The sequence below is a fragment of the Dama dama genome, chromosome 21 (assembly GCF_033118175.1).
Source record: "Dama dama isolate Ldn47 chromosome 21, ASM3311817v1, whole genome shotgun sequence".
In the NCBI taxonomy this organism is placed as follows: Eukaryota; Metazoa; Chordata; class Mammalia; order Artiodactyla; family Cervidae; genus Dama; species Dama dama.
Genome location: NC_083701.1, coordinates 1,216,831 through 1,288,919, shown reverse-complemented (window position 1 = coordinate 1,288,919; position 72,089 = coordinate 1,216,831). Strand labels below are relative to the sequence as shown.

The window sequence follows — 72,089 nt, the reverse complement described above, 5'->3', positions numbered from 1 at the left end:
GACCTTTGTCAGCAAAGTAATGTTTCTGATTTTTAATGTGCTGTCTGGGTTTGTCATAATTTTTCTTCCAAGGAACAACTGTCTTTTAATTTTATGGCTGCAGTCACCATCTGCAGTGGTTTTGGAGCCCAAGAAAATAAAGTCTGTCACTATTTCCATTGTTTTCCCATCTATTTGCCATGAAGTGATGGGCCTGGATGCTACGATCTTCGTTTTTGCAATGTTGAGTTTTAAGCCAGCTTTTTCACTCTCCTCTTTCACTTTCATCAAGAGGTTCTTAGTTCCTCTTCGTTTTTTTCCATAAGGGTGGTATCATCTGCATATCTGAGATTATTGCTATTTCTCCCAGCAATCTTGGTTCCAGTTTGGGCTTCAGCCAGTCTGGCATTTTGCATGATGTACTCTGCATAGAAGTTAAATAATCAGGGTGACAAAAATAAGCCTTGATGTATTACTTTTCCAATTTGGAACTGGTGTGTTGTTCCATGTTCAGTTCTAACTGTTGCTTCTTGACCTGTATACAGGTTTCTCAGGTGGTAGGTAAGGTGTTCTGGTATTCTCATCTCTTTAAGAATTTTCCACAGTTTGTTGTGATCCACACAGTCAAAGGGAGTGTAGCCAGTGAAGCAGAAGTAGGTGCTTTTTCTGAAATTTCCCTTCTTTTTCTTTGACTCAGTGCATGTTGGCAATTTGATCTCTGGTTGCTCTGCCTTTTCTAAATCCTGCTTGAACATATAGAATTTCCTGGTTCACGTCCTGTTGAAGCCTAACTTGAAGGATTTTGAGCATTACCTTGAGAGAATGTGAAATGAGTGCAGTTGTATGTTGGTTTGAACATTCTTTGGCATTGCCTTTATTATATATTGGAATAGTGTGGATTTTCAGTGTGTTGTCTTAGGTGCCCATGAACTTGATTCAGATGTATATCTATTCTTGCTCTGAACAGTGTGTTCCGTAGGGTTCTCTGTGCAACTCAGTATGTACTTTAAGATTATCTATTGGATATATATGAGTGTATGTGATAACGCAAAAGTCTTAATTTATTCTTCTTTCTCATTTTTTTTGGTAATTGTAAGTTGGCTTTTGAAGTTTGTAAATCTGCTTCTGGTATAAATTGATAGATTCCACCTGTAAATGATATATGATATTTCTCTCTCTCTGACTTACTTCACTGCACATTGTAATGACTTGGTCCATCTTTGCTTCTGCCAATGGGATTATTTAATTCTGTTTTATGAGTGAGGAGTATTCCATTGTTTAGCTGTCTCACTTAATCTTCATTTTTCAGCCTCTGGCCTTGTTGATTGATTCTCTATCTCGGCTCTAATAAATAGTGCTGCTCTGAATATAGGGGTGCATGAGTCATTTCAAATATAGCAATGTATGACAAAACCCACTGGAAAAAAAAAAAAAAAATAATAAAAATTTAAAAAAAATAAAAAAATAAAAAATAAAAAATAAAAAAAAAAAAAAAAACAAATTATGATTTTTTTTCTGTATGTGAGCCCAAGAGTGGGATTTCTGGATCATATGCTACCTGTGTGTTGAATATTTTAAGGAACCTCCATGCTGTTTTCCGCAGTGGCTGCACCCATTTACACCCCCACCAAGAGTGTAGGAAGATTCCCTTTTATCTCCAACCTCTGCAGTATTTATTCTTGGTGGATCTTTCTGATAATGGCCATTCTGACCATGGTGAGGTGATTTTTCAGTGTTGTTTTGATTTGCATTGATTTGATAATTAGTCATGTGGAGGATGTTTCCATGTGCTTTGTGATCTTATACAGTATGAGAACAGTTTACCTGTTGAAATTGGCTTCTTGAACGTAAACTCTATTTTGAATTCATTTTTTGGTGATTTACTCCAAGGACTTTACTTGACGGCAGGTGTCCTTTCCAGCCCTGCATGCCTTGTGAATATTCAGAGATGATTCAGTTCAGCTCAGTTCAGTCACTTAGTCGTGTCCGACTTGCATGGACTGCAGCACACCAAGCCATCTCCAATTCCCTGAGTTTGCTTAAACTCATGTCCCTTGAGTTGGTGATGACATTCGACCATCTCATCCTCTGTCATCCCCTTCTCCTCCCCTCTCAGTCTTTCCCAGATCAGGGTGTTTTGCATTGAGTCAGTTCTTCGCATCAGATGGCCAAGGTATTGGAGTTTCAGCTCCAGCATCAGTCCTTCCAGAATATTAGCACCAGTTTTAAAGTTGTTGTTATGGGCAATGGCCAGAAGATGGCAGCATTTCTTCCTGCCCAACTCTGAAGATTTAGGGAACCAGAGCCTGAGGGGAAAGCCTTGCTCTGGGATTGTCAGTTTCAGCGAATTGTGCCAGAAGTAACAAACAGCCAGCATGTATTGTGTCTCTTGATTTCTTCCCCATTAACCTTTATTGCCCGGACACATGCAAATTCCTGCAACTCCACTCTATGGAGGGTGATGTCATCCGTAGGTGGGGGTGACCCCAAGGAAGGAGGCTGGTGTTGGGATCACCACTACCAGGAGTCTTGGAGCCCAGGGGACTTTTCAAAGCTCTTCCATCCCAGAAGTTCCAACAACCTTTGGGTGCAGTCGGCTTGGCGTGGCTGCAGGAGGACACCTCCTCCTACCCTTCCCAGAGCTGGAGATTCTCCAGGTCCATCTGTAGAGGGCTTATTGTCTGGCACATCTTTCTAACCCCCTCAGATCCAAGACACTCCAGCCTTGGGATCCAGGTCTGCTCAGGTTCCAGGGATGTGACACCAGCCTAAGTCACCATGTCTGAGGGGCCTAGAGTCAGCATTTCCATTACTTTTTAAAAAATTGTATCACTTGAATTGGGGAATATAAGCGATTTACAGTGTTGTGGATTTTCCCCCTGATAGAAGCTTTATTCACTTACTGAAGAAGGAAATGGCAACCCACTCCAGTATTCTGGCCTGGAGAATTCCATGGACAGAGGAGCCTGGCAGGCTGCAGTCCATGGGGACAAAAAGAGTTGAACATGTCTGAGTGACTTTCACTTATTCACTTACGTATACACATCAGTATGTTCCTTTTGGGTGCTTTTCCCATATAGGTTATTGAAGAGTGTTGAATAGGGTTCTACATGCTATACAGTGGGTCCTTCTGGATTATTTCATAATTAGGAGTGTGTATATGAACCAGCTAACCTCTCCCCACCCCCTTTCCTTCTTGGTAACCATATGTTTCCTTTTCTATGTCTGTGAGGCTGTTTCTCTTTGGAAAAGTTGTCATTTTAATCCATTTTTAGATTCCACCAAAAATGATATCATATAATCCTGGCCTTTTCTTGCCTTTCTACTTCACTTAGCATGATCACCTTCATTTTCTTCTTTGTGACAGAAAATGGCATTATTCATCCTTCTTGATGGTTGAGCAATATTGCATTGTGTCTATGTACCCCATTTCTTCACCCATTCATCTGACCTTTCACACTTGGGTTGCTTCTGTGCCTTGGCTACTGTACCCAGTGTGGCCGTGATTGCAGGGGTGCAGGTGTCCTTTAAAACTTTGGTGTCCTCAGGATCCAGGACTGGGCATAGGATTCCTAGGTCCCACAAACTTATATGCTTAGTTCTTTAAAGAACCGTCATACTAGTCTCCCTAGTGGATGTTCTGATTTACATTTTCAACAACACTGTGGGAGAGTTCCCCTCTCTCCACATCCACTTTAGGATTTATTGTTGGAGATTTTTTTGAGATGACGATTCTGATCTCGGCGAGGCAGCAGGGAGCAGTGGCGTGAAGTGAGATCTTAATTCCTTGCCCAGGTATTGAACCTGGGAAGCCTGGATCAGAACCAGGAATCCTAGCCACCAGACCAGCAAGGGCTAGAGGCTAGAAGTTATTTTTCCCTGGATCTTTGCCCTCAGTGAAAAATGCGTTTGTCACAGAGGCAGAAACTGAAAATGCAGGTACAAAGTTAATCATTAGAGATATAGCACAAAAACAAGTGGGAGAGCACAAAGAGAAACTGTTTAGTTAAGACAGAAGCAAGGCAGAGATGCAGACCAAGAGAGAAAGGGTGTGGGTGTCGTCCCTAGTGAGGAGCGCAGTAAAGAGGTGGTCAAGTCATTTACATAGGGCAGCTCTTCCAGGTCTTTCTCTTCCTTCAGGCCAATTATCTTGTTTCTTTTTCCATACCTGACCTCCCCTGGGACCCTCCCCTGGGTGTGCACGCACCCCTCAGCCACGATGGATCTTGAAGTGAAGGCTTCCGGGAGGAGCAAGACTCATTACGGCCTGGTATTATTCCTTGACCTTTCACCCACAAGGAGCCTTTCTGCACATGTATAGTGTCTCTCTTGTTCAAAAAGAGGGGGGAGAGAGAGCCCTTCATCCTTCACTCACACAGGGTTTTGCCCCCTCTTTGTCCTTGCCTTGACTGCTGCCATGACTATTACCTTAACGTGTTTACAGAAGACAAACACTGGCTGTTTACCTTGTTTCTGTTGTTATTTCCCTTTTGGAGGGCAAAGAGGAGGCTGATTTCAAATGCCTTAACTGGAGCCCACCTATTTCGTCTCAGGAAGTGTTAACAGTTGTGAGTATTCAGCCTGTAGCCCACTTCTCTGTGCCGCGTGCAATGCAAACAACAGGCCAGCTGTGAATGTCTAACTGGAGCCCAGCTGTCTCCTAACTCATTCTGACTGGTGTGAGGTGATATCAGTTTGGACTTGATCTGCCTTTCTCTTATAATTAGTGATGCCGAGCATCTTTTCATGTGTTTTATGGCCCCGTGTCTGTCTTATTCAGAGAAATGTCCTTTGAGATCTTTTGTTCAGTTTTTTCACTTGAGTTATTTATTTGTGTGTTTTTTATATGGAGCTGCATGAGCTATTTCTGCATTTTGGACATTTCATTTGCAGATAATTTTTCTCTTTCTGAGGGCCGTCTTTTTCTTTTGGTTAGGATTTCCTTTGCTGTGCAAATGCTGTTAAGGTTAATAGGTCTCATTTGCTTATTTTTGCTTTATTTTTCATTACTTTAAGTGGTGGATGAAAAACAACTTGCTGAGATTTATGTCAAAGTATGTTCTGCCTATATTTTCCTCAAGAGTGATGTACCTGTCCTTTTGTTCTTTAAACTGTTTGGAGTTTATTTCCGTGTATGGTGTTAGGGAGTATTCTAATTTCATTGTCGTTTACATTGTTTAAGGAAGCTCCACACTGTCTTCCAGAGTGACTGTTCTCAATTTACATTGCCAGCATCAGTGTAGGAGGGTTCCCTTTTCTTCACACTCTCTTCAGCACTTACATTTCCAGAGTTTTTAACCAATGGCCAATCTGAACAGTTGTGTGGTGGTGATACATCGGTGTAGTTTAGATTTGCAGTTCTCTATATTTATTGATACTGACATTTTTTCATGTGATTTTTTTGAATGGGTGTGAGTGAAACATGCTTCTTGAATGTCTCCGTGTTTTGAATCCTTTTTTGATGATCACGCCTAGGACATTTCTTGAAGGCAGTGTTTTTTACTGATAGCCCCACAGGCCTTGTGAATGTCAAATGCCCACCAGCACAGCTTTTAAGCTGTTGTTACAGAAAATGGCCACAAGGCAGCAGCTTTCTTCATGCCTGACTTTTTTTGGTTGTTCTTTTCATTTTTATTGTATATTGTGGTAGCATGGATTTTCAATGTTGTCTTTGTTTTAGGTATCCAGGAACTTGATTCAGATATACATCAATGTGTATCTATTCTTGCTCTGGGTTCTTTTTCCTGTATAGGTTATTACGGTGTGTTGAGTAGGATTTCCAGTGCAACTCAGTACGTCTTTTCTGATTATCTGTTGGATATAATTTAGTATATATGTGTTAATGCAAGAGCCCTAACCTGTCACTCTTCCTAACTTTTTTTGAGAAGCTAAGCTGGTTTTTGACATTTGTGAGGTTGTTTCTGTGTAGTAGCTCATCTGTGTAGATTGTTAAATTCCACCTGCGTATGTCTTGGTTCATCTGTTCTTTTGCCAATGGCATTATTTCATTTTGGTATATGACTGAGGAGTAGTCCAGTGTCTTGGATCCTACTTAATTTTCCTTTTTCAGTCTCTGTACATGCTGGTTGATTGTCTGTCTTGGCTCTAGTACTGCTCTAGTACTGCTCTGAAAATAGGGTTGCACAAGTCATTTCACATTTTTATTTTCTTTGGTTTTGAGCCCAGGAGTTGGATTGTGGGATCATATGGTACCTCTGTGTTGAATTTTTATGGAACCTCCATGATGTTTTCCATAGTGACTGCACCCATTTACACACCCACCAAGAGTGTAGGAAGATTCCCTTTTGTCTCCGACCTCTGCAGCATTAATCTTTGTGGATCTTTCTAATAATGTGCGGGGAGCGGCTTGAAAGAGCTGACTCTGGGAGCTGCCTTGATTATCAAGGGTCTGTTCGCAGACATAGCTCTCTGTCCCGCCACCCCTCTGGAATTTACTATCCGAGTTAACTCCTAACAGACCATTAGTGAGCCTTGAATGCACACAAGGTGCAGATAGATGGCTTTGCATGACTGCCCTTAAGATAAGTAGGATGCCTTTGGCGCCATGAGAGAGCTCTGGTGATTGTTATCTTAAAGATGATGTACATGGGGAAGAATTTTCTTTGGGATGCCTCTCTTCTTGGTTTAGTATATATGTAACCCTGAGAAATAAAGAATCATCGTTGACTGCAGCGATCCTCTCGACCCCATCTGTTCTGTCTCTTTATTTCTTAGCCTAAAGGAACGCGTAGTGTTGCTCGCTGAAATCTTCCGGCTGGCCCGGCAAGTGGCGCCCAACAGCATGGAGCTCAACGAAAGTTCCTTGCGGCCGCTGCCTGTTGAAACTATTAAGGTAAGTAAGAGTGTATGTACTTGTATATTGAGGGGCAGGAAGGAATATTGTCGAGAGTATAAACCATGGGACAAGATAATAGTCGTCAGTTGTTTGTGCATATGTTACAGATATTGTTAAAGGATTGGGGAATGCAGGTTACTAAAACAAAATTGCAGACTTTTCTTAGTTTTGTTGAGGAAGCGTGTCCCTGGTTTCCACAGGAAGGGACTATGAGTTTAGAGATATGGAAAAAGATAGGGAAACAGATTCAAACATATTATACTCTCCACGGACCTAATAAGGTTCCTGTGGAAACATTTTCATTATGGTCTTTAATGAGAGACTGCCTTGATTTTGAACATGAGGAAGGGAGTAAATTAAAACACATGCTCCCACCCGAAGAACCAATTTATGCTACTCCTAAAGTTTATGCCACTCCTAAAGGGAAAGGACCCACAACCTTTGAATTAGAATCTGCAAAACCTTTGAAGGAAAATGAGGGAAGGCTGACTCCAGAGGATGAGGAAAGTTTAGAGGAACAGGCAGCTGCTTACCATAAGGATGATCATTGGGAATTACTTGTAACTGACAATTCGAATGTGCAGGCAGCAGCTGCCCCTCCGACAAAGGGTCTGGAGGCACTCATGCAGAAATTATTAATAACAATAAAGGAAGAAATAAAAAGGGAAGGTAGGGATGAAGGCGCTGGTGCAATCTCTACTGCGCCTCCTGCTTATGCACCCTCAACTATTGCTGGATTAGATCCTCCACCTATTTCCAAACCTGAAAATTTGTTGAATATAACTCATGAATCACACAGTTTGTCCCCCTTGCAAAAGGCTATGCAACAGGCCCAAAGAGCTGGAGAAACTGTTCAGGGATTCTCCGCTGCTTTCTCGGTATTCAAGCATGAAAACCAAAGGTATTATGAAGCTTTACCTTTCAAAAAACTAAAGGAATTAAAAATTGCCTGTGCTCAATATGGACCTACGGCTCCTTTTACCCAGACCATGATAGAAAGTCTAGGAGGTCAAAATTTGCCACCTAGTGATTGGAAACAAATTGCAAGAGCTTGCTTATCAGGAGGGGACTATTTATTATGGAAATCAGAATTTACAGAACAATGTGGCCATATAGCTGAACTAAACCAGCGACAAGGGATCAATACTACATATGAAATGTTGGTAGGGGAAGGGGCCTACCAAAATACCAATGCTCAATTGAACTATTTGCCTGGAGCATATGCTCAAATTTCTAATGCTGCCCGGCAGGCTTGGAAAAAGCTCCCTTGCTCTAGTAATAAGACTGAGGATCTTTCAAAAATTCGTCAGGGGCCTGATGAACCATATCAAGATTTTGTGGCTCGTCTTCTTGAAGCAGTAGGTAAGATTATGGCTGATGAGCAGGCTGGAATAGTGCTTACTAAACAATTAGCCTATGAAAATGCAAATTCTGCCTGTCAGGCTGCGCTTAGACCGTACAGAAAAAAGGGGGGTCTATCAGATTACATTCGTATATGTGCTGATATTGGACCTTCCTATATGCAGGGTATTACCCTGGCTGCAGCTTTACAAGGTAAAGGTATAAAAGAAGTATTATATCAACAGCAAATGAAAAATAAAGGAGGATTACCTAGTAGAGGAAATGCTGGCTGTTTTGTTTGTGGCCAGCCTGGACATCGTGCCGCCTTTTGCCCCCAACGAGCCAATTCAGGGAATATAAAAACTCCTAGTTTATGCCCTAGGTGTAAAAAAGAAAGACATTGGGCAAAAGATTGTAAATCTAAAATTGATGTCCAGGGCAACCCACTTCCCTCGCAGTCGGGAAACTGGGTGAGGGGCCAGCCCCTGGCCCCGAAACAATGTTATGGGGCAATGCAGGGAAATCAGATGGTAGAAGGCGAGTTACAGACTTGTTCAGAGCCACCTCAGGGAGTGCAGGCTTGGACCTCTGTTCCTCCTCCTACACAGTACTGACTCCCGAAATGGGAATGCAGGCTCTGCCCACTGGGGTATACGGCCCTTTGCCTGATGGAACCGTCAGACTTTTGCTCGGACGTAGTAGCTCCACCATAAAAGGACTGCTCATAGCTCCTGGAGTAATTGATGCTGATTATACAGGAGAAATCAAAATTATGGCCCATTCCCCACAATGTATTACCACCATAGCTAGCGGACAGCGTATAGCTCAATTGATATTGGTCCCTGCGGTGCAAACAGGAAAAGCATTGGCTTCCAGGAGAGGGGAAGGTGCCTTTGGATCCTCTGACGCCTACTGGGTCCAGGCAATAACTAATAATCGTCCTGAGTTCACGTTAAGAATAAATAGAAAGTTCTTTACAGGCATTCTGGACACAGGAGCTGATGTTTCTGTTATTGCTGAGAGACACTGGCCCCGAGAATGGCCTAAACAGATAGCTAATAGCTATATCAACATTGCAAGGAATTGGTCAAACTAATAACCCTGAACAAAGTACAGAGCTGTTACATTGGACTGACCATGAGGGTCACGAAGGAGACATTAGGCCTTATGTCCTCCCAAACCTCCCTGTAAATTTGTGGGGACGAGATGTTATGACTCATATGGGAGTATATTTATACAGCCCCAGTGATCAGGTTAGCAATCAGCTTTTAGATCAAGGGCTTCTTCCCACCTCGGGACTTGGAAGAAATAATCAGGGAACTGTTGCACCTGTTCAGACAAAAAGGTTACCAAAAAGAAGTGGACTTGGGTATTTTTAGAAGGGACCTCTGATCCTCCTGTAATTCATGCAGATCCTATTACTTGGAAGTCTGGGGAGCCTGTGTGGGTTGATCAGTGGCCCCTTTCCAAAGAGAAAAATGACGCTGCCCAACAACTGGTGCAGGAACAGTTGGAATTGGGACATATTGAACAGTCTAATTCACCTTGGAATTCGCCCATTTTTGTTATTAAGAAAAAATCTGGGAAATGGAGGCTTTTACAGGATCTGCGAAAGGTTAATGAAACTATGGAAGTCATGGGAGCATTACAACCAGGATTGCCTTCTCCCATGGCTATTCCGAGGGATGCCCACATAATAATTCTAGATTTAAAAGACTGCTTTTATACTATTCCTCTAGCACTTCAAGATTGCCCTCGATTTGCTTTTAGTGTTCCTTCTGTTAATTTTTCCCAACCAATGCGCAGGTATCATTGGAAAGTTTTGCCACAGGGTATGGCCAATAGCCCCACCTTGTGCCAAAAGTTTGTTGCAGCAGCATTGCTTACGGAGTTTTTCTGCTATGGGCCTACCTAAATGCATTAAAACAGACAATGGCCCTGGATATGTTGGCCGCAATTTTCAAACCTTTTGTGCCCAGCTGCGCATCAAACACAAGACTGGAATCCCATATAACCCACAGGGCCAAGGAATTGTTGAGCGGGCACATCAAACCCTTCAGCACCAACTGAAAAAATTAAAAAGGGGGAGTTTGTATGCTATTACGCCTAACAATCTTCTTAGTCATGCTTTGTTTGTTTTAAATTTTCTGAGCCTCGATAAAAATGGAAAATCAGCAGCTCAACGTTTTTGGCACTATGATAATAAAAAGGCACGGCCATTAGTCAGGTGGAAAGACCCGCTAGAAGGCAGATGGCATGGGCCGGATCCAGTTCTAATATGGGGGAGAGGTCATGTTTGTGTTTTCCCGCAGAATGCCGAAGCGCCGCGCTGGCTCCCGGAAAGGTTGGTACGCACGGCAGAGGAGATCACTGGTGGAGCGAATGAGACAGCTCACAATCCAGGAGACAGTCCCGCTGCCGACAGCTCAGCAGATACAGGCACTGTTACAGATGGCGTGTGAGAATGCTTCCAACCCTTCCCCTGCCTCTCCTACTAGTATATTAATTTCATTATTACTTCTTTTAAACCAGATAAGTTCCATGGAAGCCAGTATCTTCTGGGCGTATGTTCCTGATCCCCCTCTTTTACAGCCTGTTGGATGGGAAATGAGTTCTATTCCTGTGTATGTGAATGACACAATACTTTTGGGGGGGTTTTCTGATAAGCATATTTTTCCACAGAATGCCAGTATTTCTTATACGGGATCCTCTTCACAATTACCAATGTGCTTTTTCCGAAATCATAATGTTTCAGGTTGTCTCACTGTTACAGATGTTGGATATTCTGATTACAGCACTGGCTGGAGTGTGGATATTCCTGGTGTGACCAAGCTCACAGGGCATGCACAGCGACGCAACGGAACGGGACCCCAGGATATCCCATTCTGTGGCCTGGGGCATGAAGGGAAACATAGAGCGGGGCCATGGACACTCTGCCAGAATGAGACTGCTACTGTATATTCTATTCCTAACAGCACACACTCACTGTGGGACTGGTTGCCAGACTCAGAGAGAAACCCCGGAAAGGAAAGTAACAGACAGTTTGCAGCGAGAATTTGGAATCTTGGCGGCACCCTTGTTTATCAAACTGAGGTCTGGAAGTTGCTGGCTGCTTTTGAAACAAGCGGATCCTTCATGCAGACTGGAGAAAAGGTTAAAGGTGGATTTTTTTGGAATGCAACCTGAAGATATCCTCGGGCTTGTGTACCTTATCCATTTATGATTATTGCTGGTTCTGTAAATCTTACTAAGAATAATAGTCAATATTATATTGTTTTAATTATACCCTAACCAATTGCATTCGAGGAATAAGAAATAATTCTGGAGTCTTAACAGTTAAACAACCACCATTTGTTATGTTGCCTGTAAATCTTACTGAGCCCTGGTATGAAGAGTCTGGGCTTGAACTATGGGAAAGAGTGCGCACAGCCCTTGCTAGGCCACGAAGGGGGATAGGATTAATAATTCTAGGAGTAGTAACGCTTATAACTTTAATTGCTTCTGCTGTTACTGCTTCTGTATCTTTAGCTCAATCTGTGCAAACTGCTAGCATTGTAGACGATTTAGCAAAAAATACTTCCAAAGCTTTAGGGATTCAAGAAGATATAGATAGAAAATTAGAGGATAGACTAAATGCGCTTTATGATGCAGTAAGATTTTTGGGAGAAGTGCAAGGGTTAAAGCTAAGAACAAAAATTAGATGTCATGCTAATTATCGTTGGATTTGTGTAACTCCAAAAATTTATAATAATACTGAGACCCCTTGGAATAAGATAAAATTACATTTAGATGGTATTTGGCATAATGAAAACATTTCCTTAGATCTATTACAACTTCATCAGGAAATTCTTGATATAGAAAATGCTCCTCGGGCTAGTATGGATTTGGCAGAAAATGCTGAAGAGTTTGTTAACAGTTTGTTTTCCAATTTTCCCTCGATAACCTCACTTTGGCATCTTTTTTCAGGGGTCGTGGCCATGCTTCTGGTATTAGCGCTTTTTGTGTGCATTACTCCTTGTATCATAAAGAAATTTGTCAAAGAGCTGTGGGACATCAAGGCTGTCCTACACAGTAATTACTTACGCCAAAAGAATCAGGCGTGCCATTTTACTAAATAAAAGAGGGGGAGCTGCGGGGAGCGGCTTGAAAGAGCTGACTCTGGGAGCTGCCTTGATTGATTATCAAGGGTCTGTTCGCAGACATAGCTCTCTGTCCCGCCACCCCTCTGGAATTTACTATCCGAGTTAACTCCTAACAGACCATTAGTGAGCCTTGAATGCACACAAGGTGCAGATAGATGGCTTTGCATGACTGCCCTTAAGATAAGTAGGATGCCTTTGGCGCCATGAGAGAGCTCTGGTGATTGTTATCTTAAAGATGATGTACATGGGGAAGAATTTTCTTTGGGATGCCTCTCTTCTTGGTTTAGTATATATGTAACCCTGAGAAATAAAGAATCATCGTTGACTGCAGCGATCCTCTCGACCCCATCTGTTCTGTCTCTTTATTTCTTAGCCTAAAGGAACGCGTAGTGTTGCTCGCTGAAATCTTCCGGCTGGCCCGGCAATAATGGCTATTCTGACCATGGTGAAGTGATTCCTCAGTGTTGTTTTGACTTGCACTGATTTGATAATTAGTCATGAGGAATATGTTTCCATGTGCTTTGTGATCTTATACAGTGTGAGTACAGTTTACCTGTTGAAACTGGCTTCTTGAACATCAGTCCTGTTTTGAATTCTGTTTTAGATGACGGCAAGAGATTACTTGCCGTCAGGTGTTTTTCCCAGCCCCACAGGCCTTGCGAATATTCAGAGGACATCAGCACTGATTTTAAATTTGTTACTATGGGAAATGGTCACAAGGCGGCAGCATTTCTTCCTGCTCAACTCCGGTTACTTAGGCAACCAGAGCCTGTGAGAAAGCCCTTCTCCTGGACTGTCACTTAGATAGAGCAGAATGTTCCAGAAGAAACACCTAAGGCTTCTTGTTTTTCATGACATCTTCCCCCTTACCTTTTATCACCTGGACACATCCCAATTCCTGCAACAACACTCTGCAGAAGGTGATGCCATCCGTAGGTAGGGCAACCCATAAGGAAGGAGGCTGGAGGTAGGACTTCTCCCCCAGGGACTTGGCACCCAGGGAACTTGCTCAGACCCAGGACACTGCAGCCTTGGGACCCAAGCCTACTCAGGCTCCAGGGGCATCACCTCAGCACTGGTCCCCATACCTGAGGGGGATAGAGTCAGCATTTCTTTTCCACTTTTTTAAGATATATTTTTTCCTTAATTTATTTTTAATTGAAGGATAATTACAATATTGTGTTGGTTTCTGACACACATCAACATGGATCAATCATAGGTATACATATGTCCCCTCCCTTTGAGCCTCCCTCCTACCTACCACCCCATCCCACCCCTCCAGGTTGTCACAGAGCCCTGGTTTGAGTTCCCTGGCTATCTATTTTACATATGTTAGTGTACATGTTTTCATGCTACTCTCTCCATTAGTCCCACCCTCTCCTTCCTACTCCCCATGTCCATAAGTCTGTTCTCTACGTCTGCATCTCCATTGCTGCCCTGAAAATAGGTTCATCAGTACTATCTTTGTAGATTCCATATATATGCATTAATACACGGTATTTATTTTTCCGACATGCTTCACTCTGCATAATAGGCTCTACTTTCACCCACATCATTAGCACTGACTTAAATGCGTTCATGTTGTGACTGAGTAAAATTCCACTGTGTATATGTACCACAGCTTCTTTGTCCATTCATCTGTCAATGGACATCTAGGTTGCTTCCATGTCCTAGCTATTGTAAATAGTATTGGGATAAATGTGTCCTTTTCAATTTTGGTTTTCTCAGGGTATATGCCCAGTAGTGGGATTGTTGGGGCATATGGTAGTTTTATTCCTAGTTTTTAAAGGAATCTCCATGCTGTCTTCCATAGTAGCTGTCTCAACATACAGTCCCACCAATAGTGCAAGAGAATTCCCTTTTCTCCATACCCTTTCCAGCATTTATTGTTTGCAGATTTTTTGATGCTGGCCATTCTGACTGGTGAGAGGTGATATCTCATTGTAGTTTTGATCTGCATTTCTCTAAGAATGAGATGGTGACTGCAGCCATGAAATTAAAAGATGCATGCTCCTTGAAAGAAAAGCTATGACCAACCTAGACAGCATATTAAAAAGCAGAGACATTACTTTGCCGACAAAGGTCCATCTAGTCAAAGCTATGGTTTTTCTAGTAGTCATGTGTGGATGTGAGAGTTGGACCATAAAGAGAGCTGAGCACTGAAGAATTGATGCTTTTGAACTGTGGTGTTGGAGAAGACTCTTGAAAGTCCCTTGAACTGCAAGGAGATCCAACCAGTCCATTCTAAAGGAAATCAGTCCTGAATATTCATTGGAAGGACTGATGCTGAAGATGAAGCTCCAATACTTTGGTCATCTGATGCAAATAGCCAAATCATTGGAAAAGACCATGATGCTGGGAAAGATCAAAGGCAGGAGGAGAAGGGGATGACAGAGGATGAGATGATTGGATGGCATTGCTGACTCGAAGGACATGAGTTTGAGCAGGCTCTGGGTGTTGGTGATGGAGAGGGAAGCCTGGTGTGCTGCAGTCCATGGGGTCACAAAGAGTTGGACATGACTGAGGGATTGAACTGAACTGAATAATGAACGATGTTGAGTATTTTTTCATGTATTTATTAGTCATCTATATGTCAGCTATGGAGAAATACCAGTTTAGGTCTTCTGCCTACTTTGTGATTGTTTTTTTTTTTTTTTCTGATATTGAGTTGCATAAGCTGTTTTTATACTTTGGAAAGTAATCCTTTGTCAGTTGTTTCATTTGCTATTATTTTCCCCCCTCTCTGAGGGTTGTTTTTACACCTTGCTTATAGTTTCCTTTGCTTTGCAAAGGCTTTTAAGTTTAATTAGGTCCCACTTGTTTATTTTTCTTTTCATTACTCTAGGAGGTGGGTCATAGAGAATCTTGTTGTGATTCATGTCATAGAGTGTTCTGCCTATGTTTTCCTCTAAGAGTTTTATAGTTTCTAGTCTTACACTTCGGTCTTTAATCCATTTTGAGTTTATCTTTGTGTATGATGTTAGGAAGTGTTCTAATTTCATTCTTTACATGTAGCTGTCCAATTTTCCCATCACCACTTATTAAAGAGACTATTTTTTGCCCCATTGTACATTCTTGCCTCCTTTGTCAAGGATAAGTTGCCCATAGGTGTGTGGGTTAATCACTGGGCTTTCGAGCTTGTCCCATTGGTTTATGTTTCTGTTTTAGTGCCAGTACCATACTGTCTTGATGACTATGGCTTTGTAATATAGTCTGAAGTCAAGAGGGTTGATTCCTCCAGCTCCATTCTTCTTTCTCAAGATTGCTTTGGCTATTCGGGGTCTTTTTGTTCACAACCCTTTAATCTTGTTCAAACCTTTAGAGTGATGTAACAAAAGTCTTTAAGGTAAAGGGTTTAGAGAGAAGAGAGAAAGCTACAAACAAAACCAGATGGAACCAGCTGGGATGACAATGGCAACAAATCTGACTTCCAACAGACCCTGAGTCTCACTGTGTATTTATTTTAGTGTATTATTGATGTAGCAGATAGATGGACTCCAGATTAGACATTTATAACTGGTCTCCTGTTTGCATTTCATGGGACACAAAGAAGTGGGCTTCAGGCTGGATGCTTACAACTTTTAGCATTTCTGAGAGAAGAGATAGGTAGGCTTCAGTCTAGGTATTTACAGTTAGCCTCCTGTTTGTCCTCTGAAATAAAAGTAACAACAGAGAGTAAATAGCCAGTGTTCATCTCTTGTAAACACCTTAAGGTAATAGTCACGGCAAGGACAAAGAGAAGGGAAAAGCCTCTATGAGTAAAGGATTAAGGGATCTCTGCCCCAGACTTTTGGGACAAGGGAGACACTACACATGCACAGAAAGGCTTCTTGTGGGTCAGAACTCAAGAGATAATGCCAGGCCATAATGAGTCTTGCTCCTCCCAGAAGCCTTCACTTCAAGATCCATCTTGGCTGAGGGGTAAGTTTGAATCCAGTGGAGTGTCCCAGGGTTGGTCATGTGTGGGAAAGGCAACCAGATAATTGGGCTGAAGGAAGACAAAGACCCAGAAGAACTGCCCTAAATGACTGCTATAAACGACTTAACTGCTTCTTGACTGTGCTCCCCCTCACTTGGAAGGGGGGACACCCACACCCTTTCTCTGCCTTGCTTTTATCTTTTTTTTTTTTTTTGCTTTTATCTTAACAAACCATTTCTCTATATGCTTTCCCACTTGTTGTTATGCTGTGTCTCTAATAATAAATTTTACACCTGAATTTACAGTTTCTGCCTCCATGGTAAAACCATTTTTCACTGGGAGCAAAGATCCAGGGAAAAATAACTTCTAGTCTCTAGCCCTTGCTGGTCTGGTGGCTAGGATTCCTGGTTCTCATCCAGGCTTCCCAGGTTCAATTCCTGGGAAGGGAATTGCTCTTCATGTTACTGCTCACTGCCAAGTCAATCATTCTATTAAGTGACACACCAATCATGGGCCATGACCCAACATGAAGGACCAAAAAAATGTAAAAAGGAGGTGGCACCCCACTAACTCAGAAAAACTGATAGCTTACAGTTGAAAGGTTGTTGCTGGCCTACAAAAAGACGCCGGGATTCTTGGCCTCTGGCAGAGAAGAATTCAATCTGGGGCCAGAGACGAGGTTTGATCGCTCAGGGCTTTTGTGCAATAGAGTTTTATTAAGGTATAAAAGCTTCTGAGATAGACATCAGAAGGGGGCAGAAAGAGTACCCCCTTGCTAGTGTTAGCAATGGAGTTATATACCTTTTAATTAGTTATTACAATGAATCAAAAGAATGTCTCAAGTTTGTGAAAATTTTACCAGACCTACTCCCATAATTTACGTTTTAGGATAACAAGATTCAGTTCAGTTCAGTACAGTCGCTCAGTTGTGTCCGACTGTTTGTAACCCCATGAATCACAGCACACCAGGCCTCCTTGTCCATCACCAACTCCCAAAGTTCACTCAAACTCATGTCCATCGAGTCGGTGATGCCATCCAGCCATCTCATCCTCTGTCGTCCCCTTCTCCTCCTGCCCCCAATCCCTCCCAGCATCAGGGTCTTTTCCAATGAGTCAACTCTTCGCATGAGGTGGCCAAAGTACTGGAGTTTTAGCTTCAGCATCTGTCCTTCCAATGAACACCCAGGACTGATCTCCTTTAGGATGGACTGGTTGGATCTCCTTGCAGTCCAAGGGACTCTCAAGAGTCTTCTCCAACACCACAGTTCAAAAGCATCAATTTTTCAGTGCTTAGCTTTCTTCACAGTCCAACTCTCACATCCATACATGACCACTGGAAAAACCATAGCCTTGACGAGATGGACCTTTGTTGGCAAAGTAATGTCTCTGCTTTTTAATATGTCATCTAGGTTGGTCATAACTTTCCTTCCAAGGAGTAAGCGTCTTTTAATTTCATGGCTGCAATCACCATCTGCAGTGATTTTGGAGCCCCAAAAAATAAAGTCTGACACTGTTTCTACTGTTTCCCTGTCTATTTCCCATGAAGTGATGGGACCGGATGCCATGATCTTAGTTTTCTGAATGCTGAGCTTTAAGCCAACTTTTTACCTCTCCTCATTCACTTTCATCAAGAGGCTTTTTAGTTCTTCTTCACTTTCTGCCATAAGGGTGGTGTCATCTGCATATCTGAGGTTATTGATATTTCTCCCAGCAACCTTGATTCCAGCTTGTGCATCTTCCAGTCCAGAGTTTCTCATGATGTCCTCTGAATATAAGTTAAATAAGAAGGGTCACAATATACAGCCTTGACGTACTCCTTTTCCTATTTGGAACCAGTCTGTTCCATGTCCAGTTCTTACTGTTGTTTCCTGACCTGCATACAGGTTTCTCAAGAGGCAGGTCAGGTGGTCTGGCATTCCCATCTCTTTCAGAATTTCCCACAGTTTATTGTGATCCACACAGTCAAAGGCTCTGGCATAGTCAATAAAGCAGAAATAGATGTTTTTCTGGAACTTTTCGTGCTTTTTTGATGATCCAGCGGATGTTGGCAATTTGATCTCAGGTTCCTCAGCCTTTTCTAAATCCATCTTAAACATGTGGAAGTTCACAGTTCACGTATTGTTGAAGCCTGGCTTGGAGAATTTTGAGCATTACTTTGCTAGCCTGTGAGATGAGTGCAATTGTGAGGTAATTTGAGCATTCTTTGGCATTGCCTTTCTTTGGGATTGGAATGAAAACTGACCTTTTCCAGTCCTGTGACCACTGCTGAGTTTTCCAAATTTGCTGGCATATTGAGTGAAGCACTTTCACAGCATCATTTTTTAGGATTTGAAATAGCTCAACTGGAATTCCATCACCTCCACTAGCTTTGTTCGTAGCGATGCTTACTAAGGCCTGTTTGACTTCACATTCCAGGATGTCTGGCTCTAGGTGACTGATCACACCATCGCAATTATCTGGGTCATGAAGATCTTTTTTATACAGTTCTTCTGTGTATTTTTGCCACTTCTTCTTAATATCTTCTGCTTCTGTTAGGTCCATACCATTTCTGTCCTTTATTGAGCCCATCTTTGCATGAAATGTTCCCTTGGTATCTTTAATTTTCTTGAAGAGAGCTTTAGTCTTTCCCATTCTATTGTTTCCCTCTATTTCTTTGCACTGATCACCGATGAAGGCTTTCTTATCTCTCCTTGCTATTTTTTGGAACTCTGCATTCAAATCTTTCCTTTTCTTCTTTGCTTTTCACTTCTCTTCTTTTCACAGCTATTTGTAAGGCCTCAAACAACCATTTTGCTTTTTTTGCATTTCCTTTTCTTGGGGATGGTCTTGATCCCTGTCTCCTGTACAGTGTCATGAACCCCTGGCCATAGTTCATCAGGCACTCTGTCTATCAGATCTAGTACCTTAAATCTATTTCTCACTTCCACTGTATAATTGTAAGGGATTTGATTTAGGTCGTACCTGAATGGTCTAGTGGTTTCCCCTACTTTCTTCATTTTTAAGTCTGAATTTGGCAATAAGGAGTTCATGATCTGAGCCACAGTCAGCTCCCAGTCTTGTTTTTGCTGACAGTATAGAGTGTCTCCATCTTTGGCTGCAAAGAATATAATCAGTCTGATTTCAGTGTTGATCACCTGGCGATGTCCATGTGTAGAGTCTTCTCTTGTGTTGTTGGAAGAGGGCATTTGCTATGGCTAGTGCATTCTCTTAGCAAAACTCTACTTACATTATCATATGCAAAATAGATAGCCAATGGGAATTTGCTGTTTGGCTCAGGAAACTCAAACAGGGACTCTGTATCAATCTAGAGGGGTGGTATAGGGCTGGAGATGGGAGGGAATTTCAAAAGGGAGGGGATATATGTATACCCACGGCTGATTCATGTCGAGGCATGATAGAAAATAACAAAATTCTGTAAAGCAATTATCCTTCAATTAAAATATATATTAAAAAAATGACCTCCTAGCAAGGATTTGCAAGCAGTGGGTTACTCTCAGCAAACAGAATGCTGGGAAACATACATTCCTGCGATGAACAAAAGGCAAGAAAAGAGTGTTTTTCAGGCATCTATCAGCAACTGTCTATGTTCTATGATACGAGAACACCACGTTTGCACAGAGGCCCCAATTTCCTGAGTCACAGAGAGTATGTTTCCTTGCACTTTTCGAGCCTTGTGAACCTATTTCTAGGGGATGCTAGGACTGTTCACAAGGAAACAGACTGCAAGAGAGTGTCTGAGAGTGCTGAGTGCCATCCTGTTGCTGCCAACAGAGAGAAAATGCTAATTTTGCCAACATGGTTCAGTATCTAGGTTTACACTCAGTGTGTGTCCCTGCAGTATCCAAGAATTTTCCAGACAGCCCTAGGGTCACTGGAAACAGAGAAAATGTCATGGAACAGACAGTTTGATATTTGTTTTCTTTTCCTGTGATTTGGGGGCCTTCCCTACTGTATAACAGGTGAGGGGAAATTGTTATTTAAAAGTGACCTCCAGGCAAGGATTTCCAAGCAGTGAGTTTTGGTCAGCAAAGAGGTGCTGTGAAGTCTATGTTCCTCTGATGAACGAAAGGACAAAAAAGAGAGTATTTTTCAGGCATCTATCTTTTGGCAACTGTCTTGATTCTATGACATGAGAACAACACTTGCACAGAGGCCCTAATTTCCAGATTCACAGGCAGTATGTTTCCCTGCGCTTTCTGAACCTTGTGAACACATTCCTAGGTCATACTGGCACTGCCCATGAGGAAACAGGCTGCAGGAGTGTGTATGAAAGAGTTGAGGACAATACTGTTGTTACCTAGATTAGCTGACATTCCAGTGGAAATGATCTTGTTACAAGGACTTGCAAGCTGCCTGCTAGCTTCAGAAATCCCAAAGGTTTGACCAAAGCTATGGCTATCATAAGTAGGAAAACAGTAATTGGATGAATTTTCAGGCAGCTTCTCGGCTGCACTGTTTTGGGGCCGAGAGAGAAAGAGAATGCTGATTTAGCCAACAAGGTCCAGTATCCAGGTTCACATTCAGTATGTGTCCCTGCAGTATCCAAGAATTTTCCAGACGGACTTAGGATCACCGGATGCCTGCTACAGAGAAAACATCATGGAACAGATGGTTTGATATTTTTCTTTCCCCTATTATTTGGGGGCCATCCCTACTGTTTAAAGGTGAGGGGAAATTGTTACTTAAAAATGACATCCAAGCAAGGATTTCCAGTGTGTTTTGGTCAGCAAACAGAATGCTGGGAATCCTATGTTCCTTTGGTTAATGAAAGGCAAAAAAGAGAATGTTTTCATGCACCTATCTATCAGCAGCTGTCTAGATTCTAAGATGAGAGGACTCCAGGTTTGCACAGAGGAACTAATTTCCAGAGTCAAGGCCATATGTTTCCCTGCACTTTGCGAGCCTTGTGAACACTTTCCTGGGTCATACTGGGACAGTCCATGAGGAAACTGGCTGTAGCAGTGTCTGAGAGTGCTGAGTGCCATAGTGTTGTTACCTAGATTAGTTGACATTCCATTGGAAATATGTCAGTGGCAAGGAGTTGCAAGCTACCTGCTTTCTTCAGAAATCACAAAGGTTTCAACAAAGCTATTGCTATTTCAAGTAAGAGAACAGCAATTGGATGGATTTTCAGGCAGTAGCTAGGTGCACTGTTTTAGGGTCAACAGAGAGAAAATGCTAATTCTGCCAACAAGGTCCAGTATCCAGGTTCACACTCATCATGTGTCCCTGAAGTATCCAAGAATTTTCCAGACAGACCTAGGATCACTGGATCCCTCCTACAGAGAATATTTCATAGAACAGATGTTTTGATGTTTCTTTGCTTTTCCCTGTGAGTGTGTTTGCCTTCCCTAATGTAACACCGAGGACGGGAAATTGTTACTTAAAACTGAACTCCAAGCAAGGATTTTCAAGCCATGTGTTACTCTCAGCAAACAGAATGCTGGGAAACCTATGTTCATTTGATTGAAAGTGAAAGTGAAGTCGCTCAGTCGTGTCCAACTCTTTGTGACCCGTGGACTATAGTCTGCCAGGCTCCTCTGTCCATGGGATTCTCCAGGCAAGAATACTGGAGTGGGTTGCCATTTCCTTCTCCAGGGGATCTTCCCAACCCAGGGATTGAACCCAGGCCTCCCGCATTGGAGGCAGACGCTTTATCCTCTGAGCCACCAGGGAATGAAAGGCAAAAAGGAGAGTGCTTTTCACACACCTAGTAGCTGTCTAGATGCTTAGATGTTAGGACTCCAGGTTTGCACAGAAGACCTATTTTCCAGAGTCAAGGCTGTGTGTTATCCTGCACTTAGAGAGACTTGACAACACATTCCTGACACCCCACCCCAGATCCTGTACCTGGGGTCACAAGGCCACAGCCTCCAGGGTGAACCCCTTCACAGACTTTGTACCTGAGGTCACATGTCCACCATATCCAGGGTGATCCTCTTCCAGACCATGTACATGGGGTCAATGTCCTGTCTCCAGCGTGACTCCACCTCCCAAACCCTGTATCAGGTTTCAAAACTCCACAGTCTCCAGGGTGACCCCACATCACCAAACCATGCACCTGTGGTCACATGTCAACTGTCTGCAAGGTGATCCCTCTCCCCAGATCCTGCACCTTGGGTCACACATCCACAGGCTCCAGAGTGACCCCTTCGAAATACCTGCACCTGGGTCACATGTCCAGAGTCTCCTTGGTGACTCCCCTCCAAGACCCTGTATCTGCAGTCACATTTCCAATTTCAAGGGTAACCTCACTCCCAGACCCTGCATGTGGGGTCACACTTCCAGAATCTCTATACCTTCTCACCAGAACTTGTACCTTGGGTCACATGATCACCATCTCTAGGTTGACCCCACCTCATCAGAACTTTTACCTGTGCTCAGACCTCCACAGTCTCCAGGGTGACCACCATTCCCTGACTCTGAACATCTGATCACACATCCATTGTCTCCAGGGTGACATCCCCCAGATGCTGAACCTGTGGTCACATGTCCAGAGATTTCAGGGTGACCCTACAACACTGGTCTGAGCACCTGGAATCACACATCCACAGCCTCCAGGGTAACCTCCCCTCCCAGACACTACACATGGGACCACATGTCTGCATCTCCATGGTGATCCCCCTCCCAGATGCTGCACCTGGGGTAACGTGTCCATAGTGTACAAAGTGGACCCCGCCTCCCAGAACATGTACCTGGGGTCACACATTCAGAGTCTCCAGGGTGACCCCCTCCTGAACCTGCACCTGGGGTCACACTTCCACATCCTGTACCTGGGGTCACATGTCCACTGTCTCCCCCGAGACCACACTTCACAGACCCTGCACCTGTTCTCACACGTTCACAGTCTCCAGGTGACCTCTTCCTGAAACTGCACCTGGGGTCACATTTCCACAGTCTATAGGGTGACACACCTCCCCGGACCCTATACCTGGAATCACATATCCAGAATCTCCAGGGTGACCGCTTCCAGAACCTGCACCTGGGGTAACATGTCCAGAGTCTCCAGGCTGACACCCCTCTCCAGACCCTGTACCTGGGGTCACAGTTGGCAGGGTGAGCCCACATCACCAAATCCTGCACGTAGGGTCACATGTCAACAGTCTCCAGAGTGACCCCTCTCCCCAGACCCTGTACATAGGTTCACATGTCCACAGTCTCCAGGGAGAGCCGTCTCCCCAGACCCTGAAAATGGGGTCATACATCCACAGCCTCCAGGGTGACCTCACTTACCAGACCCTACACCTGGACTCACATGTCCACAATCTTGAGTGACCTCCCTCCCAGACCCTGCACCTGTGGTCAAATGTCCACAGGCTCCAGGGCTACACCTTCGCAGAACCTGCACATGGGGTCACATGTCCACAGTCTCCTGCATGACACCCCTCCCAGACTCTGTATCTGGGGCCACATTTTCAGTTTCCCATACCCTACACCTGGGGTCACACGTCCTCAGTTGCAGGGATGAACCCCTCACAGACCCTAAATCCACGGTCACATATTCACAGTCACCAGGGTGATAACCCTCCCAGACCCTGTATCTGGTGTCACACGTCCACATTCCCCAGGTGAACCCAGACCCTGTACCTGAGGTCATACATCCAGTCTCCAAGGTGATTGCCCTCCAGTGGATGTGTGAACCCAGGTACAGGGTGTGCAGAGTGGTGTCACCCTAGTGACTGTGGAAGTGTGACCCCAGGTGCAGGTTTGGCAGGGGAGTCACTCTGGAGACTGTAGACGTGTGACCCCAGGAACAGGGTCTGTGAACTTGGGTAACTCTGAGGAGTGTGGAAGTGTGACCTCAAGTGCTGCACCTGTGGAGGTGGGTTCCACCCTTTAGACTGTGGACATGTTACCCCAGGTGCAGGGTCTGGGAGGGGGATCACCCTGGAGACTGTGGATGTATGACCTCAGGTATAGGATCTGGGATGTGGGTTCACCTGAGGAATGTGGACATGTGACCCCAGGAACAGTTTCTGTGAGGGGTCACTCTGGAGACTGTGACCTGGGGTAACATGTCCACAGTCTCCAGGGTGAAACCCTCCCATGCCCTGCACCTGAGGGAACATGTCCACAGTCTTCAGGGTGACCCCACCTCCCAGCCATGTACCTGGGATCATATATCCACAGTCTCCTGGGTGAGCACCCTCCCCAGACTCTGCCCATGGGGTCATACGTCCACAGTCCCCAAGTGGCCCCAACTCCCAGACCCTGCACCTGGGTTCTCACATCCATGGTCTCCAGGGTGAAACCCTCCCATGCCTTGCACCTGAGAGAACATGTCCACATCTCCAGGGTGACCCTACCTCCCAGTCATGTACCTGGGGTCATTTGTCCAGTCTCCTGGGTGAGAACCCTCCCCAGAATCTGCACATGGGGTCACAAGCCCACAGTCCCCGAGTGACCCCAACTCCCAGACCCTGTACCTGGGATCACATGTCCATAGTGTCAGGGTGATCCCACCTCTGACACTCTACACCTGGGGTCCATATTCCTCAGGTTTACCCCTCCCGATCCCTGTACTTGGGCTTACACGTCCATAGTCTCCATGGTGACTGTTGAGTCCAACTCAACAGCACAGGTGCCTGACAGCATGGCATGGCAAAAGAATGAGAAACATTCAAGAAAGTTACAGAGGGGACCAGGGGACCAACACCGCCATGAGGGGAAGGTGCCCACACTGATCTCATGTCTGCTTTATTACACTTTCTGAGACTAGCTTTCATGTGTTTACAGGAGCATAGCAGGCCGGGTGGCCTTCAATGATAATCCTGTGCAATTAATATTTAGCATTTTTTTAATCCCCGTTTTTCTGCTTCAGGGACAAAGACCTAGTTAATGTTTATGTGCCTCACAGGCGACAAAGATAGAAACAGTCTGTTGATGGCTTTCCACCCCCAGGAGTACATCCTGCTTTCAAGATGTTTTTTGTTCTTTCTTGGATTCCTTCAGGAGTGACATGCTGAGTCATGTCCTCTCAGCAAGATTGCTTAACTCTTTTGCCAGGCCTTTAAGTAGTCCTGTCTCCTACAGGTAACCCCCTCCCATATCCTGCACATTGGTAACATGTCCAGAGTCTACAGGGGTATGAACCAGTCCAGACACTTTACCTGGGGTCACAGGTCCCAGTCTCCTGGATGAGCCCACCTCAGGCACTGCACCTTGGGTCACATGACCACAGTGTGCGAGGTGACAGTACCTCCCACACCCTGCACCTAGGGTCGCATGTCTACAGTCTCCAAGGTGACTCTATCCCAGACTGTGCACCCGGGGTAACCTGTCAACAATCCCAAGAGGGACCCCACTTTTCAAACCCTGCACCTGAGGTCACAAGTCCACAGTCTCCATGGTGACCCCCTCCTAGACCATATGCACTGGGACACACGTCCACATTTCCAGGGTCAGCCTCTTCCCCAGACACTGCACTTTGGGTCACACGTCCATAGTCCCCAAAATGAACCCACCTCCCAGAACCTGTAATGGGGGACATGTGTACTCAGTCTCCAGGGAGACCCCACCTCACAGACCCAGCACCTGGGGTCCGACACCTAGTCTCCAGGGCGATGGCACCTCCTATACCCTGCGCCTGGGGTCACATGTCCACAGTATCCAGGGTGACCTCCTTTCGACTGTGGACCTGGGGTCACATTTCCATAGTGCCGAGGTGACACCCCTCCGCAGACACTGTACCTGGGGTCACACGTCCAGTCTCCAGGGTGACCCCGTCCCCTAGACCGAGCAAGTAGGATCACACACCCACGCTGCAGGGTAGCCCCACCTCCCAGAGCCTGAACCTGGGGCCGCACGTCCCTAGTCTCCATAGTGACGCCCTCACAGACCAGGACCCGGGATCATATGACCAGGGTCTCCAGGGTGATCCCCACCCGACCCTGCACCTGGGGTCACATTTCCAAAAGCTCTAGGGTGACACTTCTCCCCAGATCCTGTACCTAGGGTCACACCTGCACAATCTCCAGAGTGACCCCACACCCTGCAGCTGGGGTGACATGTCCATAATCAGCAGTGTAACCCCAAGTCCTACACACATTATCTGGATTCGCAGGTCCAGTCTCTATGGTGACCCCCTCCCATACCATGCACCTTGGATCACACACCCACAGTCCTCAGGGGGACCACCCTGTACCTAGGGTCACATGTCCAGGGGGACACCACCTCACAGAATCTGCATTTGGGGTCACATGTCCAGTATCCAGTGTGAACCCCCCTCCCAGGCCCTGTACGTGGGTCAATGTCCACAGTGTCCAGTATGAACCCCCCCCCCCCCAGGCCCTGTTCCTGTGACACATGTCCACAGCCTCTAGGGTGACCACCCCTCCCAGAACCTGCACCTGGGGTCACATGTCCACAGCCTCTAGGGTGACCACCCCTCCCAGACCTTGTACCTGGGTCACATGTCCACAGTGTCCAGTGTGAACCCCCCTCCCAGACCCTGTTCCTGTGACACATGTCCACAGCCTCTAGGGTGACCACCCCTCCCAGAACCTGCACCTGGGGTCACATGTCCACAGCCTCTAGGGTGACCACCCCTCCCAGACCTTGTACCTGGGTCACATGTCCACAGTGTCCAGTGTGAACCCCCCTCCCAGACCCTGTTCCTGTGACACATGTCCACAGCCTCTAGGGTGACCACCCCTCCCAGAACCTGCACCTGGGGCCACATGTCCAGTGTCCAGTGTGAACCCACCTCCCAGACCCTGTACCCAGGTCACATGTCCACAGCCTCTAGGGTGACCCCCCTCCCAGACCCTGTACCCGGGTCACATGTCCACAGTCTTTAGGGTGACCCTCCTCCCAGACCCTGTACCTGGGCAGAAATATCTTCAGTCTCCCGAGTGATACCCTCCCAGACCCTGTGCCTGGGGTCACACTTCCACAATGTCCTATGTGACAGCCCTACCCAGATCCTGAACCTGGTGTCACATGTCCAGAGTCTCCAGCAAGACTTCCATCCCAGACCCTGTACCTGGGTCACATGTCCAGTCTGCAGGGTGACCATACTCCCCATATTTTGTACATGGTGTCACATCCACACTCTCCACGGTGACTCAACCTCCCTGTCCCGTACTGGGGTCTTACAACCAGAGTCTATAGGGAACCTCCCCTCCCAGCCCCTACACCTGGGGTCACATGTCCACTATCTCCAGGATGACTCCACATCTCAGACCACGTGCCTGGGGCCATATGTCTAACAGTCTCCCAGGTGAGCTCCCTCCCCAGAACCTGCACCTGGGGTCACATGTCGACAGTCTCCAAGGTGACCCGTCTCCATATACCCAGCACCTGGGGTCAAACGTGCACACTCTCCAGGGGGACAACCCTCCCAGACCTTGCTCCTGGGGTTATACGCCCACAGTCTCCGTTGTGACACCCACTTACCAGACCCTGCACCTGTGGTCACCTAACCAGTCTCCAAGGTGACAATACCCCCCAGACTGTGCACATGGGGTCACATGTCCACATTCTCCAGGGTGACCCAACTTCTCTGACTCTGTACGGGGGTATCACAACCACAGTCTTCAGTATGACCATACTCCCAGACCCTGCACCTGGCTTCTCACGTCCACGGTCTCCAGGGTAAACCCTTCCCAGACCCTTCACCTGGGGTCACATGTCCACAGTCTTCTTGATGACACCCCTCCCTAGACCCTGTATCTGGGATCACATGTCCACAGATCAGGGTGACTCACCACACCTGATTGAGTACCTAGGATCACCTGTCCACAGTCTTCAGGGTAACCTCCCCAAACAAACCCTACACCTGATGTCACATGTCCACAGTCTCCACGCTGAAACCCTCCTGACCCTGCACCTGGGTCACGTGTCCACAAGCTCCAGGGTGACACCTTCCCAGACCCTGGACCAGGGTCACATGTCTACAGTCTGAAGGGTGATCCCACCTCCCAACCCTGAACTCGCAGTCACACTTAAAACGGTCTCCAGGGTGACTGCTCCTGATCCTGCACGTGGGGTCACATTTCTACAGTCCCCTGGGTGATACCTCTCCCAGGTCCTGTACCTGGGGTTACATGTGCATAGTCTCCATGGTGACCCCTCCTTGCAGATCCTGTCCCTGCGGTCAAATATCTGCAGTATCCAGGGTAACCCCCCAGGCCATAAACATGGGGTGACACCTCCAGTTTCCAGTATGAGCCCACCTTCAGACCCTGTACCAGGGTCACATGTTCACAGTCTTAGGGTAACCCCAACTCCTAGACCCTATACCTGGAGTCACAAGTCCACAGTCTTCATGGTGACCCCCTCCCAGACCATTCACCCTGGATCACACGTCAGAATCTCCAGGGAGTGCTGCCTCACCAAATCCTTCACTTTTAGTCACGTGTCCACAGTCCCCAGGGTGACCCCACCTCGCAGACTCTGTGCCTGGGGTCACATGTCTACAGTCTCCTGTGTGACCCCGCCTCTAAAACCCAGTACCTGGGGTCCCATGTTCACAATCTCTAGGGTGACCCCACCTCCCAGACCCTGCACCTGGAGTCACATGTCTACAGTATTCAGTGTGACACCCTCTAGACCCTGGACCTGGGGTCACATTTCCACAGTGTCTAGTGTGATACCCCTCGAGGCGGCCCACCAATGCATGCAAAGGCCTCTTGTTGCTGTTTGCTTCCTTCTGCCAGAGCTAGCTTTGCTCCCCACTTGGGCCTTTGGCAAGTCAGGGGCCGGCCCGCCACCCGCCCCTCCCCCAAGTGGCCCTTGGGCAGTGCCAGGTGCCAGCGTGGCACCCGGCCCCCTCAGAAGCACTCCTGCAGCCTCCTTCCCCATGGGTAGGACCGCGCTGATCTAGGAATGTGTTTGCAAGGCTCACAGAGTGCAGGCAGACACAGGCCCTGACTCAGGAATTGAGGTCTGGGAGCAGGCCCGGAGTTCTGGCGCCTGAGGAGCCACACAGTTGCTGCATGATAGAGGCCTGAAAAACCACTCTGGGGCTGCCTTTCCTGCCTCCAAGGACGATATTGTCCCCAGCTGCCTACGGGCTGAGAGTCACCCCTGGCTGGGAAGCGCTGGCTGGGAGGTCATTTTGCAGCGGCAATGGCCCCTGGGGCCCCACACCCAGGAAGGGCTTGCACACTCCCAGGGAAGATCAAGGCAACCTCCACACGGCTGTTCCATCACGTTTGCTCTGCAGGAGAAAGCTCCCAGGCCGAGGCCTGTCTGCACCATGCTTGGATCCTGTGGGGAGAACACCCTGGGTGCCCACCTGGATCCCAGGCCTAGGGCCCCAAACTGGCATTTTTCTCATGGGGAGCCCTTACGTGGGGCAGCCCAGCAATTACTTGCAAAGGCCTCCCGTTGCTGTTTGCTTCCTTCTGCCAGAGCTAGCTTTGCTCCCCACTTTGGCATTTGGCAAGCCAGTGCCACCCCTTGCCGGGGGCCCATGGGAGGTGCCAGGTGCCCTTGGCCAGGTGAACCCAGCATGGCACCTGGCCCCCTCAGATGCACTCTCGCAGTCTCCTTCCCCGTGGGCAGGACCGAGTTTACGTAAGAATGTGTTTGCAAGGCTCGGAATGTGCAGGCAGACCCAGGGCCCTGACTCGGGAATTGAGGCCCTCAGAGCAGGCCTGCAGGTCTGACATCTGAGAAGCAAAACATTTGCTGCAAGATAGAGGCCTGACAACACACTCTGTATGGATGCCTTTCCTTCCTCCAAGGAAGATAGCTTTCCCAGTCTCCCGCGTGCTGAGTGCCACACAGCTGGAATGCGCTTGCGTGGAGGTCATGATTCAGTGGCAATGGCCCCTGAGGCCCCGTGCCCAGGTAGGGCTCCCACACTCACAGGCAAATCAAAAGCAACTTCCACATGAGTCAGCTCTTCGCATCTAGTGGCCAAGTATTGGAGTTTCAGGTTCAATATTAGTCTTTCCAATGTATATTCAGGCCTGATATCCTTTAGAATGGAGTGGTTGGGTCTCCTTGTAGTCTAAGTGACCTTCGAGCATCTTCTCCAACACCACAGTTCAAAAGCATCAAATCTTCGGCTGTCAACTTTCTTTATAGTCCATCTTTCACATCCATACATGACATATGGAAAAACCATAGCCTTGACTACACGGATCTTTGTTGGAAAAGCAATGTCTCAGCTTTTTAATATGCTGTCTAGTTTGGTCATCATTTTCCTTCCAAGTTGTAAGCATCTTTTTATTTCATGGCTGCAGTCACCATCTGCAGTGACTTCTGAGCCCCCCAAAATAAAGTCTGCTGTTGTTTCTACTATTTTTCCCGTCTATTTTTCATGAAGTGATGAGACTGGATGCAATGATCTTAAGTTTTCCAAATGCTGAGCTTTAAGCTAACTTTTTCACCCTCCTCTTTCACTTTCATCAAGAGGCTCTTTAGTTCTTCTTCACTTTCTGCCATAAGGGTGGTGTCATCTGCATATCTGAGGTTATAGATATTTCTCCTGGCAATCTTGATTCCAGCTCGGGCTTCATCCAGCCCAGTGTTTCTCACAATGTACTCTGCATACAACTTAAATAAGCAGGGTGCCAATATACAGCCTTGACATATTCCTTTTCCTATTTGGAACCAGTCTGTTGTTCCATGTCCAGTTCCAACTGTTTCTTCCTGACCTGCATACAGATTTCTCAAGAGGCAGGTCAGGTGGTCTGGTATTCCCATCTCTTTCAAAATTTCCCACAGTTTATTGTGATCCACAGAGTCAAAGGCTTTGGCATAGTCAATAAAGCAGAAATAGATGTTTTTCTGGAACTCTCTTGCTTTTTTCTTGATCCAGTGGATGTTGGCAATTTGATCTCTGGTTCCTCTGCCTTTTCTAACACCAGCCTGAACATGTGGAAGTTCACGGTTCATGCATTGCTGAAGCCTGGCTTGGAGAATTTTGAGCATTACTTTACCAGCGTGTGAGATGAGTCCAATTGTGCAGCAGTTTGAACGTTCTTTGTCATTGCCTTTCTTTGGGAGTGGAATGAAAACTGACCTAACAAACCTAGGTCAGAAAATGCAGTTTTCAACTGCATATGCTAAAAGAACCAGCTTTGCAGTTTCCAAGAAAAAAAAAAGTTTCATTTTAACCAATTTTCTCTGAAGTCCAAGGAATATCACGGCCATCCTGCATCAAAAAATCATCTTTCTTATCAGAGAAATGTAAATCAAAACCACAACGAAGTACCATTACATGCCAGTCAGGATGGCTGCTATCCAAAAGTCTACAAGCAATAAATGCTGGAGAGGGTGTGGAGAAAAGGGAACCCTCTTACACTATTGGTGGGAATGCAAACTAGTACAGCCACTATGGAGAACAGTGTGGAGATTCCTTAAAAAACTGAATATAGAATTGCCATATAACCCAGCAATCCCACTTTTGGGCATACACACCAAGGAAACCAGATCTGAAAGAGACACGTGTGCGCCAATGTTCATCGCAGCACTGTTTATAATAGCCAGGACATGGAAGCAACCTAGATGTCCATCAGCAGACGAATGGATAAGGAAGCTGTGGTACATATACACCATGGAATATTACTCAGCCATTAAAAAGAATTCATTTGAATCAGTTCTAATGAGATGGATGAAACTGGAGCCCGTTATACAGAGTGAAGTAAGCCAGGAAGATAAAGACCAATACAGTATACTAACGCATATATATGGAATTTAAAAAGATGGTAACAATAACCCTATATGCAAAACAGAAAAAGAGACACAGATGTACAGAACAGACTCTTGGACTCTGTGGGAGAAGGCGAGGGTGGGATGTTCTGAGAGAACAGCATTGAAACAAGTATACTATCAAGGGTGAAACAGATCACCAGCCCAGGTTGGATTGCATGAGACAAGTGCTCGGGGCTGGTGCACTGGGAAGACCCAGAGGGATGGGATGGGGAGGGAGGTGGGAGGGGGGATCGGGATGGGGAACACATGTAAATCCATGGCTGATTCATGTCAATGTATGGCAAAAACCACTACAATATTGTAAAGTAATTAGCCTCCAACTAATAAAAATAAATGGAAAAAAAAAAAAAACCATGTAGGAGCTAAATATGCTCAGCTGACAATACTTGGAAATATATACATGTATTCCAGCTTACCGTTGAACATACTCAGTTAAAGGTAATTTGTGATGATGTCTCCAGGGATCTTGTAACCTTTCCTTTGGTTTATCGGTAACTTCCCATTCCAATGGTAAGACACCTGGCTTCCACCACTTGTCATGTATAGAATTCAGTGCTTGTCCCATGTGGTTACTGAAAAAACTGTCAGACTGTCTCCCAAAGGGGGCTGTGCATGCATCCCACCAGTATCTTGAGTATGTTTCTGTAGGAGAGTTTACTATCAGTATACCCTCCGTGGCCACGTGTCTATTTCAATCTTTACCAGTTATGAATGGGCTTGTTTGCTCTAGTGTTCTTGGACAATTTCAGCACAGATTCTTTGTCAGATATGCATTTTTTAGGAATACGATTTTATTTATTTTTGGCTGTGTTGGGTCTTTGTGTGTGGGCTTTCCCTAGTTTGGGTGAGCGTGGGCCATAACTAGTGGTGTGGGGCTTCTCACTGCAGTGGCTCCTCTTGTTGTGGGGCACAGGCTCAATATATACAATAAACCAAACCAAAGCAAATTATTAGAATTAAAATATCTCATTCAGAGAAGTTAAAAACCACAGAACAGAATACAGAAAAACCAAGGATTTACAACTAGAGAATACTGCTAATTAAATATATCCTAGTCTCTAAAATTCTATTATAAGTTATTTCTTATTCAAAGATTTGCTGAATTTTAAAGATTCATTTTTACCTGAGATAAAAGAAAAATTCTTAAAGCCCATCACTTCACGTTTTGGCTTGATTGTTTCTAAGAGTTCTGGAAGCTGAAATAAATATGCACTTTATATATTCAGTTACTTTTTACTAATCAAAGGAAGAGACAATTCTATATGCACCTACAACTCTAGACTGTTATTAATGATAAAACTAAACTTGGAACTTTCAGTAACTTTCATCGGAAGAAAACAAAATTCATTAGTGCTTTCAGTAGAAAATAATTCAACAACATGGAAAATCGTATTTTCACGGCTATTAACACTATTCTGTAGCTCCCTTCAATACCAAAAAAACCTTATGATAAAGATCATGTTTTTGCTCAACACATACAGTATTTGTCCAAGCACCACAAAACACTTAAACCTGAAATAAGCAGAATTATGTATCAGAGCACTTAAACACATTCTGTTCCTAAACAAAGTTCTGTTAATGGTAAAAGCAAGAACATGAAACCCTATGTGGAGGAAATAGGAAGACGTTTTAAAAGTTCAGCACTTTTAAAGGATAAGTACTGGGTAAGTAGACTAGAAACAATCAGAATCCAACCCATTAAAGACCATGGCTCCACCAGTGAAAAATCCGCTGCAGGCCTCCCGCCGCCCCCTGCAGCCGCTGCCATCCCTACTCCTCCACCGCTGCCTTCAACCCACCTGCCTATCTCCAACCCGCCTCAGACTGTAAATTCTAACTCCAATTCCCCTAGCACCCCAGAAGGCCGGGGAACTCAAGACCTACCTGTTGACAGTTTTAGTCAAGACAGTAGTATCTACGAGGACCAGCAAGACAAATATACCTCTAGGACTTCTCTGGAAACCTTACCCCCTGGTTCAGTTCTACTAAAGTGTCCAAAGCCTATGGAAGAAAACCATTCGTCTCACAAAAAGTCCAAGAAGAAGTCTAAAAAACACAAGGAAAAGGACCAAATAAAAAATCACGACGTTGAGATGATTGAGGAAAAGGAAGAGGACCTTACAAGAGAAGAGGAAATTGTCAAGCTGAATGACTCCAATCCGGATTCCAATGAAGGAGTTAAAGAGGATTGCACTACCTCCACGGAGCCTTCTTCAACAACTGAACTCCCAGATTATTTGATAAAATATATTGCCATCGTCTCCTACGAGCAACGCCAGAATTACAAGGATGACTTCAACGCTGAGTATGACGAATATAGGGCCTTGCATGCCAGGATGGAGACTGTGGCTAGAAGATTTATCAAACTGGATGCACAGCGAAAGCGCCTTTCTCCAGGCTCAAAAGAGTATCAGAATGTTCATGAATGAAGAAGTCTTACAAGAATATCAGAAGATAAAGCAGTCTAGTCCCAATTACCATGAAGAAAAATACAGATGCGAGTATCTTCATAACAAGCTAGCTCCCATCAAGAGACTAATAGGTGAATTTGACCAACAGCAAGCAGAGTCATGGCACTAGGGATCTGCTTGGACCAGAAGATGTGAATAAACTTAAGCTTATTTATTTAAAATTCCAAATGAGTTGCTCTCAAAATTCTAAAAAATGAAACTTTGCCTGTTGAAAGTTTCAGTGTTTGTTAGTAAACTTGAGTTATCTTTTTTTTTTTTCTTCTTGTTTTCCCATTTACTTTGCTTCCTTGCATTTTTGAAGCTGCTTTTTCTGGTCCTTTCTTCCCCTTTAAGACTTGTGTTTGTCAATAGAAATAATTTTTTTTAGATATTGGGGATCCAGTGTCTGTACTTCAAATCAAACTTTTTTCCTTAAAAACTGTGTTTGTCATTTAAATGATTTTTTTTTAATTAAAAAAAAAATAATAAAGACCGTGGCTCCACAGGGTGAGCTGAGCTAATGAGGGCCTGGTTTGCCCTGGCCTGTGGCGTCACTGCTCAGGGGAAGCCAGGGCTCCAGGCAGGCACGCGGTAGACAGGCTGCTACCCAAGGAGGAGAGCATGCCAGTCAGGGGGCGGAGGCGACGCCAGAGGGAGGGAAAGGATGCTCTCTCTCAGGGGCCCTGGGCCCACAAGTCTAAACCCCATGAGGCCAGACAGTGAGAACACAGGCTGCTACCCGAGGAGGACAGCATGCCCGTCGGGGGCGGAGGCGACGCCAGAGGGAGGGAAAAGGATGCTCTCTCTCAGAGGCCCTGGGCCCACAAGTCTAGACAGTGTCTGGCCCACAAGGCCAGACAGTGAGAACCCTGAACCCCACACTTAGAATCCTCTGCGACACAGGCTTAACTGCTCCTGAAGCCTGTCCAGGTCTGTGACCACACAGACAAGCTGAGTGCTGGAAATGGAGACGATGGGCTTTGTTTCAGAAGGGCCACTTGCTTGGTCTTTGCAATTTCCTTGGGTGATAGATCTTTGCTGCCAGTTACCAAAGGCTTTTTAATATCCTTAGCACTTTCATTAGAGATGGGCCTGAGTAAAGGATTTCAGCAATAAAATATTTCCACCTGCAAGATACATGAGCATGTAACTCAACACAAAATGCCAGCTGTCGACAAAGTATTAAGTGAAAGTTAACTCAGGAAAGGAGACCACACCCTGCCTCTCCAGGTAGGTGTGAAAAACAGGAACAGGACAGACTGTGACCCTGTGTGCATTTCCCCTCCTTGACCTAAGTAACAGAAAGAAAGCAAGAGGTCCCGAAACTAAAGGAAAATTAAGATCCGGAACATCCTAGGCTTTAAAAAGTTAATTAACTGCTTAAGGTAAACAATTTACTATATTTATTTAATAAATTATTATCATAGGGTAAAAAATAAAAGTCTCAACCTCAGTTATGCTTCAAATAATACAAACAACCTAAGTGTCCTCTGCATAATGGACTGCTACAGGGGAAAGAAACCTAAGAGCAGAGCACTTGCATCGAGAAAAGAATGGAATATTCTAGGTGTAAGAATAATCACTGGCTGGCATCTTGCTGGGGATGATGAAGCAAGCCCAGGCCTCAAAGGATCATATCAAGTCCACGGTGTCCCAGGAACTGCACGATCTTCATGAACAGTTTCATAGGGCAGGGTGCTCTACTGAGACTCCTCTGAGGAGAGGGAGGCAAAGGAGGAAGAGGAGAGGAACTTGGATGGAGCACCATTATCTGCTGGGCACCTTCGTTATCAGTTTGCTGGGCAAGAAATCTCTTTACTCCTCACAACAAGCACATGTAGAAGTTGTGTTCCTATTTTACAGACGAAGAATCTGAGATTCAGCCAATTTCCCTAAGACCACATAATTAAAGAGCAGCAGCTCCAAGGTCTGACTTGAAGCCTGTGCTTTTTCCACTGAAACACTCTCCTCCAGTTGACAGAGTGCTTCCGTGTCCGTGGATGATGGCTTCTCCATGTCATCTTTCCTACACTTCCGCTCACGCTCTCTTATAATCATCACCTTGCACTGGCCGGGGTGTGTGTCTATCACTGAGCTGTCTGTGCAGCAGGCATCTCTGAGACCTGGAGTGGACCTGGTGGGGCTGGGTGCTCAGCACTGGACCACATGAATGCTCCTGTGGCTTTATGCACAAAAATTAATCAATCATTATAGGCATGTGAATACCTAATACATCCAAGCTGAAAAGGGTTTCTGAAACGAAGGGAAGGTTAACCAATTTTAAGACCTTCTAATCTCAGCCATTTGGTGTTTTTCAATTTCCAAATATTAAGGAAAAACTATGCATATTTTTATTATCTTCATTAAAACGACCATCTCTGTTTTATGGTGCCTCTGTATTGGAGGCACCATACAAAGATTCTGGTTTCCCTAAGGGAAAATGAGGTCAATGTGGTGCTTTTCAAAAAGACAAAGCAATGAATATGTGACAACTGATGCCCCTAAAGATCACATAAACAAGAGTGAAAAGGAAGTCCAGTGAAATGGATAGAAACTAGGGAAGTTGGACTATAGCCCTTGCATCAACCTCTCATGACCACATGGGCTTTAAAAATCTTGGCACGTTTAGTTTAACCTGTCTTTAATTCATTTCAGTCTTGATTAGGGATGAGCACCAGCCAGCCCTCACCTCCTTGACAAATTTGGAGTACCGCGCCAGAATCTGCAGCATCAGTCTCCACAGACGATGTGCCAGCAGCGGCAAGAACATCTTGTCAGACCAGCACCTCTGAAGGCTGCTCCACGTCCTATGAGAAGCCAAAAGGCAATACAAGCTCCCAGCTAGAGGTAAAAACGCACAGTTAAGGAGTCGCAGCGGAAGGGCTAACAGCTAAAATCTTCAACGGACAAGCCAAGAATGAAGCCAATGACATTCTGAAGAATCCTATGAGGTCAGCAAAGATTTAGGGAGGTGGAGTGGACAGCCAAGAGGCCTTTAAACGCTGTTTTCTAATTTTACATGACTCCTTCTCCCAGGTATTTGATGCATATTAAACATACATAACAATCAGAAATAATCAGTTAACAGGTACTTTATAATAAAGCAACAAATGCGAATTGGAATGGCAGTCACTTGCAAGGGTTTACTCTTTGGTTTTGAATTTGTCCTGTCTTCTCTTCCACTCCTGAATATGCTATTTAAATACAGGAAGTCAATTACACATGGCTACCTTTGCAAAGACAGCTGAAAATAAACTTTTGAGGCTAGAAGAGTGCAGTTTAGATGGAACTTGGCCACACAAAAGGGAGCACAGTGGAGTGGAGCTTTGTGGCTACAGGAACAGCCACCTAGGTGAGCAGGCACCAGGGACACCTAAAGCGTGATTAGATGCAAACACGTCTGGAAAGCGTAGGCTGACCCCAGCCACCCGCCCACTGTCCCAGGACTGGGCCAAGGGCTCTGGAGGCCTGAGGCAGCAGTCCGAGCTGAGAGTTATTCTCTGGAGGGAAGGGACATTCTGATCCTTGACCTCAGCTTGAGAGGGAAGTGGAGGGTAGCCACAAGGCTACAAGAAAAGGCTGTCACTTAAGCACAGCAGGGGTTATATGCCCTTGACACATTATATTCAGAAGCGAAAATGTGTTCTCCTTCCCGTTTTCTTAAAGCATTCTTTACATCGTCTCTATACAGCCGGAAGCTCTAGAAACCTTTTTTTAAAAAAGAACTTAAACTCTATCTTCAGGGTCTAACTTACTTCCCTGGTGGCTCTGATGGTAAATCATCTGCATGCAATGCAGGAGACCTGGGTTTGATCCCTGGGTCAGGAATGGCTACCCACTCCAGTAACTGCTTGGAGAATTTCATGGACAGAGGAGCCTGGTACACTACAATCCATGGGGTTGCAAAGAGTTGGACACGACTGAGCAAGTAACACTACTGGAAGACAGCAAAAGGTCAAAGTGCTCCCAGGGCGCTAAGGCCACCAAGAAGACTTGGTGAATGGAATTAACCCACTTAATGATAGCCTTTGTCACTCTGAGGATGTTACCTGGTGCATCTTCCAGGACATCTGTAAGTGCTGCTTCTAAGGATCCCGCTATTTCTCTAAATCTGAGAGAAAAACAAGAGCATAAACGGCTGTTTTCTCTGCTTCAGGTGCCTGTCCCACCCCCCCCCCCCCCCAGGCAATAGGACCATTCTCCTGCTTGCTTGTAGGGCCAGTGCCTCAGAGATGCCCCAGCAGCCCTGATGCCTGGCCTCCAGACTTTTTATCTTACTGAGCAGGAAATAAACTTATCTGAATTACTTGACCAGGAAGCCATTTCTGGCAAGTCCCACCACCTATAATCAGGTAATCACTTCAGGGCCGTAAGACTGGTTTTTCCAGTCCTCTTACCTCCACACTATCAGAAGAAGGCAAATGTCCCTCAAACTAAGAAATGGAGAAGCTATATTCTGTATCTTGGTTTGCAGCTTGAGACATACCACTGAAAGTAGGCAGTTAAACCAGAACAAGTCTCTGCCTGGCGCTCATCAGATGTCTGCTGCCTGTCTCTCGTGCTGCTGTTGGTAACTGCAGGCCCACCCTGAGGCTCAGGATCTGCTTTCCGGATGGGTTTTCTGTTTTCTCTGCTGGGCCATCTGTCATTTCATACCGTCTTCTCACAGCCTTCTGTTATAATACCTGATGTGGACACATTTTTATGACTGTGAAATGAAACTGTGTGTGTATTTATTTCCTTAATTAGCTGCCTATGTAGCCCCCTCCTTCCCACCTATATAACCCTTCCATGTTCATACTTTCTTTACCATACATTCTTTTGTCACCCACTAGTTCCCTTGCTACCAATAAATTCTGACACATACTTAACATCAGTTTACCTAATCCACAATCTTGGTTTTTTGGATAGTACTTATATGCTTTTTAAAAGCAGTTCAGAGACTGATCTTCAGGAAACTGGAGAGTAAACGCAGCAGCACTTCACAGAAAGAGCAGCAGCCCTGCCCTCAAAGGCACGAGTGGCTGAGAGCAGAGGACTCTGGCCCACCCTGCCTGCTGGAGCTGGCCGCTCCCCACAGCTTCCCTGTGCCACACACAGGAAAGAACTCAGCGACTGCCCCGTGAAGCCTGCGGAAGGCGAGTCTCTCCAAGCAGCAGGGAGAGGCCCAGAAGGAGGCAGAAGAGCAGTGGAGGAAGAGAAGGGAGCACTGGAGAACCGCAAAGAAGGCGGTGCTCTCGAGCACACTGCGGGGGAGAGGGCAGGGGCTGCCCTGCGGTGAAGAGAGCAGACCAGCTCCTGCACTCGCCTCAGACCCCGAATCCCACCGTTTGCCCACATCTGTTAACACACGAAAACACAGGAAGGAAGCTTCAGCACAGAAAAGGCCTGACACCAACACAGCATTGTTCAGAACGCGGAGAACCAGAAGCCACCTTCACAGCCCCAAGGAAGGGAAGGTTTCCGTAACATGCGGCACAGTTCCTACTGAAAGCAGCGTGAAGAGAGGTCAGCTGGAAGTTCTGCGGCCATCAGAGGAACAGGTATAACTCAGTGTAAGTAAGGACACAGGATAAAACTGTATGTATGCCACAACAATCTGAAAACCACACAAACGAGAAAGTGCAAGACACAAATGCAGCAGACCCGTAACATTAATGCCTTTTAAACAGACGTGCAGATGACGTGTGACCAGGTGTGAGATCCCTAAGACTAAAACTGTCTAAGTCGTGTGACCCAGTTGTCCCCTCTCCCTACCTTCCAGGAGCCCAGAACCCGCCCCTCAAGTAGCTTTGCTGGCCAGTAACTTCCAGGATTGAGGTGTTAGGTTGTACTACTTCTTAGAAAATAAACAAAGTGAGATGTTACTTTGGTGAAATTTGGAAAGTTACGCTGTAGTTTTCACATATATATGGGATGCCATTCTACTCTTGATAGAGGATTTGTAAGAAAGGCAACCCCAAATACAAACACTCCTAAACGCTTCCATTTGGGTATGGGGATGATCTGGAGACACACACCCCCTCCCCCACGCACGACTCTATTGACGCATGGACACAACTTGAGGAGGGTGGAGGGGAAGGAAGGCACATCAGTACCACACGGACTCCACGCTGTAAAGGAGCTACACCACGCTAAGCATGTGCTGAATGGAGCAGACAGAGAACACACATGTGACCATCCTGGGAGCATGCACCATTCTAGCAAGAGTTCAACTGAAAGACATACCACTGCCTGTAGCATTTAAGGCGCTAACACCCAGCTTCCCGGCAGCCGCTGATTTACTACCGTTTGAGATTGCTGGGGGCCCATGTGCATTTAATCTCTTTCTATGAAAACTAATGCCTAACCCTACTTCCCAAAACTCCTGGAAGAACAAATGACACAATAGGGTATGCTGACACAGCAGGGGACCAGAGACAGAAGGGGTGCCCGTGTGCTCACAGAATGGTGGTGGTGGGAGGGGTGCCTTTTTTCCTGAAGATGACGGGGATGTCGGCACAGAGCCAGACCCAGGACTATCTGATTGCTACCGAGAGTGCAATACTAGTACCGATATTCCTTCCTAGAAATTTGCTGAAACATCACCACCCTACTGGTGTTCAGGCTTACTTTAAATGACCCTGAAGTGAATCAGAGAGCAATACAGCTTTGACACCAGCCATGTCTGCAGAACATTCTGTTATCCCAGAGAATAAATAACCCAACCACTGACAAAAATTAACAGAATAGTGTTCTATAAAGTAGTACCTGAATTTCAAGTGGAAGAGCAAATGCACTGAGAACAGGTTACACACGTCATAACTCAAACGTAACTTTTAAAATTTCATCAATTTTAAATAAAACTATTCATAAAGAAAAGCAATTCCTTTGAATGCTTATGACTAAACTCTGGTGAAGATTAAAAATGTCTTTCATGGGACTGGCTGAGTTTCAGCATAGTTTAAGACTCAATTACCAGCTTTGAGAGAACCTATGAGGAGAAGAGAACAGGCTGAGGCCAGGCTGTGCTACCCTGCAGGGCCCAGAGCTCCAGAAGGCAGAAGGACTCGACAGTCCTTCTGGACACGACACTTACGCAAGATTCCCAAGTGTGGGGTCTGGGCTGTGGGGAAATGACTGGATAAGAGGCGTCTGGAGGCAGTAAACAGGAGTATGGGCTGTGATGGTTATTAGATATCTAAAGCAATCTAAGCCAAAACGTAGACTACAGGAGACACGGAAAGTTTAAATATTATTTCTCTACTGCACTCTTAAACTATAAAATGATGCTGCACCATTTTAAAATTTTCTCACAAACCAAAAGGGTTTCTTGCCCTGGCTACATCTTGATCATCAAGTAACGATTACGTCCCATGCAGTCCATGAGTATCTCAGACAAACAGATCCTTAATTTCTTACCTACATTATAATATAACCTTGAAAAATTAAAGCTCAGTATTGTATGTAAAAGAGCACCAAACTAACGGTCTGACAGCTTAGATTTCATCATCAAAAGATGATTATATACATTCTCAATCATGGCAAGTAATTACAAGTCAAGGGATTTAATGTATTTCCCTCTCTGTAATTATTCCTCAGACCTCCAGGGAAGGACTGCATCATAATTAAGGAAAGCATCCAGTGATTTATTTATTTATTTATTTTTTGCATCCAGCGATTTAAACAAAAAGCTTGCAAGTCTTTAAAAACCATTCTAACTAAAATGCTTGAGTTAACATCATTCTATGGAGGAACTTACTGTGATCTCACTCAAGAGAATCTGCAAAAATGGCTATATTAGCATCTCTTTTTCTAGGGGAACATACATTGTTAAGAATTTATCCTAAATTGCCCCCGAATTGTCTACAGGACCACTTACTGACCCTGGTGATATCATTATGCTATCTGGAAGGAAAGTGTCACCATTTTCCAGAACACTCACCAAGAATAACTACAATTCTTATAAATTGATGGATGGAATCAGCTACAAAGAATCTTTCAAGAAAGAATACTTTTCCTGATTCCCTCTGAGGATAAAAATGTTACAGGTGAGCAAAACTCAAAACTACAAAACTACAGGTGAAGGATAGGTCTGCTATTTGAAGCAAGTGATGAAAGAGGAAAATGGAGAGGAAGAGCTGCTAGGTGACCAGCTCTCTCTGTCTCTTCATGGTGAATGAAGGCATAGCACCTGGGAATGAAGCTGGGCCTGGTCTAGCTCCCTTGGAGTCCAGCGTTCTCAGCTTGCTAATGACAAGAAAGTAAAACTTAATCCTTTTGTCATACAGGCCAGAACTTTGGCAATCATGATACTTCTTGTGCATTTCTGCTCTAAATTGTTTCCCAAGGAATAATATGATGGTCTCCAAGAAGGGGCTGTGAGATGGAGTTCAGTCCATCTGAACTGGTGTTCAAATTCTATTTCAGAAGGGTGGAGGTGATGGGAATAAATTGCTGACCTTGGAGGGGAAGGCGGGGCGAGCGGAGGAGGGGAGGTGAGGGGGAAAAAAAAAAAATTGCTGACCTTATTTGAAAATAAATCGGCAAGTTCCACTTATTATTGACACTGTGATAGGCAGAATGTGCTCGTAATCTTTTTACACTGGCCTTTGATCCACACTGCCATTGAAACGTTCTTACAAAATCCATATTTATGGTATATTTCTTTTTTTTTTTTTTGGTATATTTCTAAAATAAGAACAAACAGGTGGAATTTTCATTTTAAGGAAACTAACCAGAATCGGGATCATACACTGAAAAATGGAAATCAAGATAAAGATCAACACACAGAATCACAGGTTTAAGATCTCATTAGGCCCTTACAGGATCTTCCTCTGAAGATCCGCACACTGAGTAATGCCCAAAGTGGTTCTATGACTTGCTCAAGGTCTTAGGTGGCAAGCCCATCAAGAGACCCAGGTATTCTAAGTCCAGTGGTCTTTAAGTGACAGCTCTCACTCATCTTCTAGGGCACCCCTAACTGTCCACTGGAACCACGAGAGATCACAGATTGAGTGGTATAATTTTCACTGCCTTTCAAGAAGAAGTATAAAATTTAAAGAAAGGGAAGAAAGGAGGGAAGAAAAGGAAAGCAATTACTCAAACCATGTGAGTAATTACATCATTTTTATAGATGGGACAGCATGAAGACTGACAAGGGGAATCTAGCAACACCACTAAGAGCAGCAGGTAACAGTTACTGAACATATATCATCTGGACACAGTGTTTACAATTCTATTATTTAATTAACCCAGAAAACTATACTACTAGGTTAACTGCTTTTATTATCATCTCCCATAGAGATGACACTTCCTCTTCTGCTCAGGCTCAGAGAGAACTGACTCAGAAACAAAGCAAGGAAAGAGAGGAACCAGAAGCCCAGACAGTCAGCAGTGAAACCTGCAGCTGCACGTCCTTTGGCAAGGGCTCTCAGTCCCCAGGCTCTGGGGAGGACACTGCAGGATTTCCCACGGACTTCTCACTGAAGGGAAGCTCTCTTCTGGGTCACCAAACCAATCGCCTAAATACGATGTCTGTGATTACATGGGAAGTGTGGTACAGTAAAGACTACTGTAGTGTTAAATTCCTTTCAGCTGGTTTTGAGCTGCTGCTGCTGCTGCTGCTAAGTTGTTTCAGGCGTGTCCAACTCTGTGCGACCCCACAGACGGCAGCCCAGCAGGCTCCCCCGTCCCTGGGATTCTCCAGGCGAGAACTGGAGTGGGTTGCCATTTCCTTTCCCAGTGCATGAAAGTGAAAAGTGAAAGCGAAGTCGCTCGGTCACATCCGACTCTTAGCTACACTTACTGAATTCCCTAAGTGTGGTCTAGATGTGGGGAGCTGAGAGAAAGAAAAGTATTCCTCATCCCTTCTGGGATAAAACTACACCCCTGCATATAATGGATGTTAAAGGAATGCAAAAATACTTCTCTCTTCTCAAAAGCAAGTCCCATTAACACTGAAAACTGAAAGCATTTCTTGCAAGAAATGTAACCACAACCATTAAGTACTGGTTTAGAATTCTAAAGTCAACATTTCATCAGAAAGCTTCATTTCTGAGATGGAGAATCTCCTGAGCCTAACATGATAAATATGATTCTCTAAAGAGGGATGTAAAGAGTCTAAATTGCTAATGCTTAAGACCATTACTTCATTCTGCTTATGGTATCTATTTTTAAAAGCCCTACTTTATTTATTTACAAAGATCTATTTTATAAAGTCACAAAACTCAGTGTCACACAACTTGTTGAAAATCATATTACTTAATTATATGGTTCAACATACTGTAACAAGGGCCAAGAGAACAGATAAGTGGTATTTCTGGGATAATAAAGTTCCAAATTTGGTGTCTTACCTGTTATGAAGTTATTCGGCCCAGGCTTACCACACTCAACTTGTGCCTCTCTACTGCTGCTGCTAAGTCACTTCAGTCGTGTCCGACTCTGTGCGACCCCATCCCTGGGATTCTCCAGGCAAGAACACTGGAGTGGGTTGCCATTTCCTTCTCCAATGCATAAAAGTGAAAAGTGAAAGTGAAGTCGCTCAGTCATGTCCGACTCTTCGCGACCCCATGGACTGCAGTCTACCAGGCTCCTCCATCCATGGGATTTTCCAGGCAAGAGCACTGGAGTGGGGTGCCACTGCCTTCTCCGTGTGCCTCTCTACACTTTATAAATTAGTAAGCAAAGCAACCAAGCACAATTAGAAAAAGAGGCAAATAGAGCTTCTAGAAATGAAAATAATGATAAATTTGAAACAGGTGAAAAGGAATTTAGACACAACTGAAGAAGGAATTCTTGAACTAGAAGAAAAGTCCCAAGAAATTACCCAGAATGTAGCACAAAGATGAAAAATAAAAAAAGTAAATTCAGGAAACATGAAAGATAAAGTGAGGATAATTAATTAAGAGTTCTAAAAGCAAATAATAAAGGAATGAGACAGAAGCACAATTGAGTTAATGAATAAAAATGATATAGAAATGATTTAAAAAACCACCAATCCTCATTCAGAAAACCCAACAAATCTTAAATTCAGCAAATAAAAAGAAGTCCGCACTAGATAGATCATAATGAAACAGCACACCAAAGTCACTGGGAAAATTTTAAAAGGAGCCAGGGGAAAAAGCCATGATAACTACCAAGCAACAGCAGCAACAACTACTTTCAAGTGACAAAGTTCAAAGTGCACAGAATTCTACTTCCAGCAAAACTACCTTTTAAACATAAAAGGTACAAAGTTATTTTCAAACAAGTATTGACTGAGGGTTTATCATAAAAAAGTGAAATTTATTATCAACAGAAATTCATAACAGATGAATTTTTGGAGGAAGGAAAATGATCTAAGAGAAAAGGTATAACATTCAAGAAGGAACAATAAGCAAAGGAAATGATAAACATGTGGAATATTTTTGAGAGGAGGAGGATGGCCATGTTAAAGCAATAAAAATAATGCCCAATTTGGGGGCATAAAAAAATCAAAATAGAAATAAGACCCTGGTAACGAACATATACTATGGAATGGCATGATTGGCATCTAAGATCCTTGTGCTGTGTGGGAGGCTGAAGGACACCAGTAACTTTAAATTCTGTTAAGTAAACACTAAGGTTACTTAACACACAAATAAACAGAGGGCAGAACTTCCAAATCAGTAGAGGGGTAAAAGAGAATAAATGAGAAAAACAAATTCCTGAAAGTGCACAATACAAAGAAGGGGAAAGGAAAAAAAAAAAAAAAAAAAACAGACGAGAGAAAGGAAAAGAAGGAAGAAAAATGGGACAAATAGGAAGAACTAAAAAAACTGTAAATATATCAATCACTATGATCACTGTAAATTAGTAAATTACCTAATTATAAGACAAAGATTGTCATATTGAATAAAAAAATAAAAAAACAAAAATCAAAATCCAGAGCAGGAAGAGGAGGAGAGGCACTAAGAGGCTGAGCAACAGGGTGCTGAGCAGGAGAGTGAGGTGCAGACTCAGGCCATTTGGCCTAGAGTCTTCATTCCTCTCCAGGACACTACATAACATCTTTAAAAGACGGAAAATGAACATATGGGTTTACTTTTGATATATCAACCACGAAGTCCTTTAAATAAAAAATATGATTAAAAAAAAAAAAAAAAGAAATATCAAGGCCTCCTAATCTTTCAAATTATATAGGACATTTTTATACCACATTAATAATTATAATATTAGTTATATAATATATACTACAATCCAATTACTACTTTTTGTTTTCCTTCAAAGGGATATAGCAGAGATCTACAAACTTAATTTTTCATTGAGAACAACTGTAAAGAGATTTGTTTTCAGTGGTCCTTAAGATCTTTTTTAAAACTTAGATAAAAAACATCCATATCTAGTCATAATTGCTTCTCGACTGAATTCTACCTTACATTCTAAAAAATATTCTTAGTCCCCAAAGTATCACAGACTATGACTTGAATAAAATAATGTGTGTATTTTTAAGGTAAATGCTGGCTCTGCAACTCAGATTATGATTTTCAATAAACCACAGAACCAAGACTGTGCAAAAAAGACATGACTATCTCAGGTTAACAACTGCAAGAATCAAGACAACAGAGGGAAAGGCACCTGGTGAAATCCATCAGGATTCCCAGGATTAAAAAGCAAGGGTAATTTTTCTTCTAATCCTTGTACTATTTCTGGCCAGAGAGAATTCACCAAAAAATCATAGCCAGAAACAGTATTGCCCTTTTCACTGTAAGATAAGAGAAAAATTTCAGTCAAATACACCAGAAACATCTACTTACAAAAAGCAAAATTCCATTGTGATGTTTTATTAAAATAAAAGTTCCTTAGCCTAAAATTTACTTCAACCTTTTAAAAACAACTATGTTTGTCAATTATTCTGTTTTTAGGCCCAAATTTCTATTTCACTCCTTGATCTCATTCTCACCTAGAACCTGACACATCCTCTGTGTCCTGACTCCTACAATTATCACATAGCAGACAGCTGGGGTCAAGGATAATGGTAAACTATGCCAACTTGCTGTGGCAGTTGTCTCCCCTAAAATGGGCTACCATGTTTATACACTATCTTGAAAAAACAGCAATCTAATACCACAAGAAAAACAATCTTTGTATTCAACCTTAACACCACTCAACTCTAAAACACTGTAAATCACACTGATTTACCAATTACTAACAGCTTTGTGACTCAGCTATCTCTGATTACCTTCAGGTCTAATGTTCTATGACTATTTCATGTAAAATCTGGGTTACAAATCTTAATACAAAAAAACTGATAACATTCATGGTTTTCATATGCACATGCTTTATTTTGCATTGTAAGCAAAAAGCCCAAATTCTGCGTTTCTAATTCACACACTTAGGTGAGAGAGAACACTAAGATAAAATCAAGCTCTCAGGAGCCACAGAGCCTGAGTTCAAATCTCGGGTCATTTAACCTCTCTGTGTTTTGGTTTCCTCATCTTTAAAATCATAGGGTCATTCATTATATGGAATAAGATTTGTAAAGCATTTAGGATGGTGTATGGTTTGTAAAGCATTTAGCACTTACTAACATATAGTGCTATGTTAATAGTGTTAAATACACAGTACATAAATAAAAGAGGTGGGTTCCTTACGTTTCTCTCTACTTAAAAGTCTGTAAATATCTTTAGGCAACAGCATCTCACTGACCTACCCACTTTGCTGCATTGTTAACATGCTCTATATTAAGGTAATTTTCTTTATATTCGATGAGGGAAAGGAGACGCCTATGTCCCACATACCCAATTCCATGTATCATATCATATACTTTTAATCCCAGTAGGAACTAGCTCTAATAAGGTATAGGAAGACAGAACAAAATTGAAAATTTTAGAATACAAATGCACACAATATGAGCAAATGAATGACAAGATCACCTCATTTCCAAACTAAATACACAATTAAAGCCTCAAAAGGAAAATTTAACTCTGCAAGATCAACAATTAGAAAAGCTAATTTACGTCCTCTGGAAAATAACTACTGAACATCACTGCTGTTGCCGGGTATACAGAGCACCCAACGGCAGATGCTGAGCAAGGGAGAGTCCAGGGCAACAAGATGATGCAGCGTGAAGCAAAGGCAGATGACCTACCAAGGTACAGTCTAGATACTCAAATTTCTGAGCTTTCTACATGAGTTCTGCCACCCTGAAAACTGTGGAAAAGAACAAACATGTGAGGCATGAAACTTGACATTTCAGGACCAAGACTAGGCTTGTCAAATCTAAAGATTGGTTGTTTCATTACTGTGGCCTCTTTAATTTCACATGATGACTTCTATTAAATTCTTACCCCAAATCCAAATCCAACTAAATTTTTATGATTATTACACAAAAGGGGCAAAACAAAGCTTCATCTGAAATCATCTAGTGGAAACAGAGAGGGTACTTACTTCCCAGTCAATCAGCACATTTATTCCCCAGGTTTCTCTTTTCAAAGAAAAAAATTTCAAGACTAAAAATAATTTTTACTCCATGAACAAAGAGACTTGATTTGCCTTTCTAATGCTGCAAATTGACTGAGTCTTTCATTTCACAAACATTGGACAGTTGCTGTCTTAACACACTGTGCCAAGGGTGGGGAGTATGGGTTGTGCAGGATGGGAGCAAGCTGTTAAGATGGAAATTAGTCCTCAATAGAAGTGAAAGCAACATGCAATCGCCTACAGAGAACAGGATGAAAGCTAGACTTCAGGATGAAAGGTGGTCTCTTGAAGGAAGTGGCATCTGCGTTGGGGCTTCACACAGAATGACAGATCAACAAAAAGAAAGGGAAAGGCAGAGGACTCTGAGGAAAAATACAGACCCACCAAATGTGTGCCTGGGACCAGCGGAGCAAGGGAAGCCCACAGAGTGCCACACACAAGGACCACTGAGGCCGGAGTGCGCAGGGCCTCGTAGGCCGCATCAAGATGTCTAGACTTTCCTCCATACGCAACAAGAAGCCACTAAAGACTTAGGAAGAAGGCAGTGCCTAAATATCAAATCGTGGGTCAGTGTGACAGCCGAAGGGCAGAGGGGACGGGTGAGAAGGGAGAGGGTGGAGGCAGAGGGAGAGAGAGGAGGTGGGCAGATCCTGTTATTCTGGATAAGACTATGACGAAGGCCCGGATCAGGCCAGTGGTGATGGTGAAAGGCAGCTGGGTATTTATAAAACAAAGCGAAAAGTATGGAAATCAGGCAAGAGGAGGGAAAACTTAAGATGACTTTAACCACAATTAATATAAAACTTGTTGAATTACACTGAATCCATAGTTATAAACAGATTACATGTAACATTAGAATAATGGAAGGAAACCAACTTTTATTTCACAAGTAATTGAGGAAAAAGTACACAAAAGGGGAAAATATGGGTTGTGAATTCACAAAGATGTACCCTTTACCTCTGCCCTACTCATTACAGTTTCCTTCTGAGGCGATGACCCACACCCACCTCATAGTGCCATGCTAACAATTCACCGGGGGAGCGCACATGAACCCGACCCAAACAAGGCAGCAATAACCAGCAGGCGCAAGTTCTAAGTACAGCTGCTTAAACTACCTTGAGATGGCTCCTCCTGTGACCTCTTGAAGAAGGTGGCAGTGATGGGGAACGAACTCCAAGAGTTTATCATACATGAACTGGAGATCACTCAGATGACTATCAACAATCTGCTCTAGAATCACCTATTAAACAAATAGCATTTTTTAAAAAGCATCTAAAAGAGAGGTATGAATTACACACTACAGGAAAAATAGAGAAAACCTCAAAAGTATGCTTCCTCATGCCCCCTCCTCCCCAGCTAACATGTTTTCCAACAGTAACAGCTATACTCAGAACTAGATTCAGGATTTGGAAGCACAGCTCTGACCCAGGGGAGACACAGGCTGGGTGACAGAGACTGGCCTGAAGCTGGAAAGCCAAGCACATTTGTCTCCTCCCCTCCCGAGACTGAAAACAAAATAAAATGACAATTTCCCATAACAACAGACCCTCCCTGTACTGATCTCGGCCTTTTCTTCTACCATAATTTAGATCAGGGGAAGGCGTGAGACAGAGAAAGATGGAAATATATATTTTATTTTACTTTATTATTTTATCTTTTGTGTTAAGGTTGACAGTCAAGAGGTTAATGACAAGATATGCATACGAATTTAAAAAAAATGAAAATGTGGCCTTGGTTTATTTAATATGCCACTGAAACATCAAATGTTTCTCTTAGGTTCAGTTCAATGAAAAACAAAGGCATAAGCTAGTAATGATTTTCACTCACTGAGACAGAAATAATGTAGGTAATTTGTCTTTTTCATTCTTATCAAGTTAGGTAAGAAATAGAACAGGATAGGAAGAGAGGAAACTGACAGATCATTTACTTTTAGTAACTCTAATAAAAGCTGAAAGGATTACTGAAGTTAATCCTTACATTTCATTTTTATCAATGGGATTCCATTTCCCCCATTTATAAATGGGAGGCTTTCATCCCAAAGTCATGGTGAACAGGGCTTTGTACTTACTGGACAGAAAGAGCATCCACACTGACAGAGGACTGAAGAGTCTGCAAACACTGAGGATGGGCTTGTGACTCTTATCAGTTTGAACCAGATGAAGCTGCCACTTTTGTGTGTCAGAAAACGTTGAGTATTGGCAACTTCGTATGGTACAGTCTACATCCTGGCTGCTCAAAGGCAGAATGTGCATACTTTCCAAAGTTTAACTGCATCCTTGGAGATGAAGGACACTGGACAGTCAAGTTTTGGACTCAGGGTATTATGCTGCTAATTTGCCTATGAAAGTCCTGCGTCAGTGACTATTTCCTCCCTCCCACCTTCCTGGCTAAGAGATTCCTCAGTATTCAAGACTTAGGCCACATCTCTGTGAAGACAACCTTCAGCACAGACTTTCCATGGCCAGGGTTTCAGCAGGCTCCCTTACTAGGAACTTACACTGTGGTTTTGGTATCTGCTTACTTGTTTCATTTTACACACTAGACCAGTAGTTAAAAATTCATTTTAAGAATTTAGTGGCAAATAATTCAGATACCATAAAACTAACCTAAAAACGTTTTGATACATTCCTTCTCCCTAGGCAAGACCCTACTCCCACTAAATTAACATGATCCCTGGGCATCACTAAAAAACACTTGAGAAGGTGCCTGACTCCTGCATGCTGGTTGTAACCACCAGGGACCAACCTTTTCTTACAACTGATGGTACTACAGTAACTGAGAATCTTTAGAGAAAGGCCTCTAAACTACCCCTTACACCCAGTAAAGCATCCAAGACAGAGCAGATGCTCTATATGAACATCTGCTGAATGAAGGCCTTATTCAACAGTACACAAACCTCATCTATGTATGGTTTCACGAGGACCTGACCAACTAATGCCTCTGCATCCCATGTCTTGTCAATTGTGGCCTAAGTCCGTAAGCAGGGCCGAATAATATGGACACTGGAAGTCTGAAGACCTTCTAATAGGAGGCCTTCCAGCGACTGTTGTAACATGGCTTTAATACCAGCTATACGCTGCAAGAAAGACAGGTTAAAAAGCTCCAGTTGTAGTCATTTCTAAAGATCCAAACACACACATTACAAATTTCTTATTCCAACAGAAGACATGTAAAATTAAATATTAACATTTTCTGGAGAGGAACAATGAATCTCTCCTCCTCCTCACATCTCTTTGTAAGTTAATCTTTGCTGTATCAAAGGAGGATTTAGATATCACTTCAGAATGAGGTTCTTTTAAGCTACAGAGTAAATCTGACAAACATCATGATTCTAAAGTCCAGTCAAGAGTTTTGGATAAATTAATTCTGACTAAATCATATAGTGTGTCAAGTTACACGAAATTTAGAATTAATTTTACCCTTATAAGTCAGAGGATATGCCTGTGTCTTTACACAAAATCTATAATGTGCGACACTTAGGAGGCAGGGGCCTAAAAAACAAAAAATGAAAGAGAAAATTCAAAGCTAGTTTCAAAATCCTGCAGATCAAAAACTGTCAGAACAATATAGGCATACCTTGGCAATACTGCAGGTGTAGTTCCAGGCCACCACAGTAAATTGACTACTATCACAATTAAGTCAGGTATGGGGGTTTCTTGGATTCTCAGCAGATATAAAGGGTCTGTTTATACTGTACTGCATACAGTATGTTGAGTTTGCAAAAGCATTATGTGTAAGAAAAACAAGATACAGACCTTAACTACTTTAATTAAAAATGCTTTATTGCTAAAAAATGCAACCATCATGTGAACCATCAGTAAGCTATCATCATTTTGCTGGTGGAGGTTTGAAATACTGTGAAGACTACCAGAATGAGATACAGAGATTACAGGACTTGAAGTGAGCAGGTGCTGTTAAAAGGGTACTAGCATGGTGACAGACCTGCCTGACGCAGAGCTGCAATAAACCTTCAATTAAAAAAAAGTGCAGGATCTGTGAAACACAATAAATCTAAGGGCAATAAAACAAGGTCTGCCTGTACCAGGTAAAATCAAAATTATTTAGCAAATTCCTAAATACTAAAGTGTCAAAAATCTAGAACAACAGTTCCTGGTCTTATTTTGTCCAAAACAGGCAAGGCTTTGCTTTGAACAGCATGACACTGTAACTGATTAAATTCTGTGGCAATTCTCTCCAAAATTTCAGTCAAAAGTGGGCTAGTGGAGACAATTAAAAAGAGTTAATTTCTAAAGGTTTTTAATTTCCAAGAATATATCACATGATTGGCAATCCTGATGCTTTCATTGTGCTTTTCCATAGCCCCCTTGTTATAAGGTAGAAGCTATGGCATCCTTTGTGCCATGAGCTTTTACAGCATATTCTGCTGCTGCTGCTGCTGCTAAGTCGCTTTAGTCGTGTCCGACTCTATGCGACCCCATAGACGGCAGCCCATCAGGCTCCGCTGTCCCTGGGATTCTCCAGGCAGGAACCCTAGAGTGGGTTGCCATTTCCTTCTCCAATGCATGAAAGTGAAAAGTGAAAGTGAAGTCGCTCAGTTGTGCTGACTCTTTGCGACTCCATGGACTGCAGCCTACCAGGCTCCTCCATTCATGGGATTTTCCAGGCAAGAGTACTGGAGTGGGGTGCCATTTCCTTCTCTGGTACAACATGTTCTAGGACAGTGGAAAACTAGAAAAGTTAAGTATAAGCCCCTGACACTGCCAGGCCCCGACCACAGGGGCCAGCAGAGAAGCAAGAGCTGGCCCAGGCCAGTGTGGGTGTTTACATCTCCTCCCCCAGTCTCTCCCACTCAGGGCCTTCTTCATTGTTAACTTCCTTTCCCTCTCTCTAGCTCTACCTGGTTATTTACATTACACTGCCCTGGTTTCCCCTCCTCTACAACTCAAAGTTGCTGATCTGAATTTTTAAAAAGTCCTCGAAGGTGATTCTGAGCAAAAACAGCATAATATCTATTAATTAAAGATGGAATATCACAAAGGAACAGTATTATAGAAAAAGACATTGTGATGCATCTCTATCAAAGGAAGAGGAGGGATGGTCAAAAACGGAAAGAAAACAGGAAGGCAGGTATGGTGGATGTCGACTGAGGATAAGCTGGCAGGAGCTGCCAAGGCAGCTGAGGGCAAGAGACTTGGAACCGTTTGAGACAAACAGCTCCCCTGGATGGGTCAGAAGGGATGACTCATCAAATGGGGTCACAAACAGTCAAACGTGACTGAGCAACTCAACTGAACTGAGGGCCTATACATGCCAGGTATGGGCTGACGGCACCTCAGTGTCAGACAACTCTGCCAGAGGAGTTCCCGTTAGCTTCCCCTGTCACTGACACCAGGAGCTGAGTTCCATGGCTCAGGCTGCAGAGTGGAATATACAGCACAAATCTGTCCATGGCACCACGGTGCTTCCCATGGTGCTGGTATGAGCTACTCATTTTCTGAGTCACTCACCTATCTGGCTGATTTAAAATTCAGACTAGAAAGATAAGAAGAAGACAGCTGCAGTATGTAACAAAGAAAATGGTCATCTTTTTCTAATTTCACAAGTTTTTTTTTTTTTTTTCCTTGTTGACAATGTTAACTAAATGTGCCTATCCTGTTTCTTAATCATGTAATGGTACGGTAAGATACATAAGTGGCAATACTCTGGCCATTACTCTGGTGGTCTAAATGAATTTAGGAAAGATGAAAGCTATTTCATATCTTGAAGATCAACAAAATTTTGCCAGTGGTTCTCTAAGGCAATTCCAAAGACTAAAATTCTTCCAATAAAAGCACACTCCTCTGATTCCCTGTGAAGTGATGTACTGGAACTGTGGCCCATAACCATAAAGCCTTTATAAGGATGTATTATAAACTTTACCATCTCACACCCTCCACTTTCCACAAGCTACACTCAAAAACACTGAACCATAGACTTGGCCTTTCTTCTTTTTCAGAGATGAATTTTAACTAAAAAATAAAAATAAAAAATTTAGGCTAGATGTGAAGTAATAATTTATGTAATATTTAGTAAAGAAAATACTTACCTGCTTGCTTCTAGTGCAGATATTTCTTTACAATGTTGAGAACTTAAGATTTTTTCAATTTTGTCAACTGATGGAATAACCTATATAAGCTGCAACACACATATCTATAAAATAATAATTAAGCAAAAAACAAAGTTATCACGATATTTAATCTTAATAATCCTATTTCCCCATTCTAAATACAGGGACATACAAAGCAAAAAGTCAACTTAAGAGTATGTAGGGCATTCTATATTTTAAGTGCTTTGACATAAAACTGAATTCCCAAGAATGCAAATCTTAATTTTAGGTGTCAAGAAGAAGCACATTTTCAATATTCTACTGCAAGTTTATAGTTAAAAAAAGGAGAAAACTAGACTTTTTGTTTCCTCATTTCCCACACTATTATTCCTTTCTTTTCCTATCTTAAATGAACCTCTCTATAGGTATTACATTTATTTTCTTATGACCCTTTTTTGTGTTATAACTGTAGCTTCTGATCATCTTTATCCTATTGACATGTATATGACACAATTATATGCTTAAGCATCAGTTCATTAAAGACATTATTATACAACCTTATCAAAGAAGTTGAGCATTATAAAAAACCCATCCTTAAAAGCACAGAAAGACATAAAGCACTCATTAAACAAACAGTTCCCAGAACTATACAGGAGTATAGCACCAGGAATTCTATCCAGTGCTCAGTGGTGACCTGAATGGGACAGAAACCTAAACACCAGGGGACACGTGTGTGTGTGACGGATCCACACGTGTGTGTGTGTGACTAAAGCGCCGTAAAGCAACTGGACTCCAATAAAAATTAATTAAAAAAAGACAAAATAAAATATGTAAACAGTTACTGAGCACCCACTGTGCACCAGACACTGACCCAGGCAGGGAGGACACGAGTGAACAGAACCGGCACAAAGCCCTGCTCTCACAGGCTGACAGCCTTTCCTAGACAGGCACTGCATTCTTGAAATCTCTGGACAGGAGCTGATAACTGTCTCAAATTCTAATCCCATTATATCCAATAATAATGGATATATATGTAATATATATTATATTACTACAATATATACAATAATGGATATATAATATTATATAATTGTAATATTATATCCATTAAAGTCAGAAAATAAAATCAAAACATGAAACTGCTGAAAATTAATAGTAGTGCATGCAGAGGTACAGTTAAGAAGTGGAAACAAAAGAAGTAAATGTGGCAGAATGAGAGAGCAACACACTAGTTTTTCCACCTGCAGCAGAACACTGGAAGAGTTGGCCTTAGAAGGCCTACTTGCTCCCGAATCACTAAAATTTGAATATCTTTTTTACAAGGGTGCTGAGAAACTAGTTTTATGCCTGTTAAACTGTAAAATGCTTCACTGATACCAGTTATTCCTGTGTCTTATTCTGGAAAAATTGAGGAATGTTAATTTTGTGTCCATTAGAGTACCTCTAAAATTCAGCTTTATTTCAAATAGTTAACATGACATTATAAGCATAGAAACAGTTTTGGGAGAAAAAAAAAAAGTTTCATATGGTAAGAAGTTGAGAAGACATGAGGCTTTGAGCTGGCATGTAGCATAAGAAATCTACATTTAAAATTTTTAATGCTATCATTAATAAAGCACAAGAAGAATATGCAATATTCTTTGTCTTTTTCTTCAATTAGTTACTTTACCACACCCTTCTTATCAATAGGACTTTAATCAGCCAAGGAATGAGAAGACCTGGGCTCCAGCTCTGGCTGAACCCCTCAGGAGCCTGGCTGAATGCTGCTGCCTAAAGAGAAAGGAAGATCCCGCCCTCCTCTCTGCAGAGGTACCAAGAGGAGTGTATCACACTGCATCCAGCAAAGTGCAGTTAGCTCCAAGGTGCTACCATAAGCCCGTGTTTAACAGTATGACACTCAAGGACACCTTTTTTCCCCTAATGTCCTCTTGTTTAGACATTCGTTCACCTACTGCCCGAATTCCTTCACTGACAGATGACCGAAGACTCTGTAAAAGAATAAAGAAAACGTACTGCAGAAATTGTTTTGTGGCATTACAAAACTTACACATTAAATTCCATGTAGCTTAATTATCTTTGGGCCAATATTATATAGATATTGACAAAAATACATAATATCAAATACACCTGCTGTTGAGGGTACTCATGATTCGAAGGCAAAATGACATATAAAGCCAAGATCACAGAGGATTAATGGCCAAAAGAATAATAATATTGGGTTGGCAAAGAAGTTAGTTTACTTTTTTACCATAAGATGGCTCTAGTAGTGCTTGGCTGTCTTTAATTTCATTAGAAATAATTTTGTAAGACTGTATTGTGACAGCTGTCATATCAGTGTGCATTAAAAAAAAATCAAGACTACTGAATTTTTGTGCAGTCATTTTAATATTAAAGGAGAAAAAAAGCAACATTTTCTGCATATTATGCTTTATTATTTCAAGAAAGGTAAGAATACAACTGAAATGCAAAGTAAGGTTTGTGCAGTGTATGGAGAATGTGCTGACTGACTGAAGTGTCAAAATGGCTTGCAAAGATCTGTGCTGCAGACTTCTCACTGGATAGATTTTGCCACAGTTGAAAAGAGCAGTTGAGGTTGACAGCAATCAAATTGAGACCTTAACTGAGAACAATCAATGTTATACCATGCAGGAGATGGCCAACATACTCAAAATATTCAAATCAATTGCTGAACACCATTTGCACCAGCTTGGTTATGTGAATCGTTTTGATGTTTGGGTTCCACATAAGTGAAGGGAAAAAGCAACCTTCTTGACCATATTTCCACAGGGAATTCTCTACTTAAAAGTAACAAAAATGTTTACTTTTTAAAACAAATTGTGACAGGAGAGAGAAAAGTGGATTGCTGTTGTTGTTCAGTTGCTCAGTTGTCCCCATGGACAGCAGCACACCAGGCTTCCCTGGCCTTCACTACATCCCAGAGTTTGCTCAAACTCATGTCCATTGAGTCGATGATGCCATCCAACCATCTCATCCTCTGTGGATACTGTACAATTATGTGGAATGGAAGAGCTCATGGGGCAAGCAAAATGAACCACCACAATCATACGTAAGGCTGCTCTTTATCCACAAGTGATGCTGTGCATATGGTGGGATTGGAAGAGAACTCTCTATAATGAACTCCTTCTGGAAAATCAAATGATTAATTCTAACAAGTACTTGCTCCCAATTAGACAAACTGAAGGCAGTACTAGACGAAAAGCATCTGGAATTAGTCAAGAGAAAACGCATAATCTTGCATCAGGATAACTCAAGACCACGTTTCTTTGATGACCAGGCAAAAATTGTTACAGCTTGACTGGGAAGTTCTGATTCATCCACCACAGTCACCAGACATTGCACTTTCAGATTCTCCCTTATTTTGGTCTTTACAAAATTCTCCTAATGGAAAAATTTCAATTCCCTGAAGACCATAAAAGACACCTGCAACAGCTCTTTGCTCAAAAATATAAAAAGTTTTGGGAAGATGGAATTATGAAGCTGCCTGAAAAAAACGGCAGAAGGTAGTGGAACAAAACTGTGAATACACTGTTCAATTAAGTTCTTGGTGAAAATGAAAACTGTGTCTTTTATTTTTACTTAAAAACCAGTGGGACTTGCTGGCCAACCCAATACATATACAATCACCGTCATACGTGGTCAGAGTACAGAAAGAATCATCTGACTCAAAGAATAGGAAAATGTGGCACAGGGGATGGAACTCGAATCTGACTTGGAGAGCCTGTGGAGGCCGACGGTGGAGGAGAGCAGTCACTAGAGGACAGAGGGTGGAAAGGTGCGACTGACAGGGCGCACTCAGGGTTGGAGGGTGCACCCGGGTGCACAGCAGGCTTCATTTTGGAGAGAAGTAGAAATAAATGGCGGGGGGAGGGGTGTTGATTTAGGAGAATTTTAGACTAGATTCTATCAGGAGCTAAACAATCCTTAAGCACTGATACTTCATGATGCCACGTTGTTCTAAGGATATTACGAATCAAGGAGTAAGGAAAAGAATGGCCAGGAAACGGCAGCTCATAGGTGGAGAAACATGTCCAGAAGCTAATAAATGAAACAAAATATGAAGAATCAGGCCAAAGCAAAAGTAAAAGAAACGATGAGAATAAACTAGACATGGCAACCCGCTCCAGGACTCTTGCCTAGAGAATCCCATGGACAGAGGAGCCTGGCAGGCTACAGTCCACGGGGTCGCAAGAGTCAGACATGACTTAGCGACTAAACCACCACTACCAGACAAATCACAAAAATTTTATAGAAAAGTGAATTCATTCCATAAACATGAAATGTCTACTAACCGTCAGCCAATGAGGATACAATGATGAATTAGATAGAAACAGTCTTATCCCTCAATGATCTTAGAATCTCAGAGAAGCTTCTTGAGATTAAAAAGGCAGGTGAGGTCTACAGGTGATGAGGAGAAGGGTGGTTATAAAGACAGCTGCAGAGTAAGGAACGGTAGGTGGCTCTGGCAGCTGGCAGTGTAGGACAAGAGCCTGAAGGCGTGAGGGCAGTCGAGGAAGTTCAAGCACAGGTGAGCAGAGTGGAGAGAGTTCAGAGAGAAGAGTGGAAGGTTAAAAAAGGACGGGGTTTGGGAAATGTCATGGCTACAGGTTGGGAGAAGGAAGAGGAGTCCTGAAAAGGAGGCAGGAAGGCCATGCAGAGGCTGGTGTGGAATCCAGCAGCAGACCAAAACCTTCTTTCTCTTCCATTCCAACAAAAGGCCCTTTAATAAGCTTTGTAAAATTCAAACAAGACACGAACTTTCAAACAATCTGCTAGTTCAAGGCACAGCTCACAACTTACCTTTTTTATGAATTTTTTCTTGCCTACCCTCCTGGGGACTTCTCAGCCCTGATGTTCCCATTGTCCTGCATTTCCTACAGCTTTATCCAAGCAGAACCTCTTTACTACATTATCTACTGAGAACCCTGCATGTGCCAGGTACTGTCTCGAGGCAAGGAGCATAAGGCCACATGGTCTGGCATGGTCCAGTGCTGACACACACAGGAAGTGACGGTGCAGTGCTTCACAACAAAGGGAGGATGGAGGGCGAGGTGCCTAGCACAGCCCAGAGGGTGAGGGGAGGATAGGGCGGCAGTTTTCTGTTGGAGGTGACACCAAAACTCCCTCTCCACTGTTCACCCGGATGAAGTCCCTGTTCTCATGGCTTAGGGGCAGACAGTTCCATTCCCAAAGGAGAGATTTTCTCAGAGAAACTAGGTATTACACGACATTTATATTACCCTTCAGGTACATCAGGGGTTAAATGGCTGGTATAAACTGATCCACGAATCTAACTACATTTAAAATATTGTCTGGGGAAATACTTGTAAAATGACAAATTTTAAAATATAAGTAAGCCAGTTATAAGCTGGAGACCACTTATACATGGGTGAGGTGGTATTAACAAATTTAATTTTTGAAATACCCTTCTCCTCCTCCCCGACATTTAAAAGTGTCTACTCTACTCTTGAGAATTTGCTGTCTTCAAACCAAATATGTTTCTTAGGTTGTAATATCACATGCAAATCATTTACATTTTGAAAGTATTATACTATAATCATGGAACATTAAAAAACACCAACCACAACAATCTAACAGATTAATAAAAAAGAATTCTTGGAGAAGGCAAACAAGTGTACTATGTTTTATGGTAGATTGTTGACTGTTAAATAATTCTGGGGACGTACCAGAACCTCTTCTCGTTAACTGTCCCAAAGGCCCAGAAAGCTGACTGAGGGCCTTGTCCATACCAACCTAAAGGCAAAAGCATGCTGGCACAGACGCATCAGGGCCAGGATTAACAGTGAAGCCTATGCTTAATGATCAAAGCAGTATTAGGCTTAGGTTATTCTTTCTGTACAATTATATGCTGCTAGTAACTACGTAACAAAAATGTTATTTGGCCATAAACATTGCTCCCTGAATGTGAAAAACCTGTTGATACATAAGCACTATAAAAATAAGGAAAGTCATAATAAATCAAAAATTCCTATACACAATTTGCCTTTGGGATAAAATTTTAAATGACTTAAAAAACTAACAGGAAAAATAGCTATCTCTATTGTTTATGATATTCAACCAGCTGATATGAAAGTCTGATGGACTACATCTCTCCTAAGCATTATTACAACCCTTCAGAAAAATCCAAATTAAATAGGATGGAAATAAAATTTTCAGGGTCTCTAATCCTACTGGAACATTTATCTTAGTGGTGTATTTCCCAAAAGCAAATATGGCTCATTATTCTCAATGCTTCTTGAAATTCCCATAGAGATGGCTACTTCCATACCTCTTTCGACAAACAGACTTAAAAACAAAATATGAACAAGACTTTCGCAAGTATGAAAACTCAAGTGTTTCTAAACAATTTTTCCAAGTAATTAATATGCTTCTTATAAACAATTCCTACATTTTTATAAAATGTATAAAAAGAGGCTTCTTAATGATCAATATTGGCCAATGTTTTCTCAACCTATCTCTGGCTAGCACATGTACCTCAAAGTAAATGAAACATTTCCTTAAGAAGAGTTGATATCTGCTCTCAGAAATTAGTCTAAACTGGTGAGATTTCATGGGAATCAATTAGCAACTAAAAAACAAACACTCTTGGTATTGCTATCCTTTACTTTTCACCACTTCTTAGTAAGTCATTCAAAAAATAATCAAACTAAACACAAAACATGTGTATCAAGAAAGTTTAGTTCCTTAATCAAGATTAGCAATCCCTTCAAGTTTCTGGGGGGAAAATAACTAAAAGGTTTCTAAAAAGACTCAGAGCTGTTAAGAAGAAACATGAGTGAGAAAAAAAGTGTGCAGTACATGTGTAAATACACTGACAGGTAGGAACTGTGGATTTCAAGTTTACCAGGTTTGTTGACAGGTTGACAAAGTCTGCATAGTCCTTGTTGATGAGCTCAACCATGGCTGTTTTAAGCAGCTTATAGTAGAGCTCCAGGTCATCTCTAAGTGCTTTCAGCTGGACTCGCTTCGGACAGTCAGACACAAAGTGATCCACATCAAAGTCTTCCTAAAAATAAAACCAGAAAAAAAGAATTATTGCAACAGTATCACATTTTACATATACAAATAAAAGGAGAGAGAACAACAGAGAAACGCCATTCTATCCATTTGAAAGGTTAACTGCTGTCAGGATAAAGCACTTTAAAACACACAGGACAGAAAGGTGCTTGCACACATCAAGGTGCCAAGACGGAGGCCGCTGACCAAGAGCATTCTCTCCTGCTGCCTAACTCCTAAAAGGGATTTCATTTGTTTTTAACTACACACATTAAATAGGCTCTTCTCAGAACAGAAGTAGTTCCTTTTCCCTTAAGTTTTAAAAGTAACAAATATTCACGGTGACAATTTCAACCTATAAAAAAAGCCATCCCTCAGCATCCATGGGGGCCTGTTTTCAGGACCCCCAAAGACACCAAAATCTAGGTATGTCCTAGTCTCTACAATAAAATGGCACAGTATTTACATACACTTTAAATCATCTCTAGATTACATAATACCTAATAAAATATAAATGTTATATAGATCACTGAAAATACTATGTAAAGAGTTGCCAACTATTTGTCACAGCAAATTCAAATTTTGTGTTTTGAAATTTTCTGGAATTTTTTTCCCAAATATTTTCACTGTGAGGATGGATGAGGTAACATCCATCACACAGTTACAAATTTCCTTTTCTTGCTATGATAAATTTTAAGATTTACTCTCTGAAACTTTCAAATATACAGTACAGTATTATTAACTATAGTCACCATGCTATACATCACATCCCCATGACTTATTTAACTGATTAACTAGAAGTCTGTACCAGTTGACCCCTTCGCCCATTTCGTCCATTCCCCACCCCCTGCTCTGGCAACCACCAATCTGTTCTCAGTACCTTTGAGTTAATTTTTGTTTTGTTTTATAGATTTCACATAAAAGTGAGATCGTGATCATCTTTGTCTAACTGATGTCATGTAGCATTAATGCCCTCAAGGTCCATCCACGTTGCCACAAATGGCAAGATTTCTTTCTTTTTTGAAAATATTTTGATTTATTATTCTTGGTTGTGCTGCATCTTCAGTGCTGCATGCGGGCTTTCTCTAGTTGTGGCGAGCAGGGGCTACTCTGTGTTGCGGTTTGCAGACTTCTCATTGTGCTGGTTTCTCTTGCTGTGGGCAATGGACTCTAGAGCACAGGCACATTAGCTGTGGCTCAGAGGCTTATCTGCTCTGTGGCATGTTGAATCTGCCCGGACCAGGGATCAAATCTGTGTCCCCTGAATTGGCAAGCAGATTCTGAGCCACTGTACTGTTGTAGAAACCAGTACTCGAGAAACCAAGCACCACACTGGGAGAGTTGGAGAACTCACGTTTACTACGCCAGCGGGCCCAGAGCAGTTAACACTCTAAGCTCTGAGCCCCAAACAGCGGGGTTACAGAGTTTTCATAGATAGACTGTAGTGGGCAACACTAGCTGCTAATAGGCTGGTTTAAACGAAGCAGTTTCGTGTGCATGGGAACAGCAGTCAAGATGGGGAGGTGAATGCCTGACCTTTATATGGAAAGGCATGATTAAGCAGGTTTACAGAGGCTGGGGAATTGCAAAGAGCAGGACAAGGGTGGTGAGATAAGCTCCAGTTCTTCTTTTCTTAAATCCCCACTTTCTGAGACTACGTGACCTACCCGATCCAGACTTTGCAAGGAGCAAGCTGAGTTAGAACGTTCTGCTCGGCAGAATGAGCAGGAGGTCATGTCAAATTTTAACTTTTCCTTTTCAGTACCACCAGGGGAGTCCAGATTTAGTTCCTTTTCATGGCTGAATAATATTCCTCTGTGTGTGTGTGTGGTGTGTGTATATCATGGTTTCTTTATCTACTCATCTATCAATGGATACTAAGCCTGCTTCCATGTCTTGACTATTGCAAGTAACACTGCAGTGAACACTGGGGACCTACAGATGTATACTCACTGGCCACCAAAGCCAGGTGACCTAGATGTGTCTCTGGGCAGCAACTGCAAACATCGGGGCACCAGACAAGTACCCAAGTTCCTTTATAGGAGATACTGTTCAGCTGGAATGAGGCAGAGAGGGCAAAGATGGCTCCTGCCAGCCTTCACGCCCCCAGAGAGTGTTAAATGAGAGGCCGGCCCCTCAGGCTGATGCTTTAAGATAAACAAGCCTCTTTCACAGAAAGTCTGGGCCCATTTCAGCCGCTGTCCCTGTGCCAGGCCCCAGGAGGGTGACCAAGTTCATGCTGCCCTTCAAAAGCTGTTTCTCACATCATGAGCCTGGTGGGCCTTGCAGATGCCAGTTCCACTGACTTTCAAAGGTAGATGTTTGGGGGCTCATCTCCCAGGTGCAAGTCTTTAAAGGAGGGGTGCCATGTTTAGGGTTCAGACCCTTCATTTCTCAGGGAGCAGCTGGGGATGGTAGCTTCCTTCCAATTGTGGGTCACCATGCTGGGAGTGGGCTGGATGGTGAGACCATGTCTCAGCCTCTCCTATCCACTTTGATGTGGGTTGTTTGCCAGATGTGCAGGAGTTGCTCAGAGGAGGAAACTGTTCCATGAGTAGCTACTGATTTCCTGTGTCCATGGGAGGAGGTAAGTGTTGTAGGATCCTCCCTGAATGAAACCCTTGACCTTTTTCTAAGTTCACACACACATGCACAGACACACACACAGAGAATCTTAATAAATCTTTTCTAAGCTATTTTTCTCCTTTTACATATAGCTTCAATGTCTTTTCATAATACATATTAATTGGTATTGACATTTTATATGGATGTTGAGTATTCAACTGAACAGATGTTCAAAATCTTTCAAAACCAACTTCCAAGCATTGTTCACAGAACCATTATGCCCTGTCTCCCTTTATAACATTCTGATGCCTGTGGAAGGCACACAGGCATACAGACAGCAAATTGCTGTCTACTTATGACTTCGGTACTAACTGAGCTGTTTAGTTATCAAGTATCAGGTACGATGATTCCCAAACTTGGTAAGGCCACTTATACTTATCACCAAAATTACATAATTTTATTAAACATTGTATAAACCAACAGAATATAAGTACACAGTGATAACTGTTTTCATGAAAACTACAGCAGATGCTTTGCAAAGACCTGCTACTGAGAAACTGATAAGACAATTTTTGCTGAATTATATTAAATGTATGAGATGACCATGAACCAGGTAGTGCTGTGGGAAGGAGAATCATACAAATCTCGAAGGATTCTATACCAGATTCTCTGCAAACGCCTTGGGGTTCTCATTCAACTTAAAGTACAACAACAACAAAAAAATCGAATTCACAGACAGATTTTCAGAGAAAAGAGTTTCGAGCCGCATCAATGTGGAACAAATATACACATATGTTAAGGACAGCATGCACCATTCCGTAAGAGTACTTACAAAAACTGACTTTCTTAATTAATCACCCAAACACCTGCTATAATAGTGTCAGATAAGAGATTTCTTACCAAACTATAATTTCACAGCCACCTAGTGAAAAACCATCTGTTTGTTTTACTTCTTGAGACTACCTAAGATAACACCTTAGACTCACAGTTACATAACAATCACAGAAAGAATATGGGGGCAGGACTCAGCCTGACATCTTGGCCTTGGTACTGACCAGCCGTGTGACTACGCAGAGCACTCGGCTTATTACCTTGAAAGTGTGAACTTCAAATGGATGAAAGTTCAGATCTGAACTTCATGATGGCATTCTAAATCATATAACTTGAGCTCTAACAAATGCTATTAGGCAATATTAGTGCTCAGTTTGCCATTTATGTATTTGTTCTTGAATAAACAAATGCTGCCCCACACAAGAGAAAATGACTGAGAACACCTGTGAATATCTGAGCTTTTGCTCTGACAGCAAACGACTTCAGACTCAAAGTGGCATGTAATAACTGCCACATTTCATTTCCCAGAGAGTTTCACTTTACACTGTAGATTTACTAAACATCCAGCAATTGATATTATTATCTAGAAATTATCCACATGGAAGAGAATGAATTTAGATACCAACCTCACACTATACACAAAAATTTAACTCAAGATAGATTAAAAGACAAATAGAAGAACTAAAACAATCAAACTTTAAGAAGAAAACAAGTGAAAATCTGTGTGCCCTTGAATTAGGCAGTGATTGACACAAAAAGCATCAAGATAACAGATAAACTGAACTCAATCAAAATTAAAACTTGTGTGTTAAAACACATTATTTACAAAGTGAGAAGACAACCCAGTGAATGGGAGAAAATATTTGCAAATCATGTATCTGACAAGGGTCTAACATCCAAAATATAAAAAACTCTTACAACTCAACAGTTAAAAGACAAATAAACCAATTAAAAAATTAGCAAAGGATCTGAATAGACATTTCTCCAAAGAAGATATACAAATAGCCAATCAGCATATAAGAAAGTAAAAACAACTCAAGGGTTTGGCTGGGATGTGGAAGAGAATGATATGAAAATGACTAGAGGCAGGAGGGTCAAGAGGAAGAGACCAAAGCAGGAGTGTGTTTGAAAGCCACTGGGGATGAGGTCAGAGGAGAGGGGAATCAGAGGGTGGGGAGAGTACCAGGGGGTCTGGGCTCCAAGCACGGGGAGGAGTGGGGTAGGAAGGACTAACCTCAGGAAGGAAAACCCCTTTTCCAGACAGGCGAGGAGGAGAAAGGGAATGGGTACATACACAAGAATGGAGCTGTCATCAGTTAAGATGAAGAAGTTCCCATCTGATGGCACTATTTTTTCTATAAAATAGAAGTCATATGCTGAGATAGAAGGACAGATTTCAACAGCACACCTAGGTGAATTGGTCTAAGTTATCTTTGTTTACAGCCTCTTCTCTTCCGTACTACTAGTATCTCATGTCCTATTTCATGTATTAGTTGGCCATCAACCCTTGCTAAGGATTTTTGTATTTTTTAAGCTCACAAAACTAATGATATGATGTCATCACCACCTCTACTACCAAGTGACAGAAGTCCCCAAGTGATGGTACCTCTACTCCCATCTGCCACTTTTGTCTTCTGATCACCTACATCCTTCACAAATCTGTCCTCTGCTCTGTATTTCTCATTAGATCTTACAAGGACCACTGGAGCATTTTAAGTAGCCTTTTCCCTCTATGTTCAGAAAGGTAGTTGGTTGTTTCTTAAGCATTTATTAAATAACTTCCTAAAAGTCTGAGATACCACTACGACATTGAGTTAGGACTGAAATACATGTGCAAGAATGGCCCAAATCAAACTATTAGCTCATCAGTTCAAATCCAACCTAATTCCCCCTTGAACCAGAACCCCATATTAACCTGAAGTAACCAGTGGCCCAGCATCCTCTAACACGGGTTCAATGCAACAGACATGACTACGTCGTTTCCTGCTTTCCACCTGACTGTAACTCATCAAGCACAAACCCCTCAGTGCAGTACACGAGAACAACTTGCAGTCCCACCCAGCTGTCTTTCTACTTTTCCAGTCTCAATTCTGGTTATCCTCGCAGCCTCTCTGGACTAAGTCCAGTTTCTCAGCACACACTGTGGTCTTTCTGTGACCATACTCAAAAGCCTAAATCTTATCTACCTTGTACTATCCAGTCTAGACTGCTGGTGGACACAAAGCAGGTGATCAGTGAAGTGAAGTGACAGACACTCAGTCATGTCCAACTCTCTGCAACCCCATGGACTGTAGCCCACCAGGCTTCTCAGGCCATGGGATTCTGCAGGGAAGAATACTGGAGTGGGTTGTCATTTCCTTCTCCAAGGTGATCAATGAGTGCCTGTTTATTAAATGAATGATTGCTACCACTGTCCTAATAGGGCCTCATCATGTGTGTGACACAAGTTTCCTTTGACTGGAAACAAATTTTCCAATGACTGGATTTTCTGAGTAACCTTCACTCTCCTAATGCAAATCGGACATTCTCTAACTTTCTCACAGGCACAAATTACAATATGCATTGAATCAGACAGACTTAAGAAATATAACCCCAAAGGCAAACTCTCTACCTATCATTTCTGCCATGTGACTAAAACTTTTAAAATGTCTCTCTGAAGGAAACATAAATTGCAAGTAACCTTTATCTCCAAGTCTCACTTAGAAAATCAACATTTAACACAGGGTGTCTGTCCTATGTATTTTGCTCTTCCATGTGAAGTGGTCATACTTATTTGCACTACAAACTACAGAGCATATTCAGAGGCTTAGGAGGCATGAAAGAATATGAAACTGCTGCCATTTCAGCCACCTCCCCAGTTTGCTCTCCCCTTCATCAAGTTCTACTTTAGAACTTATTGTGAGGTTTCTACTTTCTGAAGCCTCTCTTCACAAAGGCTTTCTATCAGTTCAGAGCAAGAACCATGGTGGGGCTAGCAAGTCAGAAAGAATGCTGGTATTGAGCCTGAAGGAAGCCTTGAAGAAGGCAAAGTTGGTCAGGCTAAGCTCTCTGTATTCTGAGATTCCCGAACAGAACAAAGCCCCTCATCTCTGCTTGTGCCTTGGCTTCTTTCAGCACACCTCGCCTCATCATGCTCTTTCTTCCTACCCTTGCTCCAGGACAGTTCTCAGCCAGCGGATGGAACAAAGCGTTTCTGGATCGGCAAGCTCACGTGGTACTCCCTTTCAAATAACGCCCTTCATCACAGAGGTTTAGCAGAAACATCACTGTACAAGGACAAGAGTACATTATTCCTGGGTCTAGATGGCCTGCATAAGAAAAATACATGGCCACACTGGAGAAGATCCAGATGTAACTGCTTTTTTCTGAAACTGCATCACTTAATTTTTTACCACAGCTGGCATGCACTGCTGTGCCAGTCCCGGGCGTGCTGCAGAGCAGCTCGTCTGTGTGCACGCATGGACCCGCTCTGCCCGGGGCTCCTCTCCCACGTGGGTCACTGAAGTGCTGGGCAGAGCTCCCTGCGCTGCACAGTGAACCGCTGCTGATCTGCTTTACATATGGTAGTGTGTATACACTAATCCCAGTCTCCTAACTTATCACCTCTCCCCATGCCTCCCCTTTGGTAACCATACAGGTCCGACCAGTCAAGGCTATGGTTTCTCCAGTAGTCATGTATGGATGTGAGAGTTGGACCATAAATAAAACTGAGCATCGAAGAATTGATGCTTTTGAACTGTGGTGTTGGAGAAGATTCTAGAGAGTCCCTTGGACTGCAAGGAGATCCAACCAGTCCATCCTAAAGGAGACTGGTCCTAAATATTCACTGGAAGGACTGATGCTGAAACTGAAACCCCAATACTTTGACCACCTGATGCAAAGAACTAACTCATTGGAAAAGGCCCTGATGCTGGGAAAGATTGAAGGTGGGAGGAGAAGGGGACAACTAAGGATGAGATGGTTGGATGGCATCACCAATTCAATGGACATGAGTTTTGAGTAAACTCTTGGAGTTGGCGATGGGATAGGGAGGCCTGGCGTGCTGCAGTCCATGGGGTTGCAAAGAGTCAGACACGGCTAAGCAACTGAACCATAAATTTAATTTTGAGATCTGCGAGTCTGTTTTGTAAATAAGTTCATCTGTTATCACTTTTCAGGCTTCCCAGGTGGCTCTGCGGTAAACAATCTACCCGACAATGCAAAGAAACATGGGAGACGTGAGTTTCATCCCTGGGTTAAGAATATCCCCGGATAAGGAAATGGCAAACTACTCCAGGATTCTTTCCTGGAGAATCCCATGCACAGAGGAACCTGGCAGGCTACAGTCCATGAGGTTTCAAAGAGTTGCTTAAGACTGAGCATACACGCATGCATGTATCATTTTTAATAGAGTCCACATGTGAATGATATATTTATCTTTGTCTGACTTACTTCCCTTAGTATGATAATCTCCAGGTCCATCCATGTAGCTGCAAATGGCATTATTTTCCTCTTTTTGATGAGCAAAATATGGAAGTTCCTTTAAAAACTAAATATAGAACTACCATATCATTCAGCAACCCCACTCCTGAGCATTTATCTGAAGAAAATCATCCTTTGAAAAGATACACGCACGCTAGTATTCACTGCAGCACTATTCGCAATGGCCAAGACATGGAAACAATCTAAAAGTTCACAGGAATGGATAAAGAAGATGTGGTGTTGTTCAGTCCCCAAGTCATGTCTGACTCTTTGCGACCCCGTGGACTGCAGCACACCCGGCTTCCCCGGCCCTCACCATCTCCCCAAGTTTGCCCAAGCTCAAGTCCATGTGGTACATACTACTCAGCTATAAAAAAGAACAGATGTAAATACTGTTTAAAACTAGAGACTGTGAACTGAATGTAAGCATCAAAAAGATAAACTAATGAAGCTAAAAAGCAAAAAACATACTAAGACTTGAAGTCATCAAAAAAAAAAAAAAAGACTTAAATTCAGTTGCTCAAAAATTTAAGTGTCTACTAAGCCAAAACATTTAACTTTTTAACACTGAAAGCAGTAACTAAGTGGTATCAAAACCCCCAATCCTTAGAAATAAAGCATAACTGTATTTCTTGATGGTATATGTACAGTTCCAGAGCATTACCCCAAAAAAATATGCAAAGTTCCTCCCAGCTCTGATTCAGATCTTGGACACTTTCAAGGCTGTGCCACATAAACCTTTAATATCCATCATATTTCAACTTTTCATGTAAGCTGATATTTACCTTCAGACCAACCTCAAGTTCACCTTATAAAAAGTAGAGTAACTTTAGAGAAGCAAAATGGTATGCTTTGGTGTACTGCAACAAAATCAGTAATAAGATTCTAATCTTTTAAATATCCCATTCAGAAACTTTAGGCGAACGTTAAGGACAAACTTTCGATTGAGTGCCTTTTCCACCCACCTAATCCCTGGGTAGAGACGTGGGTCCAGAAATTTGGTCAATACATTCGTACTTAGCTTCTAGGTGCAAGGCAGCGATCGACAAACTTCTGTCTGCCCAGGATCTGGCAATTCCGACTGCACTGCATGGTAACGGGCTCGGGTAATAACAGGAGCTTTTACACCTAGCTCAAAACCACTTGCCCACAACTTCAGGCCTTTTCGTCACCATGCAACCATTTCACAGAAGTGCCTTCTCACAGCAGGCTGCCCCGGCCCCACCTGAGGCCAAAGACTCACTGCGAAGGCAGCGAGGTCCCGCCGGGAGCTGATCCGGGGCGTCCGCGGCCCAGCAGCTGGACTAGGCCCCGGAGGGAAAGAAAGACAGGCCACCCGACTCGGCTCGGGGACCGCAGCCCCCCGGGCGCACCTTCATGAACTCGTCCTTGTCAAAGCACAGCGTGTCCGGCCCCTTGGGCAGGTTCATCCTACTTTTCTCCATCCCGCCGGACGCCGCCTCTCAGCGCCAACCGCGGGCGAGGGGAAGAAGGAAGACCCTGTGCATAAAGACCTGGCAGCCGCAGCCAGAGCCAGTTGCCCCGGCAGAGAACGCCACTTCGGCCAACATGGCAGCGGCCGCACCGCGGCCAATCAGCGAGAGCTCCGCGGGCTGGCTTCCGCCGCACGGCCTCCGCCTGCCGCCGCCAAGAGGGGCGTGGGGATCGCCGCTGCCACCGCGCTGTAGGTCATGCTGCCTCCGTGCGGCGGAGGGCGGCACTGCAGCTCAGGCAAGCTGGGTTGGGCAGTCTGGCTCCCAGTGAGGTAGGTCTGAGGCTGAAGAGCACTGGCTGGAGGAGTCTGGGACTTCCACTCCAGCCACCGTTTCCACTGGGAAAAATCTACCTGCAGCATTCTTCCAGGATCTCCTCCCTGATCTTGCTCCAGGGTCTGGCTCAGATCCAGGTGGGAGGTCGGAATAACCTTGGGTCTTCACTCTTCTTAAGGGAGCGCCTTTGAGTAACTTTGGTCTTCACTCTTCTTAAAGAGCACCTCATCACCTAGCTAGTCAGAACATAGCACACAAATACATGTGCATACATATTTATTTGTAATCTCCTTAGAAACCATTCACAACCTAGAAGTTGAGAGTTATGTTTTATTTGGTGAGAATTTTTGGCACTTCAAGTCCGGGAGACAGCAGCTCAAGTGACCCTGAGAGAACTGCTCTGAGGAGGCAGGGAGGTGGGGGACAGGTTAAATAGAAGTTTTGCAACAAAGTGTAGGTAGTCTGAACGTCAAAAATGTTTTGTAACTGGAAGAAAACCAGATATCCCAAGTTGAGAAATTTAGTGCTTTTCTATGTAAGGGAAGATGCAAGAGACTAGGCTTACTGAAATTATTCCTTTGATATGCCCCTAAACTATCTGGGGC

At 43.4% G+C, this 72,089-nt stretch overlaps 1 protein-coding gene across 9 annotated transcripts; it reads right to left on the bottom strand.

Moving 5' to 3' along the window:
• Positions 1-34,872: 34,872 nt before the first annotated feature.
• On the bottom strand, positions 34,873-71,296 carry LOC133042393 (conserved oligomeric Golgi complex subunit 2-like). 9 transcript variants are annotated; one of them, XR_009689487.1, is made up of 7 exons: positions 71,089-71,296; positions 61,707-61,868; positions 56,731-56,811; positions 49,893-54,927; positions 38,843-39,041; positions 37,046-38,467; positions 34,873-36,538 (listed from the first exon to the last, which is right to left on the bottom strand). XR_009689487.1 is itself a non-coding variant. In XM_061122892.1 (4 exons), exons 1-4 carry the CDS (start codon positions 71,158-71,160, stop codon positions 54,904-54,906), a joined length of 339 nt encoding a protein of 112 aa, XP_060978875.1. In that variant the 5' UTR covers positions 71,161-71,296; the 3' UTR covers positions 47,636-54,903. The 9 variants fall into 9 exon arrangements, 2 of the variants coding, with proteins under 2 accessions (XP_060978875.1, XP_060978874.1); XR_009689485.1 differs by having other exon boundaries at positions 34,873-37,197; positions 38,406-38,467; XR_009689486.1 differs by having other exon boundaries at positions 34,873-37,163; positions 38,406-38,467.
• Positions 71,297-72,089: the final 793 nt, after the last annotated feature.

Excerpts from the sequence above, each read along its gene's own strand:
- LOC133042393 (XM_061122891.1), bottom strand. The coding sequence starts at position 71,160 with ATGGAGAAAAGTAGGATGAACCTGCCCAAGGGGCCGGACACGCTGTGC. Across the intron at positions 61,869-71,088 it reads ACAAGGACGAGTTCATGAAG|GAAGACTTTGATGTGGATCA; the intron begins GTGCGCCCGGGG and ends TTTTATTTTTAG. Across the intron at positions 56,812-61,706 it reads TCAACCTGTCAACAAACCTG|AGTCTTCGGTCATCTGTCAG; the intron begins GTAAACTTGAAA and ends ATTCTTTTACAG.